The 68,379-nt window shown below is 32.3% G+C and overlaps 8 protein-coding genes across 11 annotated transcripts; 3 read left to right on the top strand and 5 right to left on the bottom strand.

Annotated features, from left to right (window-relative positions):
* Nucleotides 1-680: 680 nt before the first annotated feature.
* LOC114163680 (UDP-glucose flavonoid 3-O-glucosyltransferase 7-like) lies at nucleotides 681-1,515 on the top strand. The gene is made up of 2 exons (XM_028047974.1): nucleotides 681-741; nucleotides 869-1,515. Exons 1-2 carry the CDS (start codon nucleotides 681-683, stop codon nucleotides 1,513-1,515), a joined length of 708 nt encoding a protein of 235 aa, XP_027903775.1.
* Nucleotides 1,516-7,990: 6,475 nt separating this feature from the next.
* On the bottom strand, nucleotides 7,991-16,839 carry LOC114163678. The gene is made up of 13 exons (XM_028047973.1): nucleotides 16,765-16,839; nucleotides 16,063-16,176; nucleotides 15,613-15,739; nucleotides 13,745-13,873; nucleotides 13,473-13,547; nucleotides 13,300-13,371; nucleotides 12,875-13,042; nucleotides 12,683-12,778; nucleotides 12,536-12,589; nucleotides 12,015-12,453; nucleotides 11,016-11,944; nucleotides 9,721-10,938; nucleotides 7,991-9,651 (listed from the first exon to the last, which is right to left on the bottom strand). The coding sequence occupies exons 1-13, from the start codon at nucleotides 16,837-16,839 to the stop codon at nucleotides 7,991-7,993; spliced, it is 5,157 nt and encodes a 1,718-aa protein (XP_027903774.1).
* Nucleotides 16,840-18,125: 1,286 nt separating this feature from the next.
* LOC114163677 lies at nucleotides 18,126-18,820 on the bottom strand. Its single transcript, XM_028047972.1, has 3 exons — nucleotides 18,645-18,820; nucleotides 18,481-18,558; nucleotides 18,126-18,416 (listed from the first exon to the last, which is right to left on the bottom strand). The coding sequence occupies exons 1-3, from the start codon at nucleotides 18,693-18,695 to the stop codon at nucleotides 18,126-18,128; spliced, it is 420 nt and encodes a 139-aa protein (XP_027903773.1). The 5' UTR covers nucleotides 18,696-18,820.
* Nucleotides 18,821-19,434: 614 nt separating this feature from the next.
* LOC114163676 lies at nucleotides 19,435-20,799 on the bottom strand. Its single transcript, XM_028047971.1, has 6 exons — nucleotides 20,641-20,799; nucleotides 20,241-20,508; nucleotides 20,060-20,156; nucleotides 19,840-19,961; nucleotides 19,682-19,766; nucleotides 19,435-19,597 (listed from the first exon to the last, which is right to left on the bottom strand). The coding sequence occupies exons 1-6, from the start codon at nucleotides 20,797-20,799 to the stop codon at nucleotides 19,435-19,437; spliced, it is 894 nt and encodes a 297-aa protein (XP_027903772.1).
* A 10,450-nt stretch (nucleotides 20,800-31,249) lies between these two features.
* Nucleotides 31,250-32,372, bottom strand: LOC114162356 (cold shock protein 2-like). Its single transcript, XM_028046211.1, has one exon. It carries the CDS (start codon nucleotides 32,108-32,110, stop codon nucleotides 31,523-31,525), a length of 588 nt encoding a protein of 195 aa, XP_027902012.1. The 5' UTR covers nucleotides 32,111-32,372; the 3' UTR covers nucleotides 31,250-31,522.
* Nucleotides 32,373-38,800: 6,428 nt separating this feature from the next.
* On the top strand, nucleotides 38,801-41,384 carry LOC114163343 (ribonuclease 3-like protein 2). Its single transcript, XM_028047600.1, has 3 exons — nucleotides 38,801-40,006; nucleotides 40,346-40,743; nucleotides 40,844-41,384. Exons 1-3 carry the CDS (start codon nucleotides 39,536-39,538, stop codon nucleotides 41,016-41,018), a joined length of 1,044 nt encoding a protein of 347 aa, XP_027903401.1. The 5' UTR covers nucleotides 38,801-39,535; the 3' UTR covers nucleotides 41,019-41,384.
* A 1,395-nt stretch (nucleotides 41,385-42,779) lies between these two features.
* LOC114163265 (fluoride export protein 2-like) lies at nucleotides 42,780-46,160 on the top strand. Its single transcript, XM_028047469.1, has 6 exons — nucleotides 42,780-43,489; nucleotides 43,578-43,655; nucleotides 43,855-43,953; nucleotides 44,543-44,735; nucleotides 44,905-45,323; nucleotides 45,558-46,160. Exons 1-6 carry the CDS (start codon nucleotides 43,157-43,159, stop codon nucleotides 45,783-45,785), a joined length of 1,350 nt encoding a protein of 449 aa, XP_027903270.1. The 5' UTR covers nucleotides 42,780-43,156; the 3' UTR covers nucleotides 45,786-46,160.
* A 1,645-nt stretch (nucleotides 46,161-47,805) lies between these two features.
* LOC114163264 (pentatricopeptide repeat-containing protein At3g62890-like) lies at nucleotides 47,806-56,815 on the bottom strand. Of its 4 annotated transcripts, XM_028047467.1 has the most exons (4): nucleotides 56,654-56,815; nucleotides 53,407-53,525; nucleotides 52,307-52,384; nucleotides 47,806-52,204 (listed from the first exon to the last, which is right to left on the bottom strand). In XM_028047467.1, exon 4 carries the CDS (start codon nucleotides 52,154-52,156, stop codon nucleotides 49,832-49,834), a length of 2,325 nt encoding a protein of 774 aa, XP_027903268.1. In that variant the 5' UTR covers nucleotides 52,157-52,204; nucleotides 52,307-52,384; nucleotides 53,407-53,525; nucleotides 56,654-56,815; the 3' UTR covers nucleotides 47,806-49,831. The 4 variants fall into 4 exon arrangements, with proteins under 4 accessions (XP_027903268.1, XP_027903267.1, XP_027903266.1 ...); XM_028047466.1 differs by having other exon boundaries at nucleotides 47,806-52,384; nucleotides 56,634-56,815; XM_028047465.1 differs by having other exon boundaries at nucleotides 47,806-52,384.
* Between the last annotated feature and the right edge of the window lie 11,564 nt (nucleotides 56,816-68,379).

Below are 68,379 nucleotides of genomic sequence, written 5' to 3'. Positions count from 1 at the left end.
TTCTTCTTTTCAGCACTTTACAGGGGTATATATATACATTGATTGCGTGAACTCATGAGATTTTCTTCATAGGGATAACTACAAATTAAAGAAAATATGTGGGAAAATTTACAGTCAATAAAATGTCACTAGTAAAATTCACGAAAAATTTCACACATATTTTCTTGTCATTATCTATCTATACATACATAAAAGATAATACAAATAATAGCGTGGTACTTTCATTTATGTTGTGAATAACATATTGGGCTATATATTGAGGTAAAAACTATTAATATGCTATCATTTGACATAATAAACTTTGACGATGCTTATTGAATTATGTCTTCTCTTCTCTTGTCTTTTTATCTCTTCTACTTTTTATTTATTTATTTTTAATTTATTTCTTAGCATTATATACAAGTCAAAATATTAAAAATTTTCAAAAGTATTATTTAAAAAAATATTTATTTATCAGTTATAATAAATTAACAATAACAATAATAATAAGTGTTTTAGTATTGAATTGAGGTTCACTGTTAGATAAAAAATTATAACTTATAATAGTCATGATTCTAAATTTAACCTTGTAATCTCTGTCATAGAATAACTGATACTGTACCTATAACAATTTTCATTTCAACAATTTTCCAGTAAAGATTTGGATGGATTGAGTGTTTACATTAGTGCAGGGAAGGGAAATGACAGCGGTTATTTCCAGCTTTTGGCTTCGGGTCCACAACCGAGGCATATACGACCGAGGTAAAAAGGTAGTACTTTATGTCTCGGTTACAAACCCGAGGCATATTTAATATTTACTGCCTCGGTTTTCTCATAACCGAGGCCTAATGGGTAAACCTAATTAAAAAAATAAAACTTTTTCTTCCAGTAGCCTCTTCTCCTTTCCCCTTCAAACCACCACAACTCCAATCTGCCACCGCACGCCCCCATCAAATCTCACTGGTTCAGCTCTCACGCTTGGTCGCCTCACGTGAACAGCACGTAACAATCGTCACCACTCCCGGCAACGCCGAACTCTTTCAGAAAACCATCGACGACGACATAGCCTTCGACCACCACATCTGCGTCCACCTCATCAAATTCCCCAACACCCGTGTGGGTCTACCGGAAGCTGTGGAAAATCTGGTTTCAACCACCATGAGCACCACCGCCGCAAAAATCCACATGGCAGCGCACTTCATCCAGCCTCAGATCGAAGCTGTCCTGAAAGAGTCTCATCCCAATGTCTTCATCCCCGACATCCTCTTCACCTGGAGCAAGGACCTATCCAAGACTTTTCAAATCCCGAGGCTCGTCTTCAACCCTATACCCATCTTCGACATGTGTATGATCCAGGCCATTAAAACCCACCCCCGAAGCCTTTCTCTTCGATTTCGCGCCGTACCAGATTCCCGGTCTCCCTCACCCTCTCACTTTACCGGTGAAACCCTCGTTGGGTTTCACAACATTAGGGTTTCGCAGCGCTCACGGAGTCTCTTCTCAAAGATGAAGAGGACAATCATGGAGTCATCGTGATGGAGGAGCAAAATCAGTGGTGGCGCGACCTGGATTCTCTGAACCAGCAGCTACCCTTTTTTTTCGAATGAATAAGACGCAGGAACAGTGTTGCGATTTGGGGTTTTTAAACCTAATTGGCTTTACTGCCTCGGTTAATTCGAAACCGAGGCATAAACCTGAATAGGCCTCGGTTGAGTGGAACCCGAGGCATAAAACTGCGTCATTATTTTTGAATTTCAAAAAAGCGGGAAGGTTGGAATTTTTTGACAGCATTACTGCCTCGGTTGAAATTATAACCGAGGCATAAACACTCATAGGCCTCGGTTCTTTTGTAAACCGAGGCATAAAAGTTGTTTAAAATCACAAAAATGTCACCGCGTCTCTATCTGCCTCGTTTGCGGGAGAACCGAGGCATATAAGACGCTGTCTAAACATGAAATTGCACTAGTGTTATTACTAGATAAAAAATTATAATTAATAGTTAAAATATAACTTTTTCTATTTAAGAATGATTTAACCTACGTGAAAAGTTAATAGTAAATATTGATAATATCTTTTTAATAGCAATTATAATTATTGTAACTAACTATAATAATACAATCTATTGTAATAATATATTATTATTATAATTTTTTTAAAACAATATGTTAATCATAATAATTATGAAAAACTATAATAATATTGTTAATATTAATTTGTAATTATAATTAATATTTTAGTATAAATAATTTTAATAAATATTAAGTATAGCTAATAAATATTTTTATACAATTTATTAGTAAAATTGAAAATTTTGAGAATTTGGGTTAAAAAAATAAAAATATTTAATTGAAATGATAATAGAAAAATATAATAACTTTTTGAAACATGTTTTTTGTTATAAATTTCACATTAATTATAAAAATAAGAATAACGTTATATGTGTAATCAAGTCAAAAGTTTACCTGATGTAACGGAAACGAACCGAATGGGCCTAGGTATAAAGGCAATGGGCCCAACTCATTGTGGGCCTCCCATATCGTCCTTGGTTTTGCGCATAAAGTTATCTATGATGATGAAGAGTGAATGGGCACAACGTGAATAAAAGTAGATAGCAACCTCATCCACATGCACTGCTATATTTTGCCTTTCAAATCCGAGTCTTCACCTTAGCTTAGGACTGTTCAGTCGGATTTTTCTAGGTTCTAAAAGCCTTCTTCATAATCTAAAGCGGAAACTATTTAATAAATTTATACTTCCTAAAATTTAAGTTTTTTTTTTTTTTTAAATTAAAGTTTATACGAGATAGTGTATTCTTAGGAAGAGATAAAAAAAAGTTAAAAAAATTCTTAAAACTAAAATTTTCTGAAATGTCCTTTTTCTAGAAGTCCATTTGTTTGATATCATTTGAAAGAAAAATATAAATTAAGTTAGATTAAAATTATAGCTTAAATTATGGTACATAATTTTTTTTATTAACAGTTGTTAATTTTTTTTTAATGAAAGTGTTTGAATCAAAGGTCGTCCTCTTCCAATAAAATGTAGAATAAATGTATTTTACATGCTTAAGACTATGACTATGAGTATAAGAGGAGAATGAGAAACACAGAAAATTTGGTTGTATAATAAAAATGAATAATGATATTTTGACAACTAAATTTTAAGAATTTTATTTTTTTTAGATGAGCATAGTTTGAGAAAAAAGAAGGATGAATGGTGGGGATAAGCAGAAGTTCACATTTTGGGACGATGAACTTTTGAAGTCAAGAACTGTGACGTAGTTCTCACAGAATGTTTTAATTATTTTTGGTGTGGCCTCACAGAAAGGGATCATTGAATGTGGTGATTCTAGAGTTGGTGTTTGCTTTTGACCACACATCTAATCAAACTAATGTCAAATGGCTGGTCCCTATTCCTTAAGTGCCAACAATGAAAGCCACTTCAAAAAAGAAAAAGATGGTTCCATATAACATGATCAAGATGTGGATAGAAACCAGAAAGAAAGTTAAGAACAGGGTCACAAAAAAGATAGCACACCTCAACCAAGGAAGTTAAAACATCATGCATGATGAAAATAAATATTTATTTTCCTAGAAGGTAATTAATAATAAAAGAAATATATAAATTTGAGAAGTAAAAAGAGTTTTCTAATATTAACTGCTTCAATTAAAGCTTACTCAACATTGGTTTGGCAACGATAAACACTAGCATCCAAAGACTAGTGGTTAGAGGTTTGGCAGTGTTTGGAGTTGTTGGGATGCAAACAGGGATCAAAATGTTTATGAAAGCCAAGCATATCAAATAACACTGCGAGACAAGCCACACATGCGTGGGTTCCAATTTTCACCTTGTCACCCAGACACAAATTATGATGCGATATCAGATACACGCGTTAACTACCTTTATATTATAGGTAAAAATAAAACCTTTGACGTGATAGATCATTTGAGTGAAGATCATCGATGAAATAAATACCAACAAGACATGAACTACAACTTTCTCTTACATTGTTGTGGGACATACTTGTCCGATTTTTTATATAGAGATTAAGTCGATCATAATTTTTACGAAAAAAATTAATATTAATAAGACATAAATTCAATCCACACTCAAGAGATTAACATTACTTTAATCTAAAATCTTAAAATAATAAATTGGGTTAAATATGTTTTTCATCCTTCAAGTTTCAGTAAATTTTGGAATTAGTCCTTCTTCGAAACTTTATACCAATTTAGTTCTTCATTTTTAGAAATGCGTGGATTTAGTCATTCTCACCGAATTTTGTTAAGCTTATTTGATATTTTAAACACATCTTATGATAATATTTGTGTTCCTGCAGAAACAAATAAGAGATGTTAAGGACACAAATATCACCTTATATCAATCCTATCATCAATCTCTCGAGTTGGCTCCTCCTCTCTGCATATGTCATCTGTCGATGTACACAGTTTAGTTACATGCGGAGAGGGCTCCGACGATAAGTCAGCGAAAAGATTCTCAGAAAGTCATATCTCTTGCTTAAGGGATTAATGAAAACGTACCTTTAATTACTGGGGTCCACGTGTATTTATAGAGTTATTAATTATGTCTGTCTCTCTTGTGGGCTGGGCCATTGCTTGGGCCCTAGATGGGCTTGGGCCTGGCCCAGACCCTTAGTTAATGTTTGTTGGTACCAGGGACATTGACTGTAATATTCTAAGTCTGGAGTGGTCAATCGATGTCGTCTTGTTTTCTGAAGTAGGCGGCCTAGGCTGCTATGTACTTTCGCCTGTCTGGTTACTCACTTGACAATTTGCGGGATTATGTGTAGGCTGGCTTGGCCGTGCGGTTTTGTTAGTCCGCCTAAGTGTAATACAATTTGAGTTAACATTGAAGCGAAAACGTGTCAAATGGTGTAAAAAATTCAAATATTATCATGAAATGCACTTGAAACGTCAGATAAACTTAACAAAATTTGGTTAAAAGGACTAAATTCACGCATTTCTAAAGATGAATGACTAAATTGGTCAAAATTTTTAAAGAAAGACTAGTTTCAAAATTTACTTAAACTTGAAGGAAAAAAAACATATTTAATCCTAATAAATTTATGAGTTATTACTTTAAATATGTGTACTTTTTCATTTTTACTGAGATTTTGATAAGTAGTAGAATTATATAGGTGTGTGTTGTCGTGTGTGAGATGACTGAAACTTTTTTAGTTGAAGAATGGAAGTGAGGATTATAATGCATTTGCAGATGGGCGTGACATTAAACACAATAATTGTTTTTTTGGATATGATAATAAGTGGGAATTCACGCTTAAAATTGACTAAAGCGAACCGGCAAGAAGAATTGTACTAATATGAAGGATGATGGTAGAGTATGATTATAATGATTTGGCAACTACTCACACGTCGCAATTGTTCATAATGTGGACACTAGCAAAATGATATCCAAAAGCTTCCAATTCAGTATACAATCAAACAAGATTGGACCTACTTTCTATCTCTCAATTTTAAACACAAACTTAGTGATGGATATGTAATTGGTCAATGGTCAAAATTAAAGCCAGTTGCCATGTGGTGTGGTGTCTCTATTTTATTTATTTTTAATCTTTAAATTTATACGTCGAGTTTAAATTATTTTATGTTTTAAATTTTTATATATTTTGTTTTAGTCTCCACTCACGACACACACAACTTCTAAATATTTGGTTTGAGTGGACCCACCTTATATCTTTGGAAAAAAAAAATATTTAAAAAAAAAAAAACTAAGCTATAAACAATAAGCCTGATCCATTATCTCCGAATCTTTTAAAGTTAGTGTGATATTAGCCTTCCTAATTTATTGAAATGACCAAAAATTAAATGTTGCCGCAAAAATAAGAATCAAGTATATATATATATATATATATATATATATATATATATATATATATATATATATATATATATATATATATATATATATATATATATATATATATATATATATATATATATATATATATATACTAGTTTTTTACCCGTGCAATGCACGGGATTATTTATAATAATTATCATGAATTATATATTGTAAACAAAATTTCAAAAACCATTTATTATAAACAATTATATTGTAATATAACAAAGTTCAATATTCATAATTGATGAAGTACAAAAATATATTGTCATATAACAAAGTTGAATGACCATAATTCATTAACATTAAAACATTATCGTTAATCTAATCACAACAACAACCATTCACGAATACTTCAACATTTGATTCGATGAAATCATTGTCTACTTGAAAGACAACAATATCTCCTTCTTTTAATTCATTTTCAGAACAAAATAACCTCCAACCTTGACCAATCTTTGTTGAACTTCGTTGTTTGTTGGATATTAGTATTTTGCAATTCACTATAGTTTTAGGCCCTATAAGAAAGACGTCTTCTACCTTGACCTCCCGAATAAAGTTGGCAAACTTTGATGGCAAATCCTACATCATTAAAACGTTTATTGTTAGCATAATTATTTGAATTTAATTATAGTAATAAGCATAATAATAAATAAGAAGGAATATACCAAGTGACTTGTTTTGCTTTGATACTTTGACAATTTCACTGAAAATATAGATCTTGTATTTTGATGAGTAATACGGTTCATAAATGTTGTCCAACTTGTTCGTGTACATCCACCTTTAAACACTGTTAGGTGAAATAAACAATTTCCCAAATACTGAAACTGGATGTGAGAATCACTTTGAATTTGATACAAATTTCTCATATTAAACCAACCTTCAGTGATCCTTGGGTTATCTGAATCTATGTTATAGGTAACTGTTGTGGTCATACCATTTACATCTACCAAGTGCCACTGTGGGCCTAATTCGTGTGCATAACCAACAGCAAAGTGTCGATCAACAAACAAAAATGGCTACAAAATAATGAGGATACTAAATTATTTTCAAACAATAAAGACATTATGAATATTTTTTCTGCAATAACAGAATGAAAAACAAAACATATATAAGTTGTCAACAGACTTATATATCAATAAAAAATATATTTATTTATAACAGACGTTGATAAAAATTGAATTCAGAATTATTAATTATTTAAAAAAATAAATAGAAAGAAAAAAAAATTGAAAAAATTCTGAACATTCAAATAATAAAGAAACCTAAGTGAGAGGTGCAGTACATACGTTATGAATAGAGAATACTGCGAAGCACATAGAACAGAAGATCTCAATGCAGGGTAATAGATCTAAATTTTTAATTGTGTTAAAATTGAAGACAAACCTTAGAGAATATGTAGATGGTGTTGAACTTCCAAAGTATTGTTCTCTGATGTTGGTTTTGGTCCATTTCCAATTTTGTAATTGCAGAGAAATGGAGGTTGAAATGTAGTGTTGAGTGAAGGATGTGTATGAAATGGTAAAGTGAAAGTTGTGAAGGAATGACAAACTTTAAGTCAGAATAGAGAACATTGTCACGTGCAAACAGTGACAACAAATTTAAAATTGTTATTGTTCACTGTCAGTAAAGTAACAGATAAAATAAAGTATAGAAGTTACAGGTAAAGTAACAGCAAAAATATATAATTCAGATTCTTTAACATTTAGAAAATTAAACAAATGAAATGCAATTATGTCAATTCGGATTCAGTAACACCCAAGCACATGTATGTAGATATTTATTGTTGAAAATAGAGTAAAGCAACAAATAACAATTGAAAACCAACATATATATATAACTAATAGAAGAAACAATAGTGTATTAATATATAAGAAGCATTACTGGAATGCAAAGAAGTAGCTCCTGGAAAAAAAAATTATAAACAATGAAAGTATGAAAACATTTATCAATCACTATATATTATACAATTCTAATTTGCATGAACTGTAATGTGCACCAAAATTTGTATATGGACCCAAAAAATAAAGTAATCTGCACCAATTGTAATCTGCAAGGTAAAAATTAAATACAGTTAAATGTAAAATAATTGAAAAATTGTAAGAATTATATAAAAGTAATTTGTATACCTTTATCAAAGATTTTCAAATATTTCTTTGTAAACCACATTTGTAGTTGTAGTGGTTACTTTTCCATCTTCATCCAGAATTAAGATTTTTAGTCCTTTCTTTGATGTGACTCTAGAAACTGCTACGTACAATTGTCCATGAGTAAAAACTGGGCGAGGAAGATAAAGTCCAACTTTAGAAAGAGTTTGACCTTGGCTTTTGTTTATTGTCATCGCAAAGCATAAGGATATTGGAAATTGCCTCCTTTGAAATTTGAACGGGATGCTGGAATCAGAAGGTGTCAAGTTCATTCTTGGTATGAATATTTTGTCACCAACATTTTTGCCAGTTAGTACTGTAGCAGAGATAACATTCTTTCCCAAATCATTAACTTGCAACCTTGTACCATTGCACAAACCATTTGCTTGATCAATGTTTCTTAAAAGCATAATTGGTACGCCAACTTTCAATTTAATCCTATGATTTGGAATTCCTGAACATTTAATATCATTTAGAAACTCTTGAGTAAACCACTCACCTTGAATTTCTTGATCATCATCAGATTGGCAAGGAGTGTCTGAACTTAAATAAACTTTTTCTTCACCAGGAATCAAACATAAAATGAAGTCATTTACTTGTTCAACACTATCAATTGTAGGGCAAAGTATTGCACCATCATCAAAGAATCCAGGAGTCATGATATTTTCAATTAGACCACCATAAACAAATTTGACTAAAGAAAGTAAAGGTGTTTCACTTTCCTGAATTAGAAGATCTGTTAGTATTGAAAGGTTGGCTTCACCACTTTCATTCAAATTCATATTTCCATCTCCAATTTTAAGAATCCAATCAGCAAATTCTTTTATATCTTTTGCACTTTCATTTGAAGTAGCAGTCTTTAACCTCATGTTTTGTGATAGCTTAAGAACTGTGCAATATTGCCACAAATCAGAATAGTTAATGGATGAGTTCACAATATCATACCTTGATCCCTTTCTTACTACTGGCAAGATTTGTCTAAAATCACCGCCCAAGACCACCACCTTTCCACCAAATGGTTTGTCAGCATTATGTTGATTCGTAGCTCTCATAATGTCTCTCAATGTTCTATCAAAAGCTTGAAAGCATAGCTTATTCATCATAGGAGCTTCATCCCATATTATAAGTTTTGCTTCCATCAATAGTTTAGCACGAAGACTTCCTTGATTGATGTTACATGTTGATTCATCATTGATTGCTAATGGTATGCAAAAAGTAGAATGAGCAGTTTTACCTCCAGGAAGCAATAAAGATGCAATGCCACTTGAAGCTACATTAAGGGCAATCATTCCCTTTGCTCTAATAGCAGCTGACAAAAGTTTCCAGAGATATGTTTTTCCAGTACCACCATAACCATATAAGAAAAAGAAATTCCCTACCTCTGAGTTCACTGCTGTCATAATTCTGTTATAAACATGTAGTTGCTCATTAGTGACAGACTGCAATAGAGATTGATGTAGCTTCTCCATTTGTTCTTTATCATAATTCATTTCATCAACAATGAACCTGTTCTGAAATTTGAATGAATTTGAAAGATCAGGTTGAGGAAGGCAACTATAATCTGATAAAGCTCGCCCATTTGAATTTAGAAGTTCTTGTACTTCTAGTAAGCAAAGATTGTGTAAATCATGCTCTTCAATTTGAAAATCTACAAAATAGAATATGTAATTAATACCTAATTATGGAAAAAACAGTGTAGAATAATTGAATTTAGTACCTGGTATGTTCAAGTCTTTTCTTTTTTGATATAGGATACCATCTGCAAGTAAAGTCCAAGTTGCATCCCAAACAACATTTGGCTTAGACATTGTATTCATGATTAACAAAGCAACAAATAACCTTCTAAGTTGATTTCCAGATGCAAGATGGCTAGCCTCTTTAATGGCATCAATGAATTCTTTGTCATCTGCCAATAATCCTAATTCTTGGCAAGCCTCTTGGTATGTGGAGAATGTTTTACCATTAATTGTCTTTATACTATCATGATCAATACAACCTTTTTGTTTTGTTAGTAAGATTCTCATGTAGTAGCATTCACCTGATCCTGGAGGAACATATGTTAGTCGACCAATACTATAACCTTGCTTTCTTGGTTTCCATTGTTTTTGTTGAGACATCCAAACAAACTTTGTTGGAAATTCAGCATAGGTCAAGTTTCTACCTTCCTCAAATTTTTTGTTAGCTTCAAACCAAGCTAAGAACATGGTGTTCATATTCTCATTCCTATGCAATACATCATCAATTCGATCATCATCTTTAAACAAAACTGGTTGTTGATCTTGTAAGTGAAAAGTTAATCGTTGAACAGCTGGCCACCGATGATGGATATCAAAACCAAAAATTCGCCAAACTGCTTCACATGCAGATAAATATCTACAATCATAGTATCTTTTTATCTCATCAACAATACGAATCTCTGTAGATTCATTCTCCTTGTCTGTAATTTTAATTGTTGCTCTATCAGGACCTTTGTTTACATATTTGAACAAATACTTGATTGAGTTGGATTTGTTGCAATATTCTGTATTAACATGAGTTTGATAACGCATTAACAAAAGAGGACTATACGGCACCACATTTGCATTACCTAATTTATGTCCATTTTTCAACACAAATAAACCATCATCTCTACGTCTATATACAGGATATCCATCTTCATCAATTGTAGTTGAATGTCTAAATTTTTTAGGAAAAAATTTAGAACACCGACCTTCTTTCATACATGGCGAGTTGAATCTAGCAGCTCCGCAAGGACCATGTATCATATATGTTTGAACAGCTTTTGAAAGTTTAGGATAGAGATCTGGATGAGGAAGTTCAACAGAGATAACTTGATCTATATGCTTTGCATTTTCTAACTTGTTAGAGTCACTCAACCATAGTAATATATGAGCATGTGGCAGACCTCTCTTCTGAAATTCAACAGTATACATACCTAAATTTGTAAAATAATTATTAGAGAAAACAATAGGCAGAAAAGAAAAATAAATTAAGAAAATTAAAATTGTATACCTGCATTGACTTTGCCAAAGAAATGATTCTTCTTGAAATCTGTCATCATTTGGTCTAATTTCATTTTAAAAACTCTGCAAACTATGTCTGGCCTATCTGAAGCAGTTAATCCTCTTGATTTGACAAAATCAACAATTACAGGCCAATTTACATTATATGTGATTGTTATAAACAAATCTGGATAGCCATACCTCTTACAAATTGCCATAGCATCTTGGCAATTATTGAACATGTATCTCATACCACCTGTAAATGAAGCTGGAAGAACAATACGCTTACCAATAGAAGAAGGATCAGTTTCACCTTTGTTAACAGCTTCTTGTAACCCATTCAGAATATGTGAACAAATGAGTTTTTGATTATTTCGTATAAAAGACAACCTTTGGGATTCAATCATGGTGTATGTATCCACTAAAAACTGTTGAAACAATCTACGTGAATTTACAACATTACCAAATTCCACCTTTCTCTCTTGTATTCTGAAAGCAATGAATTCTCGTAAAGAAATGCGAATTCTTTTTCTACTTTGTCCATATTTTTGACAATCTCTAATTGGAATATCCTCTTGATAACCATCCTCTCCGTATGGGAAAATCAAAGGATATTGAAGAGGAATGAAACATGTGTGTGTTTCATGTAGTCTTGTTAATTGACCAGAAACTTTCTTGACAATGATGTCCCTTCCTACATCTAAGGTGCTCAAATCACCAACAATCAATGCTGCCACTTCATCTGCTACTGGTGTATTATATACTCTAGGATCCTTAAAGCGATGTCTAAATAACCTCAATCCAAAATCTGATTGTTCATGATCATGTATAAAATCTCTTACTCTTCTGAATGTTTGAGCAAGTACATTGTGTTTGTCAATCATTTTCTTCAATTCTTCGATCAATGATTTATCAAATATGGATTGCTGACTATCAGACCTGAAAAAGTAAATATTAGTCAATTATATGCCAATGATGGCTAAAACATAAAGAAACTATTTAAACATACCCAAAGTGACTAACTTTGTTGCTTGTTTCATTTTCTGTGTCATAAATATATAGTTGTGCAAATTTGGGATTTGATCCTTTTTCGGGCAATAAACTTCCAATGCGATGGTAATTTTGACCACTAAGAATAAATTGAGGAGGACCTGATCCATCGTTGATTGAGGAATGGATCTTAGCACCAATGGATGTAAATGAGAACATGTTGTTGTAACTTCTTATGTAATGTAAGAAATTCTGGCTTGTACTGTCTTCTCCTTTTAACAACTTTTGAAGCAATTGTGGAGGTTTCTTCAACAATGGAAGTTGTACTTTTCCCTTTTGACAACAAAGAGAGAAATCAACTTGTTTTAATCTTTTGCATTTATCAGATCTTTCTTCGTACCACAGTTGAGCTTGACAATAGGGACACTCAAGTGAACACTCCCCAACATCAACATTTCCTAAGTACATAGAAAACATATATGTCAGTAATTAAATAACATTTATACTTAAATATCAAAACACTAAAAAGTATTGTTTCACCTTGAATTTCAGCTTTTGAATACAAATCAGATTTGAAATGTCCAATTATGTTATCTGAAAGAAGAAGAATGTATTTATTATTTAAAAAACAATTTAAATAAACAAACACAAAGTATTTATTATTTAAAATTAACCATTATTGATTACCATCATTTTCATCTTCTTCAGAATTATTGTCAAAATCCAATATCTTCGAAATAGATCTAATAGTCTGCTCCCGAGAAGGCTGACAGAATTGTAAACCTTTAACAAAAATTGAAATTAATATTAGGAAGCTGAATTTTTAACAATTACAGAAATTAAAGTAATGAAATGAATTTTGTTTATATTATAAATTACCATGACTTTGGTGTTGTTGAACATAAAAAGGATTGACAACTTCAGAAAAAGCAGAAGAATTTAGTGAAGCATGACTGGAGCTGCTACCCACAATTTCTTTAGGTAACAGTTCTGTATTAAACACATTGATTTTGCTTCTTCCAATAGGACAATCAAATTGAACAATACCTGCAAGTACATCCATAAATTAATGAACTAAATATTATTTATATATATGATTTTGTAATTCTGTTATTAATTTAATTTATCATTCAAATATAATTTTAAATAGTAAAATATATTAGTGGTATACATTTGAATAACTAAAATAACTTCAATTTCAGTATGCACAACTCAATTTTAAAACAAAAAATAGTAAAATATATTAAAGCACTAATATATTAAGAAAAAAGCATTAAAAAAATTAATATATTTTTCATTTGTACCTTTGTTGTTACTGTTGTTGTTTTGCAAAATTGGAGCATTGGTAGATCCAATTGATGTAGAACCATGAGATTCTGATAAGAGAGGTAGTAATAGAAAAATTTACTATGAAAGAAATTCAATTTAAGATTTCATAATAATAGATATATAAAGAATTAGATATGAAAGAAATTACTTTTATCTGCCAACTTGTGATTTATAATAAGTTTCCTTCTTCTTCTTGCAGCTTTCCCATTATTTTGTTCAAGTTCTGAAAAATGCAGTTAAAAAAAGGATTATGAAATGAATTTAAAGATGAAACCAATTAATTATGAAATGATGTCATCTAATATCAATGTGTGTTAATTGTATAATATGCATTAAAGATGAATAATGAGACTAATAAATATGCAGTGCTAGCATTTGTACTGAATTTTGGATTAAAAATAAATTAAAAAACAAACTTACCACAATATGTCAACTCGGAAAGTGGCTTTATAATAGTAAATTGAATTCTTTTATTCTGCACGTCTGTATCTTCATTGAGAGATAAGTAGGTTTTGCTACTTGAATCTGGCGTAACATTTTCTTTGGATACTGGTAGAATAGTTAAAAAGTCCAATGAGAAAAGAATACATGTCAAACGAATGCATTAATAAAGATTTGTGTTAGTGCAATCAATGGATTCAGATTTGTGAATGAAATGAAAAATAGTTTGAGAACAATGAATGCAATAATAAATTTGTTGGATGAAATGTATAGTGAATGAAAAAATTATTAGCACAATATCTTATATGAGAAAGAGGTGTAGTATTTGGAAAAGGAAATGCTTCAGTTGGACTGGATTTGTCCTCATTTGTTAATGAAATGAAAATAAGAAAAAAAAAATAACATACATGTAGATTTAATTGGATGAGAAACGAATGAAATGAGCTCCAAAAAATGAAGAAACTTAAAAATGCAATGTGAGAAACATAAAAATATTGAACCTGTGAACTTCATCAAGGTATTGGATAAATTTTGTGGGATAATGTTCATCCTTTTTCTTCTTCCATTTGTTGAATCCATTTTGTTGTGATAATGTTCAAAGTGTGCAGAAGTTATGCATTGTATTGTGGTATTATGGTGTTTTACAAATTCATTACATGTTGGAGGAAGATTTAAAATTACAAATAGAAAACTAATAACAAAAACAATTAACAATGCACTGTGAAGAAAGTAAAGCAGAGAGGAAGAAAAAACCTATTAGTATATGTAGGCACATTTTTAGTATTCAACCAACATTCTTCCTGATGATTCAAGTACTGTCAGTACAAAGTTTTGACAAAAAAGAACAAACATTTCATTGATATGGAAATATCAGAACTGAACAAATAAATCAAAATTTGGAAAAGCGTACCTTTTGAAAAAGATTTGATCTGCAAAGTCCAAATTGATGATTTGCAGACAATGCAAAGCCTCATTTCAGAATGTGGATCTGTGATATATGTCCTTTTTTGCCAAGCACAAAAGTACTCTGCTTTGTAATAGTCAACCATTCAAGTAAACATTTGTTTCTATATTGAGTGTAAAATGCAACTACTAAAGAAAGGCCAAAAGAAAATAATTTTATTGTTTTCAAGTTTAGAAATGAAAAAAAATTTCGAAGAAATAAAATTTTAATTAAAAGACTTGTAAGAGAGTTCAAAATCAAATGGGTTTTAAAGTTTTCATGGTTACTATATTAATAAAAAAAAATTTGAATAAATTTTGCAACAAATATTAAAAAAAAATTTGTAAAGAAATTAATAAAATCTTTTGAAAATTATATTCAGTTAGTATGCCCAATTATTAGTACTGTACAATATCAAGTTGGTTTCTTTATTATTACTTCTAAACTTTTTTAAAAGGAAAACAATGAAATATTTTAACATATTTGAATTCTTATCATAATCATTTCAAATTATTTATAGTATCGGAAATGTAAATTTGTTTTAGAAAATCATTACTTAAATAAAATTTGTATTACGAAAATAATTAAAATATAAAACGTGACGATAATTAAATTCGGTTAAATACTTTTAGATATGGCTTCTAATTATTAGAAGCAACAAAAAAAGGATGCTAAAACTATTACAAACAAAATAAAACCAAACTACTTTCAAAGTTCTTCAAAAAACATACATAATATAAATAGTAAACTAAAAGAAAAGTGCAATATTAGAAATTGCATTCTTTGTGGACGTATACTTTGATCTTCTTCTTTTTCATTTTTTTGTCCGCTAGAAACACCAGAATATCTCCTTCTTCCAAACGATTGAATGTGCAGAAGTCCTTCCATCCCTTCCCAATCTTACTTGACTTCTTTGGTGTATTACGGAGCAGAAGTTTACATTGAACAATGAAGGTGTTGTTACGTCCCTGCAATTCCAACCTCCTCAATCTACGTTTACGAACGTAATCTGCAAAGTCAGATTGGAGGTCCTGAAAAAAGAACAAAATAAGACCACAAATACAAATATATAAAGAAAACAAAATATAAAACCAAAATAATAAAATTATAAGTTCACCATATGGCTTTCTTTGCATTGAGATTTTGACAATTTGACTCTAAACAGATGTTTTTTTCGCAACCGAATTAGGTTTGAAAGAAATTTGGCACCAGTTGATATTGTAGACATGTTGGGGAATACAGTGATGTGGAAGGTAGAATTGCCAACATATCTAAATACAATTTGATGGATATGTTGCAGTTTATAAAAAACTCGTAGGCTATACCAACCATCCGTGAGAACGGGATGATTCACATCCATATTAAAGCTTAACTGATGTTGATTCCCTTCAATATCTTCCAAGTGCCAAACGGGTCCTAATTCCTCACCAAAAATAGCGAAAAATATTGGATCAACATGTCCAAACTCCTAATGAGACAAAAAACAGATAGAAAGGTCAAAAAGATGAATAAGACAAATATGAAACTGATGATGAAAGCATAACTATTAAAATACAGGAATAAAAACATGCATGGGTAATGTAAAACTGATAAAAACAAAAGATGACATCTTTAGAAGAAACCAATAGTAAGTCAGAGTTCAAACAAAGTAAAAATATAAGTTGTGTTATGAAAGACAAAAAGGTGGACATAGATGATAAATGCATAAAAAACAGTAGTTTTAACTGATTTCAACGATTATTGAAGAAAGATGACATTTTCATAACAAAAAATGAAATGAAGTAAGATTTGGAGAATAGATGATGAAGGGAAATATAGTTTAACATACATGAAGCATGGGAAACAAATAGAAAAAAACGACCTTTGAAGGATTATTGCAGAAAGTTTGAATTTTTATAAAGAAAATCGAGAATAAGTAATATTGTGTAAAAAGTGATCACATAAAAACATGTTTTTGAACGATTAGGATGGATGACGAAGCAATGTGGTACGGTATAAACTTAAAAAAAAAACATCAAAGCAAATATTTTTTTAAGTTATTGTGAAGTAGACGTACCTGATTATGAACAAAATGATACGTGGTGAACCTTCCTAAAGTTTTTCTGGCAGTGACACTCAAAGAGGAAGCCATGGAAGCAAGTGTAGGGGAGTGACCTTTCTTTTTCAGTGATTTTGTAAAAACATAAAACTTGATAGTAAATAGGAAAACAGACAGTTATATAGATTTGAAAAGACTTGTAATTAAAGAGAAAGGTTTTTGAAAATTGAATCATATTTAATAATATTTTTAATTTAATTTTGAGAAAGTAAAAATAACTTTAAAAATAATATACATTTTTTAAATAAATAAAAAAAATAAGAATTTGAAAGAGTAATAACAGATAAAATTAATATAATAAAGAATTCAGAATAAAAAAATTAATAAAAGAATAAAAGATAATATTAAAAGTTAATAAATAGATATGAAAAGACTTTTAATTAAAAGTAATTAATAAAAGAATAAAAGAAGGGTTTTTCTAAATTCACTGCTACTTAAAAAAATTTTAAAATTAATTTTGAGAAAGTATAAATAAATTTAAACAAATTACGAAGAAATGAAATTTTTTTAATTAATTAATAAATTAATAAATTAATAAATTAATAAATAAAAACAAATAAGAAGTTGGCAGAGTAATAGCACATAAAAATAATATAATAAAAGATTAAAATAAAAGATAACTAATTAATAAAAGAACAAAACTTAATGATTAAGAAAAATAAAAATCAACTTTTATCCTTTAAATGAAAAGTTACAAATGTTTTTTGATTTGTTAATAAATCTGTTTGATAAAGGAATCATGGTTTTGAAAACATGAAATAATTTTTTTATGTTACGAAAACAATAATGTAGTTCAAAAATATACATAGATAAAAACTTAGTGAATTTGATGTAGCTAGCATCATAATGTAGTTGACATTAAAAATAATATCAAAACTTCGACATTAGGCTAGCAATATATACTAAATTTTAAAAATAAGCATATACAACAAAATGTATATAAATTTAAAAAAATCTATTTAAAAAAGGTAAACAAATATTCAAAATAAAGGATTTTTTATAAACCAAAACAAAAGGAAAAACCTATGCTGAAATTAATTAATTTAATGTAGCTAGCATGATTATGGTGTTGACAATGTCAAATTATATCAACACACTTTGATTCAGCTAGCAAATTTTGAAAGAAAAAATAGAGTACAAAATTAAAAATAAGCATGAAATCTATTCATAATTAAATTAAAACATAGTTGAAGTAATATTGTTTTCAAAATAACAACCACAGACAAACAGAAAATAATGGTCATGAGTACAAATACATAACAGCAGCAAATGTTTTTCAAAAAATAACATAACAAACATAAAAATCCAAATAAAGTCTATCACTTTTCAATCTTTATATTCTTCTTCAACATCTTCACTGGAATCTTCTTGTTTTCTTGAACCATAGATCGACTTTGTCTTTTAAGTACTGGAACAGGTGGTTGAGTACCCAAATCAAGATTGTCCAGATGAGATGATTCTTTGCGGGTTAACTCATGAATTTGAACATCAATTACATTTTTATTTTTCAAGGATTCTTCGGGAGGAACATGGCTTGATACTATATTGTTCAAATGATCACTTAGAGTCTCAAGATCATTTGATTCTTCTGTGAATTTGATCAACAAATCCTAAAAAAAAAGATTAGAATATACAAAGCTTTACAAAATAAGTTAAATTGTAATCTTCAACTACCTCTGCAATGGAATCAGATGAGATTTGATTTGTTGGCTCATTTAATTTGGTTTCTTCTTCATTTGCAGAGTATAGATCCTAAAAATTGTATAAAATATTAATAATGATAAAATTTAAGAAAAAATTAGGCTAACACCTGAAAAAAAATAGAAAAATAAACTTGCCAAAGACTTAATTTCAACATCAGAAAAGCTTTCAATTACTTTTTCATCCATGCAAACTTTTTTAACTCTGAATGATTGTTCAAATTTGGTATTATAATCATTCTTGCACTCAACTTTGAAGAGATAGGTCTTATCAATTAGGACTTCAAACTCTTTAGGCAAGTCTCCAGCAGCAGTGTTCTATTAAAAAAGCAATTAATATAAATGATGTAAATTAATGTAAAAGCAATAATGAGTAGAATAAGTGCAAACGAAGTACCAAATATAGAATAGTAAACAATTGATTGTGAATTCATTTGAAAATTATATAAAACATTTAAGTTAAATGTCAACAATATAAGCAGAAATGATTAGATTAAAAACTTAACCTTGTCTTGCAAGTCAAGAATGTCAGAGCATGATTTCTTCAACATTGCACTTGCATCACGATCAAATACAACAAAAGTTGTAGAATCCGTAGCATCAATTACACGAAGTTTCAGTTTAAACCTAAAAAAAACAATAAAGACATTATGAACATTATTAAGTTTTCTTAATATTATATTAATAAAATCATTATGTGAATATTGAAAATATTACCTAGGTGTAACCTTAATAACATGCTTGTTACACTTTTCACAAAAAAACATTTTGGAATCAGGATAAACTGCTTTGTTGCAGATACATGTTGTATACCACCAATCATCATGATCTAGCACATGTTTGATAGTAGCTTTTACTACAAAAGTACTTTCCTGTAAAATTTAGAATATAAAATTATGAAAAAAAAATATTCATTAAATAAAAAAATTTATGTGGAACATAGAGACAAATATTTGACCTGCTTAAAATCTTTTAGACCTTCAATTGAACTCCTAGGATGCAGCTTAATGAAATCATCTTCTAAGCTAACTTTAGAAGAAGCAGAAAGTTGGGTAAGAGCTTGAGAAGGAGATTCAGTATTATCCCACATCCTACATTAAAAAAATAATTTATATTACAAAGATATACATATATCTATGTATAAACAAATATATATGTTATGTATATAGACTTACATTTTTTTCAACTTGGTTGCATCTTCACCATCACAGTTAAAGATAATCTTGGTACAGTTCATACAGTTTTGAATAGAAACTTTATCTACAAAAGAGAAAATGTCAAAAAGATTTTTATTCATTAATACAACTGTAATAATGTGGTTTATGTTAGTTACCTTGGAAGGTCTTCACTTTGCAATAATGCAAAGCAATGACAACATGTTGATCCTCTCCAGAGGCCAGAAATGCATTTAACATATCAACATATTGACCAAATAAAGTACACTCCAGTTGCAAACTATTGAATGTTAAAAATAACATCAAAAGAGAAGCATATGAAATACATGAAGAAAAATAAAAAACAATAAAGAACAAAAACAAATGAAATCTGCTTACCCATCAGCTTCAATAAGGATGACATTCATTTTGGTTTTCTTACCAGCTTTCTCTAGCTCCCTCTCTGTTCCAACAGCAGTAAACATCCCAATCACATCTACAAAAAGAGGAAAAAGAAAGAAAATAAATTAACAAAAAGTTATACAAAAAAATGAAGAAAAATTAAGCAAAACATACTTACTAACTAAGTAATCTGTGTCAAAACCATCAGCTATGATGGTTGAAAAAGGGGTGTATGAAGTTGTAGTTTTCGGAACTAAGGTACTTTGCACCATATTAACCTTGGTTCCAAATTGGAAGTTGATCTTATAGGCATGTTTTGTGGTTCTATAAGAACCACCATTACATGAAACACTGAAAGATTGGATGCTGTAAACCTTGTCCTCTTTGATTTCAGACTGGAATTTGTATATCAATGTGCGTCTAACAGATGCATGGATTAGTACACCCTGAAAAAAAAGATTCATAAATGAAAAAAGAGAAGCACATTTAAACTTACAAAAACATATGTAAACTTTTGGGTAAAAAAAAGTTTAGGAAAAGTCAAAAAATAAAAGCCGTTTATAGTTCAAGGAAGATACCTCTTGGTCTTGAAGAACAATTTCCATGGAAAATGGAGTTTTTCCTTTTGTGTAATCTTCAACAAACCATAACCTTACAATTCTTGAAAGGATATTCCAACTCTCCTTCTCAGGGTTTAGTTCTTGTAAAGAGTGAGTGTGTTTTTGGATAACAGACATGGTTGAAGGAATGAGGAAAATGAGGGAAATCAGAGTAGAGTAAGGAATGAAGAAAGGTCTGCAAAAATGTATTTGTACAAAACATAAAAACATAAAAAGAATAGATTGGAAGATCATAAATACAAAACAACAGCATACGCATGCTCTGGTCTTCATTTCACAAATTTAGAAACAATCTGCAAAAGCAAAATCAGATTTTGATACGAAAAAAGATATTTACTGAAACAACACACAAAGTGTGGTTTAGGTTAAACAAATGGAGTAAAAATTGGGAGAAGTGACTGACAAAAATACGAAGATCACAAAAAAGAACAAAAGCTGTTTTTCACATGGCTCAATGTTGTGCAATAAAAGGAAATATGGCAGAAAGCAGTACAAAAAGAAAACAAAAAGTAACTTTAAATGTTGGAAAAGGTTGACAAATCAACGAAAATAGAAAATAAAGATCTGATTTCAATATACCACTAATGAAAAAAGTAAGGGAATGCAATATTCATAACTAATCAACAACATGCAATAGGCCACAAAAATATATTTTTAAAACTATAGTATGGAAGATCTTTGAATCAAAGATACAACAATTAAGAATCAAAGAAAGAACATCAGACATCACAAAATCAATAACAAAGAAAGACATGTTTCTCAGTTAATAGAAACCAATAAAACATGAAATAGGCGACAAAAATAGATTTTAAAAACTGTAATATGGAATATCTTTGAATGAACGATACAACAACAAAATAAATCAATAAAACAAATTCATAAATAATTCATAAAGAATCAACAACAAATTATGTTATGAAATAAAATGGCAACAGATTCTGCATTTAAAGTTGAGGGACAATAAGATCAAGCTCAAACTTCTTCATCAGACATCAGAAAATCAATAACAAAGAAAGACATGTTTAATCAAAAAACATGAATTAAACCAATAAAACATGAAATAGGCGACAAAAATAGATTTTAAAAACTGTAATATGGAATATCTTTGAATGAACGATACAACAACAAAATAAATCAATAAAACAAATTCATAAATAATTCATAAAGAATCAACAACAAATTATGTTATGAAATAAAATGGCAACAGATTCTGCATTTAAAGTTGAGGGACAATAAGATCAAGCTCAAACTTCTTCATCAGACATCAGAAAATCAATAACAAAGAAAGACATGTTTAATAAAAAAACATGAATTAAACAATCAAACAGTACAACATATTAAAGGAATTCCTTTGATTAAAACATATTCTCCTCAGCAGTGGAGAAAAAGAAATTTGATCAGCAACTGGAATACGTAGTGGACGTCAGGATGAAGTTATCTTATTAGAGTTAATGAAGGAATGAACCCAAAAACAACCTACATAAACAAAAAAAAACAAAAAAATGAGTTACAAAAACATAACAGATTTATGAAGTAACATAAAATATAAAATTAACAAAAAAATGAAATATACCTCAAATTTTGGGGTTCGAATTAAGCAAACCTGAAATGGTGGGATTTCTTTAAAGTTGATGTATAATCGCATCAAATTTGAGCAAATATTAACAATAAAAAAGATTAAGAAGTGAAGCAACTTTCTCAGTTAATAGAAACCAATAAAACATGCAATAGGCAACATATCAGATTGAAATGGTAGGGTTTGAGTCTGATTCAACAGAGAAATCGAGAGGTTTTCAAAAGGTACATAACCACAAAAAAAATCTACACAAAGAAAAATATGAGTAAGAAATGAAAAATTAGGGTTTCAAATTAAAAGTGAAGAGATAAAAGTTATTACCAAAGAGCGATGGAGAGCGTTTGTACGCGACGTGAGAGAGATGGGCGCACAGAAGAACAAAAACAATCTACAGAAACAAAACAAACCAAAAAAAGAGTTAGAAGACAAAAAAATTGATGTAAAGCAATTTGGATTCACTGAGTCTAAGAACAAAAAATTAGGGTTTGAGGATCGCGTTTCAGGCGGCGTAAGAGAGCTGGCTAGGGTTTGATGACGCAGAAAGGGGGAGAGTGCGATTCCAATGGAGAGTGTTTCATGCGGCACAAAAGAGGACATGGTTTCATGAAAGAGAATCGTGGACACAACAAAAATGTCGAATGAAGCAAAAAAACCATCTACACAAACAAAACAAACCAAAAAATTAGTTAGAAGCAAAAAAAATTGATGTTAACCCTAAAACAGTACGAATCGAGAGAATCGTGAACACAACAAAAATGTCGAATGAAGTTCAGAAAGAAAAGAGGTGGATCGCGTTTGTGCAGGAAGAGCGTCTGAAGCAAAAAAACCATCTACACAAACAAAACAAACCAAAAAATTAGTTAGAAGCAAAAAAATTGATGTTAACCCTAAAACAGTACGAATCGAGAGAATCGTCGAGATGGTTGGACGCGCCAAAAAGGTCGAATGAAGTTGAGAAGGAAGGGAGGTCGATGGCGTAGAAGTGGAGAATGCGTAAAACAGGTTAGGGTTCCACAGAGGGAAAGTGAAGAGAGGTGGAGAACGTTATTTGGTGACGCGTTTGTGGAGGAAGAGCGAATAAGAGCGACTGAGGTGGAGGAGGAGGCAGAGAGCTGGAGGCGGAGCCAGAGGTGTGGCTAGGGTTTGAGGAAGGAGATAACTGGAGAGTGCGTAAAGGTTTGAGAGAGAAAGTGAAGAGAGAGAGGAAGTGAAGGGTTTGAGGAAGGAGAGAAGTGAAGTGTGCGTAAACAGAGAGAGAAAATGAAGAGAGAGAGGAAGTCGAGAGAGATGATTAAAGTGAGTGTGGTGAAACGCGAGAAAGATGGCTGAGACGGGATAAGAAGATAACACGTGTCCAAATTACCTTAAGAGGTAAAAAAATAAAAAATTTTGAAATTGAACAAATTCAGAGAAAATGACACGTGTAATTTTTTGCCTTTTGTGATTCTTTGAATTGTATTATAAATATATATATATATATATATATATATATATATATATATATATATATATATATATATATATATATATATATATATATATATATATATATATATATATATATATATATATATACATGACTTACAAATTTAACTATTCATCGATTTGAAATTATAGCATTAAAAAAAGTTGATGAATTTCCCACTTCTATAACCTTTCTTTTCCTTTTCAAATCACATTGAAAAATAACTTAACATGGATGAAGTGTTTATTTATATTATTGTCCACAATGCTTGCATCATGTACGTTTTTACCATCTTTTTGACCAATTCTATCAAATCATCTAAAACTTTAGATTTAGCACCATTTATCTAAATTTCTTCTAGATGGGAGCACAAATTCTTTATTTAATTTATCATTAACAGTTTCTGATTCTGTCCTATAATTCACCATTTTAATTAGGCTAAAGACTAGGTCGCAAAACGAATCAAAAGGACACTAAGAATCGAAAAAATTAATCATAACTAATCATCACAATTCACTACATTTGTACATATTAATTTACCCATAAAATATTATTTAGAGGAAAACTATTTGACAAACACGTGTCTAAGGTAGTTTGATTGAGAGAATGTAAAATTATACACAGAGTTCAAACACATGGTTAGAACTACATAGAAATATTTTAATTTGCAAAATTCCTTCCTATGTAAAGGAGAACGTTTTCATGTGTGGTCTTATGAACGTATTTAAAAATTTTAAAGATTAAAAAGGATTGAAAATAAGGAGATGATATTGTTAAAAATTTAAATGTGAGTCTAAGTCCCACATTAGCTATAAATGAGAAAATAGAACACTATATAAGGATAAAGACTCATAATTTCATTGTCTTAAAATTTTGGATTCATAACTGTATAAATGCTTTATGAAAAAGTATTAAAAATCTGTTGAAAAAGTGCACTGTAATTAACCTAAGTATTTTTTCTTTGGGAGGTTGGATGCGTCGTATACATAATGTCTAAAAGATTTTTTTTAAGTATCATCGTACACTCACTATATTGAAATATAGCTATAAAAATAAAAATTACAAGTTTTGTTCAACAGTTGAAATGTTAGACAGAACATAAAATATGAGGGTTTTTTTTTTTTCTCATTTTATGATGTTACTAACTTGGTATTTGTGTCTTCTTATCCTACCTCTAATGTTAAGTATAAAAATGAATTTGACCCCAATGATGAAATTGTATTTCAGGAGCTTTTTGGCCGCTAGATAAGCTTTTACCCATTGAGCAACATAGTTTATATTCGTTCCATTATACTTAAATTTACAGCCTAGTTTATTAGTCTAATCGTAAGTTTATTATTAATAAGTAATACAAATAGTTTAAATGATGTCAAGTTTCAAATTGAAACTTATTTGAGTAAATCAAATTATGTTCGTTATGATAGGATGTATGCAATGTTTGGCTCAATTTAAAAAAGAAAAAATCGATTACTGTATTAGTAATTGTTTTTGTTAAAAATTGTTAAATCGATCTTATAATTTTTTTATCTTAATTTAGTCGAGATTTTTTTAATCTAATTCAATTTTATTTTTATTTCCTTAAAAACAATTTGATTTTTATTATTTATGAATTTTATCATCATTAGATTATTACATCACTAAAAAATCAAAATAAATAATCTAATGGTGATTGAAATAGTAGATTAAAAGTAAATAAAGAAATATGAATTAAAATATCATGATCCTTTATAATGTTGTAAACATCCTAATTAAAGTCATGATTTCAAAACCTTCATTTAGTATTAGCATTTGTATCATTAAATATAGAATTTTTTATTCCTTTTTAACCTATAAACACTCATTTGTATTTGTAATTGGTTGTATAGTTATAATCAAACCATACCTTATACGATAAATTAGTCTTGATTTCTCTTTTAAATTTAAATTGTAGTGAACTAATTTTTGTAATTAACTTTTTTTTATTGTAAATTACATATGAAATAAGTTGAAGAGATATATTGTTTTCCAAAAGAAACAAGCTAAGTGGATAATATGATATCTATTTTGTGCACTTTGTAGTTTTTCTAAACACAATTATGAAAGATATTTCCACCAATTAAATGCTACCTTTTTACCATATTTTTGCAATAAAATTATTATATCATTTTGTTGTGATGGAACCTTTGATCAACTATCTTTGTTGTGTTTTGCTTATGTTTTGTCAACCTTTAATGGATGAGTTTTTAATATACTACTATTTGAAATTTTACATTTTTAGGAACCGTTGAGCCTTTTGATGGATCTTTGTGGATTTTTTTTTATGAACCTTTAATAATGAATTTTTGTGTGTAAATTTTAAATATGATCATAATATATTCATGAACTAGTTTGAGAGTTGAGACTTAGATGACTGATATAGAATTTTGCAGTTTTTTTTTGTCCAAAAATTTTTTTATGAAAAAAATAATTTTAAAAAAGAACAAATAATCCAGTGTGTGATAATTTATCACTGATAAAATTCATATTTAGACTCTCATCTGTTTAGTGAATAATTGTTATGTTGTGTCCTAAATATTTTTACACAAATTTCTTGTGAAGCCTCAAATTAACTCACAATCGTATCCGTTGTTATTCTTAAAGCTTTCGAGATGCAAAAATGTAAATATGACACAACTTATGAATTTTCTATAACTAGATTTTATTTTATAAACATGTTTTATAAAAAAAATTAATGGCCTAAAATTAATCTATGAAAAATTTAAAAAAACTACACATATATAACATAATATATATATATATATATATATATATATATATATATATATATATAGTTTTAAATTGGTGTATATATTAAAAATCTAACGTGATAAAATAAATTTAAAATATATACAACTGTCACTCTAAAGTATCTTTTTATTTACTGAATCTTACTTATCCATGTTGTATTTTATGTAATTTGTATAAAAAAAATCATTTGTATACATAAAATTAAATTGGAAACTATTTCATAAAAAATAAGTTTTCATTTTTATTATTGTAAATGGTTAAATTACTAATCTTTTAGGATTTTGTAATAAAATAAAATAAAATCTTTCATTGGAAGCATAGGTTTATAATAATTATTACATAAATTTATAGTCTTTATTAGAAAAATATCTACATTTCTTATAGGTTTAAATATTTTACCAAAACATGATTGAAGTAGCATAGCTTTGAAACCTCCTCAATATAACCGTCAGAATATAGTATAGTAATCATAACTGATTGCTTGTGGTAAATCTAACTATACATCTTTTTGAAACTTCCACAATTTAGGTAGTGGAGGTTAAAAACATCCACAGAATCAAAATAAAATCTCCACTGTTTATTATATTCTGTAAAATGAATTTTGAAAAGAATAATGATATTCCTTGACACTTTTAATTTATCACTTTAATTATTCTTTAATTATTTATTTTTAATTTTTATAATAATATAATATGATGATCTAATAATTAAAATAATAAATTATAAATGAATTAAAAAAATATAAATCAAAATGTCATTATTCTTAACAAAATAAGAGAGTGCATTACATGGTACAGTAAGTAATTCTCATGATATTCTCAGCTTAAGACCCATCCAACTAAATTTCAGGCCTTCCTTCAAGTTTGGAGAGACATTAACTAATGTTTTTCTTAGTATTGGGGTTTTTTCGAAATCAAACCATTCCTTATACAAACATAGAACAAAATAGCAGTTGAAGACTTAATTTGTAAAACAGGCTTTATTTTCACTTATATCATAATTGTGACGAATTCAAATGCACAATTAATAGTTTCCAACACAATAAAAATCAGCTACACTTATATGTAACTGTGTACAAAGAGAATTTCTTATTTTATCTTTATATTTTTTAATTTTAATTTTATCTTTTTATAATATAATTATTTATAAAATTTTTAAAATTAATAATTATTTTTATATATTTTCTATAAAACTATTTATCTCTTCTTTTTTTTATTCATCAATATTTGTTTTCTCATTTTTTTCCATTTATTTCATTTTACTTTTAGTAAATATAATTTTATTTTGTATATTAACTTAATAATATTATAATAATCTCATCATTTACTAATATAATTTTATATATATTTAAAAAATATATTAAGAAATTCTTTTAAGGTTATGAACTAGAAGGGATATAAGACATTATTTTATAACTCGAGACCCATGAAATTCAATCTCCATCATTACGCCATAACAAATTTCTAATATTATTTTACAATTTGCTTCCATCACTTCTTTTAAATTCACTCAGAAAAACATCACACCAGGAAAAATATATAATCAATATTCTTAATTATATTTAAATTATTTATAATTCTTACAATGATTTTACTATTATTTCTTTCTCATTTACGGCAAGTGCGTAAAACTTTTAGGAACAGAATAAATATGTTGTTAAAAAAATAGAAAAAGGAAATCACTTTTACACGGTTGTCTAATCACAAAATACTACATAGAATAATTTTATTGAATTTACGATAATTATTTTAAAAATCAGACTAATAGTGATTTTTATCCTTTGAGTAAAGAAAAGTTACTTTAGCAATATAATAACATCTAAAAGTAATAGCCATTAATCTCACCAAGAACGTATAGTCCTTAGTCATTATTAATTTCTTCAATATCTAAATATGCATATAAATTAGCAGAATAGCGTTATAAGAACTCATAATTAAAATAAAAAAAATAGAGAAGAGAGTAAAAAAATACACCGTGAGCAGTAGGGATGGCAACTGGTTGGGTCGGGCACTGATAGTATGATATTCGTACCCGACCCGTTAAAAAAAATCTGTCTGTTACCCGTTGGTTTACCTGCCGGGTATCCGCTTAAAAAATACCTGCAAATATTTTTAAAACCCGCGGGTATCCGTGGATATCCGATACCCGCAAATATTTAAAAAAATATGTATTTTATAAATTTTTTAATATAAGATTATAAAAATAAAATATAAATTAAATTAAATTATAATTATAATTATAATTATAATTAAATTTGACATAATAAAATATATTGTTAATTCTAATTTTAACTAAATTTAACTTAATAAAATATAAATTAAATTTTAATTTTAATTTTTTTGTGGGTAATGGGTACCCGCCGGTACGGATAGTATGATACCCGTACCCGACCCGTTTATAACCGGGTATTAAAATACCCGCTACCCGCTACCCGCGGGTAGTAACTATCCGTCGCGGATATCTGCAGGCACAGATATTTTTGCCATTCCTAATGAACACCTAACATTAATAAGTGTAGTTTTTTCATTTAAATATTTTTTTTGGTGAGAAGTAGAGGCTAAAAGCCCCCATAAATGAATCATATTAAGAAATGAAAGAAATAATAATAAAGCCATCACTGGATTATAAGGTCAGGGCCCAAAAATTCTAGTGCCCAATTGATACTATAGAGCGTGATGAAATAAAAACATTCAAAATTCTCAACTAGGAAACATTAGAAGGTTACTGAAATGCATACATGATTAAACCCTCCTTTTTAAGTTGCTCTCATCATTCGACAAGGAATTATGTATTGTTCCGTTTATATTTCACTGACCCATTATACATTGAAGTGCTCAAAAAGCAAAGGTTTGTTTAGTAACAAAACTTCGTATTTAACAACCTCTTAATAAGATCGAAAACGACAAATTGGATATGATATTGACTATCTTTTCAGAGTCTGTGACCACACCACCGGATTTTTCATTCCGATTATTGTTTTTTGGATCCGAATATGTATTTCTGGGTTGCATGTTTTGCTAAACTTTCCGGATCTGGCTGGGGTCATCAAATTATTTTGTGGGTGCACAACTTTTTTGGGGTAAAATAGAAAAGAATGAAAATTTTGGGGGTGCAGGAAGAAGGCCCCAAAATTTAACTTTTGAACACGAAATTGAAACCCAAGAAAAGAACAATTCGCTATGATTAGAATAGTAAATCTCTCAATTGATACAAAAGTAAAACCCAAAGCAATAGACCAACTATTAGTGCGCATTTGTGAACAATGGTTGTAGAATAAGAAGAGAGAAAATGTCACCGTTCACCAAAATCATGACCAAAGAAATTCGCTACATGACAGAAACAGATGAATTTATAGGAACCAGGTATTACAAAGCAAGCCATAAGTTCAAAGTGGAATCCAAAATTTTTACTGGTTTTTTAATGTTGTTTACTGAATATTAAAGATATACCGTAAGATATTTTAATTTTTTTTTAATATATTTTAAAACATCAAAATTAATGATAATTAATATATTATTAAATTACAATAGAGATATGGTATAAAAAATCAGTAGAAAACCTAAATTCGTTCAAAGTGATGGACAGAAGAAAAAGAAAAACCAGGATTTCGATTACTATGGATATTCACAAGCCACTCAAAATTATCCTGATGACACCTACCTATTATCATAAGCATTAAACATCTAAAGATACATTTCAGAAGAAACAAGAGTTAGCATATATATTTTTAGGTTGAAAATAAAAAAGAGAGGAAAATGCAAAGATTTTTCTAGCAATTATAAAAAAAAAGAACCAAGGGGCGGAAGCAACCCACGATGCTCTCATGCAACCATCAGAATGCATGACATAGGACAACATATCAACTTCGAGTGAAACTAGGTTAACTTCTTTTTTTTTTTTTCTAATCACACCACACGGATTAAGCATATCTGTCATCATAATTAGTCTCGGATCTGACAATTAAATATACTTATTACAAATGTGATGTAGTATAATACTTCTAATAAAAAAATGTAAAGGCATGAGTGTGGTTCTACATCAGAACCCAAGCTGTCACTGCAACATTAAAGTTCTAGTTGTGGCAACTATTTTTTTAACCAAAATGGATATGGAAGACTGCATTTATTCACAACTTTTCACAGTATTAAAGTTTAGAAAACCTCTGCCAGTAAAACCTTTAAAAAGAATAAAACAATGCCTTAAATGAACAAATTAAAAATAAAAACATCCACAACATTTATTATGTTCATGAATAAAGATCAGAAGTGACAACATATTATCCACACACAAAACTAGAGGACAGAATAGACTACTTATCATATCATATCTTTGAAGGTAGGACCACTTCGTAAATGCCCGCTTCTTATCAGAGCAGTGATCTTGCCTCACAATATTTGCATGAATTACAGATGAAAATTGAACTTCTTTCTACCAACTTTTGTATATCCTTCTTTAATATGCATATCTAGGGAAAAATAATCCGCAAGAAATCTAAAGAAATAAACCATTAATTAAAGCATTAAAAGCATATAGATACACTTACAAAATAATTAAAGAGCACCAGCTCAATATGCAAAAAATTATTAGTTATAATTATTTTATTTGCTTTTACAACATTAAAAAAATATTAACACGAGTTTTCATAGATTCATAGTGTAGAATTGTTGCACACCACTTGAAAATACAGACATATAAAAGCACATAAGTGAGAAGCTGAAATTTGCATCGGAAGTGATCAGAATACAGATAGTTTGAGGACAGAGCACAAAAACGAATGCAATATTTGCTGAATAAATAAATTGATTAAATTAGCCATTAGTTATTATGGCTTTCCTTGCTTCAAATTCAAGAGGAGGAACAACCATAATCACTTCATCAAAAGAACCGCATTAGATGAAACAATTAGCAAAACCTGCAAAACATATTTGGAACAAATGCCAATGGCTAGAAACCAATAATAACAGACCCATGCAACCAATAATAGCAGACTCACACTACAATAGAAGAAATCATAATTCATAAACCCCACATTCTCACTCATTTAATTTCCCAACGTTCGGACATTCCCTTGCAAAATGCCCTTCCTCTCCACAGTTATAACACACTCCTCCTCCGCCACCACCACCACCACCACCCCCGCCGCCTCCTCCTCCACCGCGTCTCCGTATCCTACCATCACCACCTGCACCACCACCACCACCACCACCACCCTGTCCCTGGTAGCAATCCCTAGCGAAGTGACCTATTCTTCCACAATTATAACACTCAGGTCCTCCTCCACCACCGCCGTAACCTCCTGCCCCTCTCCGGCCGATCCCTCCACCACGGCTTTCCCCTCCGCCGTAGCGTCCTCTTCCTCTCCCGCTCCCGCCGCGAAAACTGCCTGGACGGCGAGATCTAACAGCAGAGGTGACGTCGACGGCCATGGCACGGCCGTCGTCGCCGTAATCGAGGAGGAACTCGACAGACTGGCCCTCGGTCAAGGAGCGGTAGCCGTCGGATCGGATGGAAGTGAAGTGAACGAAGAGATCTTCGGAGCCGTCTTGGGGAGTTATGAATCCGAAACCCTTCTGCGCGTTGAACCACTTAACGGTGCCCGTGGATCTCCGAGTTTCGGCCATGGGTCCTGAAGAGTTGGAACGGAATAGAAGGTTCTAGAAGAACCTAGAAGTTTCCCTTTCGGGGTTTGGGAAAGCTTAGGACGCTGAATTGGAGGGAAGAGCGATGCGCGGCGATTGTGATTCGTCCATTCCCACGGAGGCGCTGATGTGGTATTGTATGTATGGATTTTGTGTCAGTGGAATGAAAATAAAAACGATATATTAATATAGTTATGTGGGACCCATCCTCATCCTACTTGCTATAATTTCACTCTCTCTGTTATGCTCGCCATCCACTTCCCATGCTTTATCCGAACACATTATTCATACCCCACCAATATCTTCACCAGGACTGTTTCTTTCTGGAGAATATAAGGTTGGCGAAATTTATGAGATGCTAATAGAATAATTATTTATTCTTTTAAAATAATATTCTTACGTGCAATTATTTTCTACGCAATTTTTTTTATATAATTATAAAAATGGTAAATCGTATTTGTAAAGACAGTTTCAATTTAAAGCGTGTTTATAGGAATTGTTTCAGGTAATTATTGTAAATAAAGTTGTTATTTATGTAATTAATTTCCCGTGATATGTTTATGTCCTTACCTTTCTATGCTACATGAGTTTTAACCTCTAGTAATTTGAGATTTTGATCAACAAATTAATGATAAATTTAGTTGGAATATTATTCTTTAAATCTTTGTTTCAAATCAATAAATAAATTATTAACATGTTGGAATCCATATAGTCTTAAGTCTCACCTAATATTTTACAAAGCAAATTATTAATAATATGGAATCGTTGTGTTATTTCACTCTTGTATTTTTAATCATTATCAAGTATTTTTTGTTATATAATTTTGTTATGTTTTATATATTATTGTACCGTCTCGATTGTTCGGGATATGACCTTGTTTTAGTATAAGAATTGAAGATTTCGAATCAAAACTAGAACAAGAAAACTCTCTGTACAATTTAGTGTTTTGTGGTTGACTGTTAGAGAGAAGATGCCCCCCCACCCCCCCTTTGTGTTACTCTCTTCTCCTTTATATCATCTGTCCTTTACCAAAATAAAATCACTCCTTAAGTTAGTGAATCGTCATGTCACTCCCACAACTTCCTCAATGACTAGTACCAACATTTCTACTCGTTAGTTGGATCACCACGTTCCTTGGGAAAATTCCTACCTTCCCACTTTGTATTCCCCTCTTGCTCGTGCTCTACCTTGGGTAATTTTAACTCGGCCTTTTATGTCTGAATTACATTATGGGTCGTACGAGACCTGTATTGGGCTTACGTAAGTTGCCTCTATGACCACTCTATTGCCATCCCAATCCTATTTGGCCCAATCTCAACCAACAAGGCCCGATCTTATTAGTGAATCATTTCAGACCACCAAACATGGCCATCCTTTGTCGAAATTTGACTGACTTAGTAACACCTTCAACCAAATCGGCAAGGCGTGGACGATACACAACTCTCCGACCTTTAATCTACAACCTACCCACGCTAAAGGTCGCTCATTTAATCTATCCTGTCTAGGTCGCGCTTCCCCAAGTCCATCATTACCTTCCACCTACCTTGACACGCACCATGTATCTAATGGGAACGGTTCGTATTATCCAATTTCGCCATTAAACGTCTAGGTAATTGTTTCCAATTCCCTTTCTTGGCTTTTTTCGCAATTTAAATGAACTTTGTCCCATTTCTTTTCTTCCCACTTCTCCTTGTTGTTGCGTGCCACTGATAATGTTAATTTTTACCATTATCCAAGCTATATTTCATTAGCAAAATCATCTCTTCCAAAGCATTTAACCTACTTAATCCTCAATTTTACCTTACTTTTGTAAATAAATACATTGTGGGTTACATTGATCTAAATATACCACTAATCCCCATTTTTGTGTCCTTTTTGTAGATGGGAAGCTTTGTTCCAAAAATCCAGACTAATGAGTGATCCGGAATAGCAAAGAGAGAAGAAAAATGTCAACAGGAAGCGCCTGGCGACGCGAAGCCAGCGCCAGGCGGAATAGACCGCCAGCCAAGCGCTAGACAGGCGCTACTGTTAGTAACCGCCTGGCGGCACTTGGTCACCGCCGGGTGGTAGCGGGAAGACATGCTCCCTGTTTGGTGGCTTGCGCCTGGCGGTGAGACCCTTCCGCCAGGCGCCTGTTTTCACTGATGTGTCAAGTGACCCTTTTTCTTCTGTTTTCGAGGAGGGAAACAGATCTTTGGCATTTTGGAGGCACGAAGAACACATTTGGAGAGCTTGGAGGAGTGCTAGGGCTTGTGGGAACAGCTCCATCTTCCTCTTTGTATCTCTTTCTCTTCCATCTCTTCCATTTTTAAGCTTGAGCTCTCCATGGCAATGGAGAGCTAAACCCATTTTTGTTGGGGTTAGATGTAGCCACGAAACTCTTGTGTAAATGCAAATATTTTGATTATATATATGACTCTTTCATTAATTGTTAGTCTTCTTATTTCTTCACTTAAAGCTTGCATTGATTTAGCCATCTCTTGCATGATTTTTGGTTCATGGGGTGTGAAAATATCTTTTGAAACCTAGATTTGGAATAAGAGAACTCAATGGAGCTTGTACCTAGGAATGGGGCTTGACCCATTGGTTGTCTTAAGCCTTTGTGCATAAAGCAAATTTGCTTATTAAGAGTTCAAGGAATTGACTTTTAATAAGGAAATTTAGGCTCAATCTATTAAGGAATTAGGGTTTGAGTAATATTGTGGGTTGGCATTAGCATATTAATGAAGAGGATGTTAAATTGTAGTTGCATGAGAGCATAGTTGGTGAATTCTAACCCCGGCAATATCAAGTCATATCATTTCTAATCTTTTCCATTCACTAAGTGCCTTTAACTTCCAAAGTTCAATTTTAATTATTTATGCAAAGTTTAATTTCATACATTGAAACTCAAAATATGGATTTATTCATTAGTTTAAATTAGTCACTAATTACGCAATTAATTAGTATACACGAGTCTCTTGGGAAACGATATCTCGGTCTTACCGGTTACTACTTGCGCGACTTGGTACACTTGCCAAAGTCTTAACAGCCACTCCATCTCCCCTTATTTCATCTCGCTTCGAGGTTCATACCTCTTCTCATTTTCCATTGCCTCTTCCTTCTAGGTTAATGCTTCCTCTATGCCATTAAGTTTTTACGGCCTCGCATATTCTTTGTCTTATGCCTTGTTTCTCGATGCCAATTGCACGTTCTTATATATCATTTGTGATGCGCACCCCACATTAGAAATTAAAAAAGTTGTGACTTTGATAGAACAATTTGATGGTAGTTTGCTAAGTGCTTCTTTACTTTGTGATTCGTATGTCTACTTGTATATGGTGCTTGAGTTTGCCGTGAATGTGTTTAGCTTGAGATTTTGGGTATAATGGTCCTGTTTAGTATTTGGGTTTCTGGGGTGTGCTGCTTGTTCGCTACGATGTGTATATGACCTTTAAATGTCTTGAATTTTTGTGTCACACCTTTGCTAAGAATCGCCCTACTCTTTTTTCTTTTTCTGGAATTTTTCGTATTTCTGGTAGTTGCCTCCTTTGACCGTATACTAGAACTTCTTCCTAAGAATCTGATTAGCTTATGCTCTACTTCGACCTTTTCTCGACCTCCGTGACCTGACTATGACTTCATACGACCCATATTACCCGTAGGCCCCTTTGAATCTAAAATAGGGAGACCACTTGCATATGCACTGATAAAAGAATCAAGGCCTTTAGGGGCAGTCAAAACCTTTGTCGAAGTAGCAAAAAAGACGTAGTAATGGGAACCTATAGCAAAAAAGGCTTTTTGAAGTGGTCATGTGTAGACCATTTCACGTTATTTATGAACTTTTAGACGTATGGCTGTAATGATACATTTTTTGGTATGGCTAGGTTGGAAGAGCTAACTTTATGGAGAAATGTTCTAGTGTACCATGTTTGTTGTTATTTGCTTGCATCATGCCCATCTGTATCTATGATGCTATGGTAGATTAGTCAAACAAACAATATAACTGAGTCGCCTGAAGAAACCTCAACATATTAGTAAATATAACAACGTGAAATGTTAATAAGTAAATTATTTAGCTGAGATCAACCCAAGGAAACCCTCAACATAACCATATAAGAATAACAATGCGAAATTTTAATAAGTAAATCATTTAGCTAGGGTTTCTAATGTCTTTGTTTTTAAAGTATCATCCAAAAGCTTTGTTATACTAAAAATATCATTGATATTATTTCCAACAAGCACTACATTAATTAAAACCATGAGATTGAAGGAAAGAAGACAACCTAAAAATTGATTGCCTACTATACCATATAGAGATTTATTTAATTTGCAAACCATATTTTTATCATTTTTACATCTAGAGGTAATTGTATATAATTGGTATCTCCATTTTAGAAGGCATCATTAATGTCTAATTATTTAAGGTGTCACTTATCAATGGTTGCAGCAGCCAGAACAACACGCAAAATGGTTAATTTTACAATTGCTAGGAAAATGTCAAAAAGAATCTAAATCTTCTTTTTTGTAAAACCATTAACGATGAGCCTTGCTTTGTAGCACTCCAAAGAACCATCTACTTTGTATTCAACTTTGTATACTCATTTGCAACCAATAACTTGTTTATGTTGAGGTAAAGACCATGATTCATGTGTTGTTGATTTCAAAAGCTTTTTTATTTCTTCATTTGTGGTTGTAAACTAGTTAGGATGTTTAATGGCTTCATTATGGGATTTTGGATTAGAGATAAAGGTGATCATAACAATGTACTAGTTGTGTTCAAAGAATATATATCATAAAAAACTTTGATATTGAATATTTAATTTTCTATGATTCGGTTATAAGAGTTTGTAAGAATACTATCATAGTCCTTCAAATACACAAGTGGTTGGATATATAGGTGAACTAGTAAGATCAAATAGTCCAATAGGACTTATATTGTCTCTCTTCATTAATAGAATCTTGACTATTTATAATATCTTGTAGTTCATGTGTATCACTATTGTCTGTGGAGTCCAGAGTGACTACTTTACCTCTGCTTTGTAATTGTAAGGAATTGTCTTATTAAACATATGATTCTCAAATGATATAATAAAATTGTTTAAGGGATTTTTCTCAAACTCGTGTTGCTTTTGATTAGTGTTAATGGTGACACGAGGAAAATGTTTTTTCATAAAAAATAACATCACGAGAAATAAAAATGTACTGTGTTAGGCTTGAAACCATGACAACCGAACACACAAAACATATAATCAGTGGGAGCTTTGTTATAAAGTTTTGGTTGATTATTTAAAACATCACTAGCCATACAATTAACAAGATAGACGACATGAGTAATATCATAGTTCTAAATTTTTTTGGACAAATCACTCTGAAAGAATGACATGAGCAATTTTTATAAATAATGCTTCTTTGGATTATGGCGATTACTGTTCACATCCGTTAACTATTTTAACGGTGTTAGCAAAAAAGACTTGATTGAGAAAATATAACAAAAAGTAGGACCAAACTGAAAATAATTTCAAATATTGGATCAAAGTAAAAAAAGTCAACCAAAACTAGGACCAAATGACTATTTAAGCTATTTATTAATATCGAAAGTTTACATAACATACATAACACCAAATTATATATATATATATATATATATATATATATATATATATATATATATATATATATATATATAAAAGAAAAAGAACCATATGGTCCAAACAATACAACTCAAAACAAAATACAAAGTCCATCAGAACTCATACAGATCATAACTTAGATCATAAGACAAACTTATACAAACATACACTCTATATGAAACAGATCAGACCGTCCAGGTAAAATACAGACATGGACGCCGTCTATGATGGACGGCGAGATCAAGCGGCGGGGGTAACGTCGCCGGTCGTGGTAGGGGTGACGTCGACGGCCGTGGCGAGGGTGACATCGATGGCCGACCCGCGGCCGTCGTCTTCGTGAACGACGAGGTACTCGACAGCCTGACCGGAGGTCAAGGAGCGGAAGCCATCGGATCGGAAGGAAGTGAAGTGAACGAAGAGATCTCTGGAACCGTCTTGGGGAGTGATGTATCCGAAACCCTTGTCCTCGTTGAACCACTTAACGGTGCCCGTGGATCTCGGAGTGTCGGCCATGGGTGGCGAAGAGGTGGAATGGAACGGAATAGAAGGTTGTGGAAGAACCTAGAAGTTTCCTTTCGGGGTTTGAGAAAGCTTTGGACGCTGAATTGGAGTGAAGAATGAGGTGCGGCGATTGTGATTTCTCCAGTCCCATGATATTATTATCGTCAGGTGGAACCCATCCTCGTCCTTCTTGCTATAATCTCACTCTGTTGTAATCTCACCATCCAATTCCCTGCGCTGCCTAATCCAAACACATTATTCACACCTCACCAATATCTTCTCTGTTTTTCTTAATATATTTTAAGCTCTTTTTCTTTTTGAAGTAGTCTAGGCCCAAAATAGAGTAAATGGACTACTATGACTTTTTTTTTTTGGAGAATATATGGTTGGCGAAATTTATTAGATTGTAGTAGAATAGTTATTTATTCTTTCAAACTAATATTCTAACCATCATTATTTTCTTGGAAATTCTTTAAAATAATTATAAAAATAGGTAAATCATATTTGTAAAGACAATTTTATTTTAAAGGAATATATTGAAGTGATCCCAAAGTTAAATATAATAAATAATCAAGCAATGATAATGAAATTGTGGTGATAATTGATAGGAACTTGGTCAAATAAATCTTGAAAAATAAAATCGAGTTAGTGTGTTTATAGAGCTTGTTTTAGGTAATTATTGTAAATAAAATTATTTATATAGTTAGTCTTTTCATGTTGTGTTTATGTACGTACCTTTTTTAAGGTATATAAACTATGACCTGATTCTAAATTAGTGATGATAAGTTCAGTTAGAATATTTCCCCTTAAATCTTTGTTCAAAATCAATAAACTAATTATGTTGGAATCCATCATATAGAGCAATGATCAGATTATACAAAATTCTTATTTGAAGTCTTGAATCTCATCTTATATTTGATGTTACCAAGAACGTGGAATCGTTGTGCTCTACCACTCTTGCCTTCTTCAGAGACATAAAACAAGTCGGTTCTTAACCAATTTTTTGTGTGGGATCTCTTGTTCTATGTTTGTGAGTGATGCCTCTGGTTTCCTTTAATGATCAATACTATGCAGGAATTTGTAATTCCAGATTATATGTCAAAATTTTTCAGAGCAAATGCATTTTTTGTACAAGTTCATCCACTAGGAAAATTCAATTATTCTTTACGTCTCAAGTAGCAAGCAGGAATTCACAAGGGCAAAACAGGAATTCCAAATCCTGTGGGAGTTAGAAAGCATAAGATTCTTCAGAGTTCTCCTGAACAGAGAAAGAGGGTTGAAAGAAATCAGAGAGATGGAAGCATATGTGGTTGAGGTGGAGAGAATCTTAGGTTACAGGTTCAAAAATAGGAAGCTTCTAGAAGAAGCGCTCACTCATTCATCTTCCAAGGAAGGTGTTCCTTATGAGCGCCTTGAGTTCATGGGAGACTCCATTATAAGTCTCGCCATCAGCAAACACCTCTTTCTCGCCTACCCTAAGCTCGATCCTGGCCAACTATCTAGCCTACGCGACGCCAACATCAGCACCGAGAAGCTGGCTCGAGTTGCCATCCGCCGCAACCTCCATTGTTTCATCCGTCACAGCTCCCCAGACCTCCTGGACCAGATCAAACAATTTGTGCATGCTGTCGCCTTAGAGAATCACTCCGTCGTTGTAGCACATGGTGGATCCGTCAAGGCGCCCAAGGTCCTTTCTGATATCGTGGAGTCCGTAGCAGGAGCCATGTACTTTGACCTGGGATGCGACCTGGAGAAGTTCTGGAAGGTGCGTATCAAGGTTTCTTTGTTAGGGTTTTACTTTCTGCGCTGGTGACTTTGCATTGATTTTTTCTCAGATGTTAACACGAATGATGACAATTTTTTTGAGTTTTGAAATTGCAATCTAGGGTTTCCTAAGTGAGTATATGATAAACTTTTGCATTGTTTTCGCTGTTTTGAATCAATTCATGGTGATGGTGAATTGAGAAAGAATTATGACCTTCATTTTTTTTTGGATGAGGTTTTCGATTGGCTTCAAAATTTTCAAGTTGCATTAAAATGAGTACGGAACAGATGAAAAACTGTTTTGTCGAGATTGTGATTATTGTGATTATGATCATGACAGAATTTTAGAGTAATTTTGGAGCCGATAGTGACACCTGGTGATTTGGAGCTACAGCCTCATCCGGTGAAAGAATTATTTGAAATATGCCAGAAAATGGGGAAGCACGTTGAGATTAAACCTGTGCGAAACGAAACAGAAAGTATAGCTTATGTCTTTGTTGATGGACAGTTTATAGCCTCTGCTTCCTCTGCCACAAAGGATCTGGCTAAACTAGAAGCTGCCAAGATTGCTCTGGAAAGACTTGCATCTCTGGTTCCTCTCACCAGTATGAGGCCTTCCATTGGTAACGTGGAGCTAAACTTTTATACCGATGACAATGGGGACATGATTATTGAAGGAGCTAAACATAAACTACACGAACTCAGCCAGAATAAGAAATGGTCTAAGCCAGAATACAGGTACTTTTTTAAGATGGGTTATTAAATGAGTGACATTAATTTTCATGTGTGAAACTTTTGATATGTTGACTAACTTGTTATTCTTCGCAATGGCTCACAGGATTGAAGGGGAATCGGGTCCCTCTCATGAAAAGAGATTTGTTTGTTCTGTTGAGATAACTATTGAAGAAGAGGAGGGCGTTTTTCTTCGAACGTGTGGCTATGAAAAATCTAGGGTGAAGGATGCTGAGAACTCTGCTGCTTCAGTGATGCTTATGGCTTTACTTGGGGTGTAATCACAGATGATGAGAGTGATTTTTTGGAAAACGTTTTCTTAGACCACTTGCACCAGTTAGCAACCCCACTGGAAAAGATCCTAAAATAATAAATCTGCACTCCCAATCGTGAATCAAGGGGTAGGTGCAAGTGGTTTTGGATGCATTGGAAATTGGAAACCAAAGCAATCCACGCCTCAAATTAGGAATCTTCCACTTTCTATCGTCCTTGAAAGAACCGTGACTCGTGAGGTGATGAAAAGAAAACAATTTGCTTCAATTTTGAGATTGTAAATTTATAAATTGTGTTGTTACGCGTAAGATCTGTCGTTGAAAAATCAAATCTTATTTATATTAAGGCTTAAATACTTATAAGGTACTTATTTTTGTAGTGTTTGTTGTGGTTGGTTTTAATTTATTTGGAATCAGGCTACCGTGTTCTTTTCAAAATCATATCTCATATTTATACACAAACAGTCCACGTAATTAACAAAATGAAAGACATAATATAAACAGTTTTAGAAAGTGGAGTTTAAGTTTAACTTAACTCCACAAAATTAACTTCTAAGGTAAGGTTTGTACTCCACTTATATATTATGAAATTGTCTTATCTCTAGTCGATTTGAGACTTCTAATATAGTTTTGTCACGTCAAAGTATATACATTTTGTGTGTGGATCTAGAAATGGGTGATCCGATAGTGGCCTAAGAGAGTAGGTGGAACAAAATGTCTAAGAAATTTTGCTAGGATAGACTTTTTTTGGTTTTTCTTTTTTAAACTTGGCTCTGATACCATATTAAAAAGTGGAGTTTAAGCCTAACTCAATTTCACAAAACCGACTTGTAAGATGAGGTTTGTACCTCACTTATATACTATGAAATTGCCTTATTTTATCTTTAGTCGATTTGAAACTTCCAACATAATATTCGCTACTCATTTAAATGACATGATATAAAAGGATCAAATTAAACACATTAAAACAATGAAGATCATTTTAAACATTCCAAAAAAATTAAGATCAACGACACTCAACACTACGAAAATGAGTACCAAATAAATATTTAAATCTTATATTAATCACACAAAAACAAAGTCTTCATTTGGACACGTGTCGACAAACAAAGAACTTAGAAATATATTAATCTAGTAACTCTGTTAACAAACTTAATATATTGGATCTTAATAATTGATGGACCTTGACAGTGATCTGAAATTTTTTGATGATTTATTTTTCTTGAAATTAATGCGAACTTCTTTAAAAATAATTATCTATTTTATTAATATTATTTCAATTTCTATATAGACAATAAAACTGCTCAAGAACGGCACCTTCGTGCAGCTGGTTTCTTTTTTTATGATAAGAAAGATGTGAAAAAGGAATCTGTTTCAAACGTCGGCTGCTATCATTGACCACAAAATAGTTATCCCCAGCTCATTTCTCGTGTCTCATAATATTAGCTTCACATGTTATTTTCGTGTGAAAACGCCACCTTACGTATGAATCTCTTTGGTGTGACACATTATTATGCCCCCCTTTTCTTTTGGTATTATTTTCCTTATATTATACGATTTTCCATTTGTCCACTCCATATTGAATTTCCTGCTTTGTATTCTCTCAGATCACTCCAAATCCCCAACAACAAAAGATGACATAAAACAATAACCATTGAATTTGTATCCCTGGCCTACATATATTCACCAAGTAGCCAGTACAGTTTCTGTGACATCATTGATTATTAATTTCCCATAACTTATATTATCTTTTTTTTTCTTAGTCTAGTTCCCATACGTTTTTTACTTGTCATTAGTAATCGCTTGTGTCAGGAAAACTGCTTTCTTACGCATGTGCATCATCCTGTATTAAATTGACTATAATGTGTTTGTTTTAATGTTGAGGTAGAAATTATTTATTTTTCATGTTCCTCTCCATTCATAATTTTCTATCACCGTACACAGATTCTCCCTCACCATAACCCCTCTCTCTGTACTACCAAAAATTTTCTCTCCGACCAATCATTCACGTGACCACACATTACCTCTTCCACAATTCCATGAAGTTTGTATTGGTGGCAGCTGCATGAGTCAACCTGGTATTTAGTTGGGTGTTCAACGCGGTTTAAGGTGGTTAGACAAAGTGTTGTGGTTGTGTTGTTGTTTACATGGAGAGAATGAACAGTGGGGGTTCTTCAATCAGAAGACGTTCATTAAGCATATCAAGTCACGTAAGCTATCATACAGATAATGATGGTGAGAATGAGAGTGTTTCAGAGGCTGGAGACATTGGAGATCGAGCTCTTAGAAGCAAGAGGTTTAGTGAGAGCAACAGTTTCTGTTTGTCCTTTGACAACAGGTCAGAAAAAGAAGTTGTCGTTTCCATTCCAGAGGAACACAGATCGCATCCCAATTCCTCTGTTAGGCCTTTGCCTCCTGCTTTCACATCCCTTTCCCCTCTTTCCACTGATGGAATTGTACGTTCTGAAGACATAGAACATGTGAGCTTCAACGTTTGATTTTCATGTCGTCCCGAGATTTTTGGTTTCTGTGATTTGGTTATTAATTAACCATATGATCTATTTTCAGGACCCTCCTAAAGGTTTGCCAGAGTTCCTGGACTATACTTCATGTTTGGTTCATTTAGCGGTTTTTGGAATTCTTGGGGTAATATCTCCTAAACTTTTGCTGGTGCATAATGGATTACTGGTATTTGCCATTGTTTCAATTCAGAATTCTATTGCTGAATGAGAGGCTATGGCAAATTTCAGCTGTGACAATGATACCCTTTTTATGGTCAAATTTATATTATGACATGCAGTTATCCACAAAATTCTAATACACAAACCGTAAAAACACTATGCAGGTCTTAACGAGATATTTACTGCAGAAGTTATTTGGCCCTGGGGTTGCCCATGTGACAAGCGACCAAACCATTCTTTATGTTGATCTTCCTGCTAATATGGTGTGTTCCCTTTTCCATCTTCAATGTTTTTGCGTCTTGGTTACCAAGAAATTTTGATGGGTTCACAAAGACTAACACTCCAGGGTTGTTTTGATGACCAGGAACATAAGTTTCAGACATTATGGTAGTAACTTGCTTAAAAGAACAATGTATGTTAAACTCTTAAAATCTATTGCTTTTCAAACAAGAGAGAAATTTTGTGCCACCTTTAAAGATAGAGTCTATCAAAATAGCAATGTTTGACTCTTGAGCGTCAAGTAGTTATTCCCTTTCTCGTTACAGAAGATTATCTGGCTTTGTATTTTCACTTCTTAAATCCTTAATCTACAGTGTACATACACCATTGATCAGTTTTTTAAATCTTGTTATAGTAGAATTAATCTGTCCTACTTCTTAAATTTGGTGTCGAGGGACACTAGATTCCTTTATGTATAATGCAAATTCGATTTTACTTTTTCCATATATAACCATCGTGTCGAAGCTTCAAAGTCCAAACTTAAAACTTAGAAGTACTGTTAGGAAATTTTGGTATTCACTCGTGAGGAAGCTGATTCAGACAATCTAATGCAAATTTTAACATTCTTTCCAGATTGGTTCGTTTCTTATGGGTTGGTTTGGTGTGGTATTCAAAGGAGACATATCTCAAGTGTCAGAGCATCTAGCTATAGCAATAACAACTGGTTACTTAGGAAGCCTTACAACCTTCAGTGGTTGGAATCAAAAAATGCTTGAACTCAGTGTTTCCGGGCATTGGCTCTTCGCTTCACTTGGCTTTCTTTTAGGTAAACAAGTGGATTTATAGTATTTTTTGTTCTGAGCTATTTTGTTTCAAGCATAGAATTTATTTATTTTTGGTTCAAAATTTATCCCATAGTGGATGAGTTGATGATTTTATTTCCTTATGATGCTAAATTGATAAGATGAATTTGTTTTACAACTACAAATTTTCAGGGTTATTTCTCGTTGCATATTCCATCCAGTTTGGGATTGAAACAGCCAAGGGTTTTAGGTGGCTCCTCCACCGGCTGGGTATTAGTTCGGAAAAAGATGTTAATAAGATGAACTGCAAAGTAGACAGCTACCGTCGTCAGTTGATAGTTATGGTGATGTTCTTGGTTATATTAGGCATATTGTGGGGTGTGAGTGGTGCATTAGTAAAGGCTGAGTTCAAGCACGGTGGTAATGCTGCACAGTTATGGTTTGCTTGCATGGTTGGACCCATGGGTGTGTGGATTAGATGGTTCTTAGCAAGGTTAAACGGGCGTGGATTGGGAAAGGAAGGGTTGTTTAAATGGATTCCATTCGGGACTTTAATTGCCAATGTATCAGCAGCTTCTATTATGGCTGCACTTGCCACTGTGAAGAACGCTGTAAGTTTCTTTGTCATCATTCATGTTCAAGTCCCCTCTAACTGCATTGCTCAATCTCTATGCTAGAATTCATAGACTCATAGGTTCCGAATTAGATATGACAGTAAGACTTATCTATGTTGGGAAATTGGCTTTTGTTGAACTTCTTTGGAGAGTACCATGATTAATTCTTGCCCTTATTATGTGTGTTATATATTACATAAATCATAAACATTATTTACTTGTCTGATGCAGGTGAAGACCAGAGATTGTGATACTGTTGTAGCAGGAATACAGTTTGGCCTAATGGGGTGCTTGAGCACTGTCTCTACTTTTGCTGCTGAGTTTAATGCAATGAGAGAAAGCAATCATCCCTGGAGAGCCTATGCCTATGCCGTTATTACAGTTTGTGTTTCATTCTCATTCGGAATACTAATATACTGCATCCCTGTCTGGACAAAGGGTTTTGACATTGACACGTAGAAATTGAATAAGACAAACTTGTTTAGGCAACGGATTTTTTTTGCCGAGAATGTGTTGGCAGTTCAGAGAAGCAGAGTAATGTGTCTATACTATTCTTCATAGTGAGTTCTGTCAATATTATGATTGGCTGTCAAACGGGAATTTCAGCTGATAGATCACGTCTTACATGTCATTTCTTGATGTAAAAAAGCGAACAGAGGAAGTGTGAAAACGTTTCAATCGTGTAATAAATTCATCATTAACATGAGTTTTCACAAAAATTGTGGTATTGTAGGAGTGAATACAGCTGAATGGAAGGTTTTCATGCACTCCTTATTGTTGACTATTCAATCAACTTTGCTGCATGATTAGCAAAGATGCTGCAAGTGCCAATCATTCTTTGGTGGATCGTTACAATAATATCACAGGCTTCGATTTGTGCCCAAGAAATGTAATGGTATTGAGATATTACAATGCAAATGAATGAGACATATTTGAATGACTAAGAATATGCATGAGATGAATTAAGAACTGTCAAACCACGTAGAATGATCAAATCTGTTCTCAAAAACCAGAACTTGAAAAGAGCCTAGAACTGGTCACAGGAACTGGCAATAGCAAGTAAAAATTATGTACAAACTACCTAGACTTGCCTAGTCTAACTATACAAATCACCTAAAGTAGCAAGTAACAAGGGCAGCTCTCCTCAAAAGCTTCTGGCTGGCGCAGGTTTCTTCAAAGTGCAGAATCTGTCTATTGGAGTTCTTCAAAGTTGGTAGCAGGTCATCATTTCAGGATCAGCAGGTTTCAAGTCTTGGTCAACTTCTCTGGCAAGCTTCTCATGTGAGCATTCAAATACCGCTGGTCAGGTTCAACACACTTCCTTCAGCAACTTATGTCACTGGACCGACTGCTCACTGCACATACTTTCACAGCACTAAAATCACCAGCTGAACATATCATCTCAAATGTACTGCACCTTCAATTATCAGCACCTAAAATCTCAATTTAAACAATTCTACGTAAAAAATATAAAACTAAAAGCTGACTTGAACCATGGTAGTAAAATTCGAAATCTAAACTTAATATCGGAAAGAAAAATATAAATTGTAAATCGAAATATCGTAACAAGAACATGAAGATCCTACATATCGAAAAAATTAGGAGAAGTAAGGGAGTAGTAGTGAATAGTTTGAAAAATTTATGGTAAAGTAGAGTTTCGATGAAAAAAACCGGTAAGAGAGGGAGTGGTAGTGGTAGTTTTTTTTACTGTGCAGTGTCAGTTCCAAAAAAAGGGGAGTTGTTTTAATCTTAAAAAAGAGAAAGAATTAGGAATATTTTAATGTTAACATTGTCACTTAATTGCTATTTTACTATGGCGCTTTTTCTCTTGTGTGCCGAAGAGAGGAAGTTGGTGTTTTTAAGATTAAAGATGTATTTTTTTTCGGAGAAAAGATAAGGAAGAAGAAGATAATTGATTTCGGTGAATTTAAGGATAAAATTTATGTCAGTATTTTGAAGGGATTTTGTTTGGACGTAATACTAGAGTTTATTTAAAAGTAAATTTTGTAAAAGATTTCTTTAATAAAAAAAATAATAAATAAAAAAAGTAAGATTATCAAATTGTTTAAAAGTAATATAAAATGATATTTAGATAAGTTATTATTAATTTAAAAATTTGTATGATAAATAAAATTATTAATAATATTTATTAATTGAAAACAATAAATATTACAATATATTTGATTAGATAAATTAAATATTTTAATTTTCAATATTAAAGCAAAAAATAAAATTAAACATTTATAATCACACCATTAATAAAAAGTCAACTCAAAATATCACATAATATCTAAAGAAGCACACACAAGAAAATATATGACAGTTTAGTGTTCTATTTTGTAATAAAATAATGAGAGTATATTGGTAAAACGATTATAATCACCCTCAAATCTTATCTTGAAAGAGGGATGCTACGGAAAGATCTCTTAAATCATTGTCTTCCCTTTTTTTCCATTCAATGAAAAAGAACACAAAAAAATCTCTCAAATCAATGCTTTCTATTACCTTTGAACAATAATTCCTTGTAAGAACACACACTCTGAAGTTACTTTTATTTTTGTGTGCGATGTTGTTACCTACTTTTACATTTGAGAGTCATGGCCTTTGAATTTGGACTTTTAAAATATTTATAAAATACATTAAAGAATTAGGGACTGTAACATGTCCCAATTCCACCACCCCTTACAAGGAAAGAGACTAGCGTGAGTTGTAGCTCCTATTGCTTGATGTCGACGAGAGTTGCCGCCACGAGAGTTGCCGCCACGAAAATCGTCGCTACAACAATCATCACTGTTGCTGAGGGATACCGACGTGAGGCCACAAGAGAACCAACAAGTCGCGAACTTTGTCAACTACATCGCAAGAATCGTCACTCCCACACGAGTTGTGATTTACAACGATAATCCAACACAATCCAAAAATATTATGAGTTTTAAGTGGAATAGGATTGGAGGGGGAAAAAATTGTAAACTCGTATGAATTTATCGCGTATTTTGACTACCATGACTTGAATTATTTATGTTGACTAAAAAAACAAACAAAAATATAACAAAAATCTACCGGTAAAGATTAAGAATCAAATATAACTTTTACTATTTATAAATTAACTATCTAAAAACAGTGAGTTAAAACACTAAAATCACCAAGCTAAAAAATTATGAAAGACTATCAAAACTAAATTCTAGTAACAACAGAACTGAATTCTACAATTGACATGCAAATTGAAGATCAGCTAAACATAAAGGTACACTATATTACTTACAAAGACTAGAAATCTACTAATTTAGAAACTACACTAAACATCCTATCTACAAACACTTATTTAAAACATATTAAGAAAAACTAAGAATTAAGCAAACAAAACTAAAACTAAGAAATTAAAGACAAAAGGTAAGCAAAGAGATGCATTTAGCTTAGAAAACTCAATCAAACCGAGACTCATCAGCCTGTCCACAAAATTGTTGTTTAATCTTTGTATATTTTCGTCCAGTGAAACATTGACTTTGCATTTTTCATTGATCATTAGCTATCACCAAAAAAGTAGTATTTATTTGCGTAATAATACTCTTGTACTACATATTCTTTTAGATTTTAGACGAACATGCACAACCTTGTATATTTCTTTTGGAGTAAATGAATGAGTTCTACACAAATAAAAGTACTGCCCCCTAAGCTTGCACCTTTCGGTTTCCTCCTTCCATCTTGGTCTAGGCTTTGGTGAACTTCCACCACTTGGCTGCCAAGAACCACCACCAACCTCCATAGAAACCACCCCACCACCTAAAAACCTCTCAGTTACCTTGTTCAAGTACATCCAAACCTTCATCAAACTCCAAGAATACCACCCGTTTGTCGAGGCCTTCTTGAGCCAAAAGAAAGCCAAGAACTAATCCAAGAAGCATCCTTGCTCCTTCTTCTCCTCTTTGCTTCCGCAGCACTACTGCAAGTTCTTGATCTCAAGAACCATTATCAACCTTTCTTAGTCGTGCCTAATCCATGTGAAAGCTTATCAACCAAGGAACTTATTCAAAGAGTCAGACCCCCCCCCCCCCCTCGTTGATCCAAGAAGGTCTCCATCCATCACTCACCCAGAAAACTTATTCCGTTAGTCCAAGAAACCTATTACAAGCCTAAGGAAAGAGCTTGGTTCAAAAAACAAGTACTATAGATGAGTTCCTGTAATAACTCAACTGCTCAAGAATGGCCATTGAACCAGAGATGATGGTGATTGAACGAGAATTTTTGGAATTTTGCAAACTTTCCCAGAGACCAATCGTTGAATGCAAACTCAATTAGCATTGCCATAAATCATTTCTCTTCAGGAATCTTGTAGTGATATTATCCTGGACTAGAAGGTACTCCTTATCCGTCATTCTTTACCAACAAGATCACAAAAATGAACAAAATTTGATTCCATAGCTTGATATTTGAGTCAACCATGAAAAATTGAGTGTATGTTCCTTAAACGTAAAATACTCACTCACTTTAATAGCCAGGACGCTTTGTTACCAAAAGTCCATACAGGAACAAGCTCCATGCCTAAAGTGGTGAAAGCGATGACGATCCCTTACCACAATTTCACGATCAAATGCTTTAGAGATTAACTTTACAACAGTGTGGCAATCATTACAAATGCGCAAGTTCTTCATAACTCTGATTGGAGTTGGTGGAGCAATAGTGATAAGCCCAAAGGTGACTGCAAGTTTCTCACTGTGCCTGAAAAGTGCAATTTCCTTCTCTTCATCGTCTATGTCTAGTGAAACCTCACTTGTGGTAGGTACATAGCCCTCAATCTTTAGTTTTGCTGCCACTTCATCTAACATGTGCTCAATATCACTTATTTGTGGGTGAGTCTTATCTCCAGCCAAAAATTCATTAACTATCCCATTTACTTCAATCATGCTACAACCAGGTGTCTTTACCACCCCATGTTGTGTCATAATTCCCCTAATTTCGAGAACATTGCCCCAATTTCCTTTTGAAGCATATATATTTGACAATAATACATGGAAACCATCATGGTTAGGCTGAAGCTGAATAAGTTTTCTGCCCACCCTCTCTCCCATTTCATGGTCATGGTGTTTTCTACAAGCCCCAAGCAAGGCACCCCAAGTGGCAACATCAGGTGCCATTGGCATACTCTCAATCAGTTCCTCCGCTTCTTTAAGAAAACCTGCACGTCCAAAAAGATCAACCATGCATCCGTAGTGCTTAATATTAGGCTCTATTTTGTGTTCGTGGATCATGGAACTAAAGTAGTGACGCCCCTCATCGACTAGGCCCATGTGCCGACAGGCCCCAAGAACTCCCATAAATGTTATCTCATTAGGAAGTGTATTACTTTTTTTCATATCTGCAAACATGTTGAGTGACTGTTCTACCAAACCATTCATTGCCAACCCAAGAATGATTGCATTCCAGGTAGAAACCCCCTTTTCCTCCATCGCATAGAAAACCTCCAATGCATTTTCCACACACCCGCATTTCACATACATGTCTATAAGAGTGGTGCTCAGAATAGTGTTAACCTGTAATTTATTTTTATTTATATATGCATGAATCCATTTCCCTAAGTCCAAAGCAGCCAAATGAGTGCAAGCCGAGATGGCACTCACTAAAGCAGTTTCGTCTGGCCTGACCCCATGAAGCTGCATTTCTTGGAACAATGCCAAAGCCTCCGAGAAACATTCATGTTGAGCATAACCAAATATCATGGCACTCCAAGACACAACGTCCTTCTCCGGCATGGAATAAAACAACTTCTCAGCATCTTCAATCGAACCACACCTCAAGTACCCAGAAATCATCGAGTTCCAAGATATTAGATCCAAAAGAACACCACCATCATCAAAAATTCTTTGCGCATCCACTATCTCCCCGCAACTAGAGTACAAATGTATCAAAGCATTCTTAAGACTAACATAATCCTCAACCCCAACTTTCGCCGCCAAACCATGCACCAACCTCCCCATCTCAGCATTCAAAATTCGCGAACACGCGGATACAACACTAACCACAACGATCTCATCCACTGCCACCCCACTCGCCTTCATCTCCACAAACAAAACCAACGCCTCTTCACACATCTCATTCCGCTCATAACAAGAAACCATCGCACTCCACGACACCATGTCCATATCCCTCCCTCGAACTTCATCAAAAATCCGCCGCGCCTTCTCCACACACCCCTTCCTTCCAAAGAGCACAATCATGGAATTCGAAGCAATGGTGTTCCTCTCCGGCATTCCCCTATACACACGTTCCGCCTCCTCCACATTTCCTGCCTGAACATACCCCGCCAAAACAGTATTCCAAGAGACAACATCCGGCACAGGACTTTCCTCAAACACCTGGCGCGCACTGGGCATGCTCCCACATACTGCATAGAAGTTGATCAGTGTGTTCCGGACGTACACATCTTGATGGAAACCAAACCTCACGACATGTGTGTGCAGCTCCCTTCCCTCGAACTCGGACACCCGGGCAGCGCAGCATTGAAGGAGAGTTGGGTAGGTGTAGTTATCGGGTTTCGCGTGTTTCGCAAGGAAGAGCTTGTAGAGTGTGAGGGCTTGGTGGGGGTTGTTTTGGAGTTCGAAATGGGCGCGCATGATGGTGTTCCATGTGAAGGCGTTGGGGTTGTGAAGATGATTGAAGATTCGGAGGGAATAGTGGAAGGGAACGAGAGCGGAGCGAGTAGAGAAGTTTATGAGTCTGCTTGCGGCGTAGGGGTCTGCGATGAGGCCGGTGAGGATCGTTTGTGAGAGAATCTCTCTGAAGTGCCTCGGCCATTCGCACCGCTGCAACGCTGCGTCTAACGTCCACACCTTCATGCTTCGTCTCCTGCTTCATACTTCAACTCACGCGTCTTCATTTGCTCACTACAAGAAAATAAGGGATTAGCGTCGGCCAAAAACGGACGCTAAGGAGCTAAAGCCGACACAAATTCAAATGTATTGTCGGTTCAGTGTCGGATAGAGAACCACGAAAAAACCACCGAAGCTAATTCAAGATGTGTCGGCCAACGGACACTAATTTGAGTCTGCAATAGCGTCGTCCAGCTGACATAAATGAATAGCATTAGCGTGGGTTAGCCAAAGCAAAACAATAAAAAAATATAATAAAACATTAATAATAGCGTGGGTTAGAGAACGTTAAGAGCAAATATTATTTTAAAATATTCGGACGAAGTGTGGGCTGACCGACGCAAAATATAAAAGATATTCTAAGGGAGTGTGGGCTAGCCGACACTAAACACATATGGTTGGCACGTGATCGATGTCTATTCTTCATACCATTATTCATCCAAAACATATTCTATCTTTTAAATGCTCCTGTTTCATCTTATACAAACACTTATACTTTATATTCAAATTCATATATCTACAAATCTAAACTACCCAAAGGATCATTATATAAGATTCACAACAAAACTGCAATGGCAACCATTTTCTAAAACTTTGATTCATGCTTTCCCATTCAATTTCCTCCCAGAAAAGATAGAGGATTATGGGTTGTACATTATTAACAAATAAGACATGCATGCCTATATATTTTATGAATGAAAGATTTTAAGTACCAAAATCTATGCATGGCTTAATAATGAAACTCAAGATTTCGGAAAAATACAACCGTGTGTGGTTCTGACATTTTAGAATCACATTTTGAAGGCTAGGAAGGTTATAAAGTTTTGGTGTGTGGTATTTCTTGTCCTTCACCTTTTTAGGGGAAACCAACATACTAGAGGCCTATTCTTGGAGTCCTAAAAGAGTCTAAGTCCTAACTGCAGTGTTTTGTTTTCAATTTTATTCACAACTTGTTAACATTTTTTTTGTTCACTCAGAGTATCAGATCAAATAAGATTAGATTTGATTAATCAAAACTAATGATTTTTTAATAATGTTTGTTAACAAAACACCTGCCTTCACTTAACCATACAATTTGAAATTCTTGATGCCAAGAGAAATCAAGAAATCCAACAATAAACCCAGCCCTTAAAAGCATGCCACCATTCCCACATACATTTACATCAATCAATAATCAATAAACCTATGCAAATATATATCAGGGGTTGGGAAGTTACCAAGTTATTTCACAGACCACTGTAATGATGCCAAAAGGGACCAACTTCCTCACCCTTGTGGTCTACACCAAAAACACCACTCCAACATTGCAGGACCACCATTCCAACACTGCAGAAACCTATGCCAAGAGAAATCAAGGAATTTAACAACTGAAATTAGTTTCAGATTAAATCCCAAACACAACATACGGTTCTTCAACATAACACCAAAGAATAACAAAGAAAAGATGCCTCTTTAGAAACAGTCCTTGTTGCACCAAAAAAAGAAAAGTGACTGTTAAAACTGCCACGCAATAAAAAAAAAGACTGACCCTCCCTTCTATAACTGAGAAAAACTGCCACAACCTCTCTTCCCATAAGTGAAACCCCTGTTCTCCCTTCATTAAAATGGGTTTAGACTGCCACTCTTCCATCCCCTAAATACACAAATTTTCACTTTTTTTCCAGCTATTTAATGATGTACTATTTTATTTTATATATTATGAAGTTCAGTTAAAACATTGAAAGAAGGAGACACAATAAGATATAACTAAAGGGAGGGGGAATCTAAATGGAATAATACAAGAAGATCAACGCAACAATGTGAGTGGTTCACGTGATTTATGTTTGATTCGGGTACATAATCAATTCAGCCCACAAATTCATATCACCAAGCTGAAGAATTGTACCATACCACACAAAGTGTAGTAAATTGTACAAAAGTCAAAAGTCATAATATTAAGCCAAATAGTGAATTTAATAACAAGAGTTATGCAATTATAAAAGAGAAGAAAAATACAGCAAGAAATGGCGTCATAAGGTCAACTATCTGAACTCAGTGAGCATAACACAATTCACCCACTTTGGCACCATTTTCCATGATTTTGACTGGAAAAAAGCATCACTGCACCACAACAGCCAGGTGCAACACGTTGGACCTTGGATGGCAACGTGCTGTGGAAGAATCACACTACTCATGTGTGATACAAGATGCAATTCACACAATTAATTTGTGATTCAAATGATTCATGTTGAACTCAGCCACATAATCAATTCAGTGGACAAATTCACATCACCAAGCTGAAGAGTTGTATCATGAATTGTACAATACTAATTATTAAAAGTCATAATTTTAAGAGAAATAGTGAATTTAATAACAAGTTGGGAAATATAAAAGAGGAGAAAAAGTGCACCAGGAAAGGGCATCATAAATGTAGCTCTAAACATAGAGGTGAAAGAAATGAAAACAAAACAAGACACAAACACACACATATATAACCGAACATAGAGCCTCTTTAGTGTCAACAGCACTGACCCCAAAGGATGTGAAGAGTGAAGAGAACACAAAACAGTATGCCTAAGTTCCACAGATTGTGATTGGCTGGAAACTCAACCAGGGAGGAGTGCAACAGGTGGACCAGAAATGCAGATTAGTGCTCTATGTCAGATGGTTTGCATTGAAGACAGAGGACACCAAAGAGAGTGGTGCAATGTTTAGCCTTTTTAAGAACTAATTGGGCAAATCTGATGAAAGAAAGAGAAGGCTAAATCTCAATATTAACATCTTAAATGGCATCGGACAATATCTTTATAGAAACTAATGAGAATAGTGTAAAATTTAGCCATTGAAAGGACTGAGTGGGGAAATGGGGTTAGTATTATGATGAAATAAAAGGGGACAAATTCCAATATTGCCAACCTTAAACTGCATTGAGCGACATCATTAAAGGGCCAAACAAACAGGTTTAGTACATGGAAAATTTCAAAAGGTTATCAGCTGGAAAGGCCACAATTCCATGTTAAAGGGGCCACAATTCAGAGCATGACACTGATCTGCTCCACTCAATGGCATACAGAAACGGCACCGACACCAAATGAAATTGTTTAAGGAGCTGGGGTTTTGTACATAGAAAGAAGAATAACAGTTAGGATGACCACAAAGTGATCACAGTTTGCACTGCATTAACAGTGGCATACCAAAGCAGCACCAGATACATGATTTGAGGGGCCAAATAAACAAGGTCTTGCAAATGGAGGAGAAAAGTAGCAACTAGGATGCCCATAATTCTACATAAAAGCGATCACAATTTGCTTTGCACCCATTAGATTGTACTGCTCTACCACAACCCACGCAGCTTGGCATTGTGTAAACATTCACATCATAACAAAAAAGGGAGGGCAAAGGAGATTCACAGAATCATAACAGGTACAGCCTATACAGGTATTGAAATTAACATTGACAACATGCTTCTCTCACAAAAGGACCACAGAATTGGCAATTGCAAATGCATCAGGCTACTCTTCCATTACGCTGTGAATATTATGTGCACACGATTAAATTGAATCTCAACTAGATTATACTCCATCCAATGCTAAAGCTACTTATGTTTTACAAATCAAGTCCCATTAAACATTATTTTTAACATATACACCCCTTTTTAATATTTGTAGTACTTTCAAACAAATAGTCCAATCAAGGGTATTAATCGAGGATATTTTAGACTAAATATGTAGTATATAGTATTTCCTAGTCTGTGTGCATTGACATTAAACATCAACAGTTTGGGACAGGGGTAGTAGAAGACAGAAGGTATGTAGATCCAATATAAAAAGCAAAGATAAACAATAACAACATAATCCACCACTAAAAACCATTCATTTAAATTTCTTTTGTTAGGTTCTCATCTTCATGAAAATAGGTTAAAAAACGTAGATTCTTTCTTCAGAAAAAAAAAAAAAAACAACAGAAGGCCAAAATGTATTAGAAAAATTCAGAGCTTTCAAGAAAGATTCACCATAAAACATTCAGGCTGTTTGAAAGCCCCCAAAAATCTAAAACTTGGAACAGCCAAATCCTTTGGGAAGACCCAGCTATTGCTGCTACTCTTATTCCTTCTACCCTACCCCATCACATTCAACCATAAGTACCATAAGTAGAAATGCGGTTAGACGTGAAAACAATAAAAAACAAAACCAAAGAATATTTTCTCCTAAAACTAACACAACGGCATGAGACGAATCCATGCCATCCTTTCCTTCTTACTTTTTTTAGTTTTAAGAAATTCGTCGCCTTTACATGGAAGAGAAGCATGATGCAACCAGACTTTCCCAAAAGAATCATCCAAGAAGCAAGAACCAATGCAGGTAGCAAACAATACATAATAGGAGACAAATCGACGACACCGTATTGGCACGGCACAAAACCCCACGTCCCAAATCACAAGAAAGTAAGAAAATTAAAAATCTACCAGAGAAACAAAAAAATCACCAATGATCGCGTGAAGAAGCCGATGAAAATGCGGCAGTTGAGACTGACGCGCCACCCGGGTGGCGGAGAGCGAGTAGGGAGTGAGGGAGTGAGGGAGTGAGTGAGTAAAGCGTCAATTGGGGACAAAGTTAGAGGAAGACTAAGGTCTGGTCATAAAATATGGTGCAGGCTTTGTGAGTGGACTTCAAAATTTAATTTAATGTGATTTATTTGGGTACAACCAAAAAATAAATAAGAAATAGAAATAAATAAAACTCATAAACTTGGACTCTAAGGACATGTACCACCAAAGAAACAACAAAAGCTTTTGCTTTCACTTTCAAGATTATATTTTGGGCAAAAGTTTAACCATATCTATTATTTTTTTCTTAATTTGTCTTTAGTTCTTATAATATTTTTTAAATGATCGACAAATGCATTTATTACATTATACGAGAAAAACATAGATAAAATATAAAATTCTATGGCTATTTTATTAGAATTAAAAAATTATTATATTTATTGGTTTCTAAAAATATTTTAAAAAATATATAAAAGATAATAAAGTCAGGGATATAACACTTGAAATACAATCCAATCAATTTACCTCTTAGAAAAATGCACAAGTTTGGATTGTTTATCAAATAGATAATCATTGAGTTCCCTTTTCTACTTATTTAGTTCCATTTTTTTCTTTCTCTTTACCAAACAAACTGAAGTTTTAATTTTAATTTTAATTTAGAAGTTTGCAAACTATTACTGTGAAAACTGTAATCTCTTTGATCAATGGATTTAAAAGTAGATCTACATTTAATAAGTGTTTGACTGAGTTAAGATGGAATGTGAAATAATATTTTCTTTCAGACATTTCAGGACTGAAAATAATTATCTTTTAAAAATATCTCTTACTTCAACCTTGTTTAGAAAGGCAGAGTTTAGGGGAAGGAAAATATTGTTATGATTGTAAAGACCGCGAAAAGTTATTATAAAATTTATACAATTAGTTAGAAATCAAGGGATAGTTTTTATGTTTTTTCTTGTCATATGAAATAATTTAATAAAAATAAGTTCATATTTTTCAGTAAAATATCGCGTACTCTTTCTTCTTTCTTTTATTACCAAATAATGAAACTTTTTTTTTTCTAATGGAAGGTGATGATAGTTAGAATTCAATTAATATCCAATTTTATGATATAAAAAAGTAAAATATACTAAAACTTATGAGTGATTGACAAATTTTCATCCTTGAAAACGATTTCCTTTTTGTTTTTTCTAAATTGTTTGATAAGAGTAATTCTTAAAAGGGATTCTAAAAATAATATATACTTTTCAATTGTAAAAAAAGTTAATATTTTTAATTAGTGAAACTATCATTAATATAAATTTTAAAATAGTTATTATTAAGTTTAATAATGTAATAATTATTTACTTTATCTTTTTCTTGTATTTGTTTATTAAGTATTTTCTTTTAATTTTACAATAATAACTTGTTCTCGTCTTTGAATTGCACCATGATTTAATTGAATAATTTGTTTTTGCAAATTTTCAATGATAACTTGCAAACTTAACACTAATTTTTAAGCTATAGTTGTTTATTGAGTTAACTTGTAAAGCAGTTTTTTTTTTACAGAGAGAGATTTTTTTTTTTTTTACACAAAGAGATAAAAAGGAATGAAATGATAGTTATTTATTCCTATAAAGTCAATTAAAATAATAACGTTATAATTAATGATTATGTAGAAGTTATCATTTTAAAGTTGTCTTGTCCCACTAGTTTTATAAATCCGTTAGGATGAAAGAACTTCATTATAAATTAGAATATCAAAATTGACAGTTTGGTTTAGTTAAGCCAGATGGATTATAATTTATGACAGTCTCATTTTATTTAGGTTTACCTAAAGTCGTATTTTGCTTAATTAAAAATTAAGAAAAATCATAATTCGTTTATAAAAAAAATCATGATATTATCATTTTAAAAAATTTTATTTAATATTCAATAATAAAATTATTATACAATACCAAGATGCATTAAACATTAATTGAAATAATTACATTAGTATTTATATGTACTTAAAACAGACAAAAAAAATGTATAAAAACAAACAAAAATATAAAAAAATTATGGGTGAAAACGTGGGCACCGCACTTGGCCCGCATTTTGCGGGTTGGGCTGGTCCGTCCAGCATTTTCAATGCGAGCTGAAAAATTTGTCTCGTCCTGCAAAAGTGAGTCTACGGGTTAGCCCGTTTTTTTTTTTTAATTTTAAATCTTATGATAAAGCTTTCAATGTTTAACAAATTGAGGAACTTTAACAAGTTCACAAAATTAAGCAGAGACTTTGGGGAGTTTGATGATAAATTCATAATTCAACATATTCATCATGTTCATATTTGTACTTTGACATACATGATGTATTATTCAAATTTTAGCACATTTAAAAATACATAATAATTGTCTTTTCCAATCATACAAGAATTTGAAATATTCATGTAGAAGTCTAGAAGGAAAGTAACCGATATACACAATTGTAAGTTTTTTTATGCGGACCGGCCCACGTGGGCTGCGAGCTTTCGTGGACTAGACTTCTACGAGCTAGCGAATTCAATATCCTAGCCTGTCCCGCATATTGCCACTCCTAATCTGTATGGATTGAATAGTTCTTTCTTTCGTTTATCAACATGAAAATGAATAAAAAAAATTAACATAAAAGAATGTAGAAGCTAATGAATTAGCTTCTAGAGTTGACTTGGCCCATAAAATATTAAGCAAAGGACGACAATACATTGACACCCCTATTTTGACCGCTTCTTTTACTACATTACGTGACATTCAACGTGGTAGAGGAACATGGGTTTTTTATTTTGTTTTATCAAAAGAGAAATGATGTTTTGATAAGAAAACTTTGACAATATTTGACAAAGTTTATGTGACACCTATTTTTTTGTTTTTAATATGCATATTATTATCCATTTCAAAAACCTGACCCACGTTTCAAAATTTTTCATTCAAATGAAGACTCAATCCTACTTTGTTCTCTCTTAAGTCTACCATCCCTAATTCCCCTCTCTGCTTCTTCCTTATTCCCCGCACCTCTCCCCATCGTAGCTAATAAGCAATTCTGGTTACTTCTTCATTTCTCTAACATTCACTCAATTTATCAACCCTAACATTCATTGGATTCACTGGTTGCAACAATGCTGAAGTTTCTAACATCACTCTCAACCATCTTATATATTGGTGGTGAGTATTGCAATCTCTTTTGTTCAATGGTCACTTTTGATCATTTTAAAATATACTTATTGGTTGCAATTTTATCTTCAATTTTGAAGGATTTATTCTTTTATTTTTGTTGACATCTGAACTTAATAGTTTTATTTAAGCTGTAATAACAAAATGTTTTAGTTAGTTAAAATATAAAAAAGAAATAGATAAAATTAAGGATTGAATTAACATTATTGTATTTATGCTTTCAATTTTTGTTTTGTATGTTTGAAGCTTGTTAAGTATGAAATTAGAATGTAAAGAAAGAATTGAAGTAAGATTTTAATTTATGTTTAAATTAAACCAATTCATAAACGACATTAGCAGTGGATTTACACTTTTGATTTTGAATTGGGAAGTTGGTTGGAACGAATTCATTGCAGTTTAAACTATTAAGAAGAACTGAATAATGGTTTCCAACCACTTAATGCTTTATTCGGTAGACACAATCTACTATTTGTGGTTTAAAACTTAACTCTCAAGAATGAGCACTCAAGTCAGATGGAAAAACTTAAACTTAAACTTAAACAACATTAGATTAATTTGTCTTCTTATTTTATTTATTCTTATGGAAGTATTTCTTCAAAACTTTATCGAAATAAAATCTTTGTTCTGTTTGAGAATGGTTATTGTATGCTGAATTGGTTTTACATGGAAAAACATACACAGAATGCAGATCTCCTTTGTCGATGGGTTTATGGTTCATGCAATTCTATAACGAAGATGATTTCACTTTGCCCAATATTAAAGAGTCTAAAGTTTACAATGTTTTCAAGGATTTGTTAGCTGTAAATTGGGGTGAGCTTTCAAATTTTATTGTTAATGATGTTAAGAATGTGTTGCTAGAAACACTAATTACAAAGTTGATAAGGAGGTTCTAGAGTATGTGCTCTCGGTAGCAAAAGCTGTTGAAGACGTTAGTGGGATTCTAGTCAACTTTGTTAGATTGAAATGATGATTTAAGCAAAGAAAGGGAGGTTGAATTGGCTGTTTAAAACTTTTTCGAAAGCATAAAACCCATTTTGATTGAATTAAATAGACAATGAAATTCGAATACAAAAGTTGCAGACCAGTACACTTTCAATCGGACAAAAAATAAAATAATAGACTATTTTGTTCTTGAACTATGAAGCAGTCGATTGAAATTTCAAATCAATCGGCTAAAATCTTAGGAATTTATGCAGAATACAGAATTCACAGATTTAACTCAAACAACAAACTTTTACATGCAAGACTTGTTCTAATCAATATTTCTAACAGGTGTGCAACCTCATATTACACAAGAACACATTAAAGCACAACAAATAATGAATTACTTAATTTTCTTGAGTTTTTAAAGTGATTCAAAGTGAGTGAGATGAAGGAAAGAGAATTGCACAATTGTTTTTATACTAGTTCACTCAATCACAAAGCTACATCCAGTTTACCAGGACAACCTGAGCCTGGTTTCAACTTTATTCACAAGTTTTACAAATCACACACAAAGATTACACATTTTAACAAAGAAACTCACAATATTTTTGACTCACACAAAAATCTAGACTAACACCCTGCAAGAATCACACTTACAAACTTGAAATCACATCAGACAAACAACCAGAGGCACAAGAACTACAAAACCTAATGGTGGCTCTCCCTAGCCAACCATACATGTGTTCTTCAAGCTAATCCTAAGCCAAAATGCCTCTACGATCAACCAAGATCTTCAATCAACACGTTGCAATTGTGTGTTGTAGAGAGAGATAGAGTTTTCCAATGATGAATGACAATATTTCGTGCTAAAAAACTCAAAATTGTACCTTTACTCTCGAAAACGCGGCTTATATAGTTTGGTTTAAGTAAAATCAGTTGGTTGAATTTTTTGTACAATCTGTTAATTTCCCTTGACTTAAGTGAAATAAGTCAATTGAAAAATAATTCAATTGATTGAATACATTCATACCAAAAACTATATACAACAAGCCTTTTAACCTGTTAAAACTCATTTCAACACATTAAAAAGGACACACTACGGTTAACAAGACATCTAACTTATGTCATATAGCCTACCAACATGATATAACAACTAATCATTACATTTAACACATAATTTCCAGATTTAATACACTAGAAACACAATCTTCAAGTGGATCTTCATCAATCTTCAACAAACACAAGAGATCTTCATTCACTTGGCTTTATCAAATACTTTCTTAAAGCTTACTTGTGCCAACAAGCTTGAAACTGGAATGATGATTTTGGCACTACTTTTTTGGTTCAAATTTCTTTAGTGATTATAGTAGTTTACTAAAATTTATGTTTTTATTTGTAATTGGTGAGTTAGCAAAGAGGAACAATGTAATTGATGGAAGGCAATCGTTGGTTCCAAGCTACTTGACTCAACAAATCATAAAATGTTTTATTTGTAATAATGTTTCATTTAATAAAAATTTGGGTTAGGCAGCTAACATGATTTCAATTTCTTTTTTAGTAGTGTTATTAATCAAAAAGTTGGTTTAGGCTAGTCACATGATTTCAATTTTAAAAAAAAACAACTAATTTTTTTTTCAAGAACTAGGTATCAAACATAAGTTCATTATGTGTCAAACGGGGTTACAATTTTTGAACACTTATATGTAAGTTTTCGGGTAACATGCATGAACAACCACAAATGATGACATGGTTAGTTTTATTTTAGATAGTACTATTAAAACAAATTAGATTAAGTTGTTCACATTATTTCAATTTTTTTTAAAAGAAAGTAAATATTTTTCAAGAATTAAGTATTAAACATAAATTCATTATGTGGCAAACGAAGTTACAATTTTTGCACACTTATCTGTTGCAAGATTTAGTTAACATGCATTAACACAAATGTTGACATGATTAATTTTATTTTGAGTAGTATTATTAATAAAAAATTTGGGTAATGTTGTTCAGATGGTTTCAATTTTTTTTAAATCACCAAATGTGTTTAAAAAATTAAGTACCAAACAAAGTTATAATTTTGGCACATTTATGTGTAGGTTTTAGTTAACATGCATGAACACTCAAATAATAACATGGTTAATTTTATTTTGAGTATGATTATCAATAAAAAAATTGGGTTAGGTTGTTCACATGGTTTTAATTTTTTATAAGAAAAAAAAACGTGTCCCAAGAATTAAGTACCCAACATAAATTCACTATGTGGCAAATAGAGTTACAATTTTCCCACACTTATATGCAAGTTTTAGTTAACATGCATTAACACTCACATATGTTGACATTATTAATTTTATTTTGAGTAATATTATTAATAAAAAAAAAATTGGAAAAGGCTGTTCACATGGTTTCAATTTTTTTTAAATCACCAAATGTGTTCAAAGAATTAAGTACCAAACATAAATTCATCATGTGGCAAATGAGATTATACTTTTTGCACACTTATGTGTAGGTTTTAGGTTAAGATGTATGAACACTCGCACATGATAACGTGATTAATTTTATTTTGAGTAGTATTATTAATAACAACACTAGGTAAACTTGTTCACACATTTTTTTTTAAATCACCAAATGTGTTAAAAAAATTAAGTGACAAATATAAATTCATTATGTAACAAAGTTATAGTTTTTGCACATTATGCGTAGGTTTTAGGCTAACATACATGAACATTCACAAATGATGGTGTGGTTAAATTTATTTTGAGCACTATTTTTAATAAAAACTTGGATAAGTTTGTTCACATGGTTTCAATTTTTTTTTAAATCATTAAATTTATTCAAAAAATTAAGTACCAAATATACATTCAATATGTGGCAAACAAAGTTATAGTTTTGGCACATTATGAGTATGTTTTAGGTTAACATGTACGAACACTCAAATAAGACAGTTAATTTTATTTTGAGTGTGATTATTAGTAGAAAAACAAGTAACGATTTAGAAAATCGTATATACATTTTTATTTATCAATACCTGTGTTACAAAATTAATAACCTTTTACATTGTTCAAATAAACATAATAACGTTGTGTTACAAGTTATATATTAACTTCTTCTAATATGATATAAATTATAAGATTATAATAATATTTTTTTTTATAAAAAAACTAATTTAATTTTGCTAAAATATTTGTATAGTATTATTAAATGATGATATATAGAAAAATTTGTAAATACACAAAAAAAAAAGAACTAATTAAAGTTAATGATACAAATTCTCAAAAACAACTTTCTTTAGATAATTTCTTCTATTTTAGTTTTTGGAGAAAATCAAATTTGTTGTTAGAACTAACTGCCGACTAACTATCTATTAAATCCCCACCTACGTTAAAGTTTTTTTTAAAAAAAAAAGAAGAAAAAAAAACTCATATGCGTGCAGAATGTTGGAGGAACAAGTAATCAAATCTGTTGTTAGAAATAAATGTGAACTCAAGATTCGTTAAGTGTCAACCCACAATACATTTTTTGCACAACAATAAGTCTTGTTGGGAATCCCAAATCATGATCATCTAATAGGATAGACCATAAATCTGTTTAGTAAGCCCAAACATGTTGGGCTTGATTGAACACTTAGTTTAAGTCTTATTTCACAAGTAAAAAAAATAAGATGTTAGAACTAATTGCCGACTCTAGGTCCATTATGTGTCAACCCACGATACACTTTTTTTCAAGAAATTGCAGAACCAAAGTTGGAGTTAGTTACAACTAGTAGCCTTTAACCATCGTAACTTTTTTTTCTTCAGAACTCTACTAATTTTATATAGCTACCCTATCTCTAAAATAAGACACATAATGTATAAAACTCTAAGGAGTGAAACCAATTAGTTTCAACAATTGGAAATAAAGTTATAAAAGTTTTACATATAAATTTTGAATAATTAATACACTACCATAATTTAATTTGTTGTCATAATTAGGAAACAACCTTCAGTTATAGATCATGATCAACATCGTGAGTTATACAAGAAAACAAAGATTATAAAATAAAGGCGAAATTGGTACACTTATTAGCACCACTTGTCTGAAACAGTAACCACAAGTTCTAGTTCTAGATTATATAAGAAAAGACAAACTTATGAAAAATTATGAACATATAATCTGTGCAGATACATAACTTTCCTTTTTCTATACAAAATAAAGGCTGCCATGTTTCTTAGTAAAAGGGCATAACAACTACCAAGTGTGAAGTTGGCAAAACAAAATGCAGAATGGTACTAATCTCACCACGCAAGTGTTAGTTTCACGTCACACATGAATGCAAGTCTAGTGAGACTCAAATATGCATAGGCACTTTCGTGCTACAGTACAAAGGAATATTGAGAATTTTAAAATGTACCAAAGCATGTTAGGTAATAGTGCATACTAATTTAATATAGTTGTACATAATCAGCCAAGTTAAAAACACTTATTATAATTTTTAAATCTCAGACTAAATTAATGTACAAATAATGTAAAACACTGTATTAAGTAAATCTCAGAATAAATCGGTAATAATCAACCAAATATGGCACTATATTAATGTACAAATAATGTAAAACACTTAAATTAGATTATTTCTAAATTAATGTACATTTTTTATTACTTACATTAGTCGAAACTCATCTTCTATGAAAGAGAAAGAGTATTTTTTGAAACATTTATCGCAACTTATTGATATTCAAGCTTTCAGTGTTGTTGGATCTCATTTTCAATACACTGAGTGATGAGATGCCTCTAGTCAAGGGACCTACAACAAGATCCATGGTTAGGAGAATACAAGAGGAATGAGTCTCAAAAGCGCATGCAAGGACCAAGATGAACTTCAAATGGGTCAAGGAAGATATGGAGATCTAGCCTAAGACTCTTTGCTTGTAAATTAGATTAGGATTTATTTTTGGGCTTTGTATTTTGGGCCCAGTAGAATAAGATTTTCTTTGGGCCATGTATTGGGCCTTTAGAAGAAATTGGGCTTTAGAAAGTAATTTGGACCAAAAAGGGAATTGGGTTTTAAAATGGGCTTGAATTGGTGTGCATGAGCTAGAGAGATCTAGAAGCTTCATGTTTGCTCTCCAAGGTTCTCAAATGAGCGTCCCATGGCATGGAAAGTGTGACTTGCTTAGGTGGCAAGTCACACTTCCTATATGCTCTCTTTTGGCTCCAAAATTTCATTTTCTAGACTCCTTTTTTCCTCCACTTTTTGGAGACTCCTTGGTCTCCTTTTAGCCTATAAATAGAAGGCTTAAGACATGTAAAATTAAGCTTGAAATTGAGTAATGAATTGCTACCCAAATTTGAGCACAAATCTCTTTTGAGCTCACCTTAGAGTAAATTGTTCTCTAGTTTTCTCTAGTCTTCTTCCTTAGGAGTTGACCTTACCTCTTAAGAATCCTTTCACCTACACCAAACCAAACACCTTAAACTTCTTTCCTTCATGCTTCTGCGTCCAACATCATCCATGGAGCTTCCATTCTTCATGCAACTTCAATGGAGACAAGGAGAAGCCATCATGTGGTATCATGAGCCTTGGTTGCTCTTGGTTTTAGTGAATTAAGTGCTTCTTCTTCTATTCTTTTTAATTCCATGATGTTCACTTCTTCTCCTACTTGCCTTGTTGTTTTTGTTTCGTTTATTTTGTGTGTTCATGTCTTCTTTTTTTGGTTCAATTCATTTGTTTCATCTTGAACCTCCATGTGTGTTCTTTAGGTGTTTTTTATGTTTTTTACCGATTGCTTTTCATTTTGCTTGAGTATTTCTTGATTTTTGTTCGGTTATATCTTGTTGTTCTTGAGTTTATTTTGATTTTAAGATCCATATGTTTTGTCTAGAGTCATGTTTAGTCCATATATGTCATTACTTCCTTCTTTACCTTTTCAATTTGCTTTGAATTTGTTAGTCATGTGTTGTTGATTTTTTTTTTAGATTTGAGTGCAATTTTTAATTCCTAAAAATGAACACTCTACTCTCTCTTGGAGCCTTGGAAATGAACATTCACATCTAGATAACCTTAGTTATCTTAATGTCTAGTGGGAATTTTCCTTGTGCTTGCTTAACCTCAACATAAACCACACTAAATTTCCTTTCAATTAATTATGCTTTGGTGCTTTTTCATTTCTGTTTTTGAGTTCAGATTTCTATTTAGATCTTAGCAATGTCTTAGAGTCAATTTCCTTTGTGTTTCATTACGTTTCATGATCTTTTTTTGATTCCTTTAAGTTTCTTTCTCCTTTGTGCTTTTTGTTTCCATTAAAATGCAAATGATCAAGCATAGTGTGGTGGTGATTCTAATTTGTGGTGGAAACTAGCTGCTACAAGAGCTATAAAAAAAGTGCACAAAAAGAATACAAGCAAGTGCCAAAAAGAATCAAAAGAAAATATCAAAAGAAAGTGGCAAAAGAATTACACTAGAATCACTACCATCACTTGAGTTTGAGAGCATTATTTTGTGTATTTTACTGCTGTTCTAGTTTTCTGACCAGTCTGCACACTCTCTATATTTGATTTATCATAAAAAGTTGCCCGATAAAAATCCATATCTGATTTTTACCTATTTTAGCTAAGACGTAGATGAAAAAATGAAAAAAAAATATCATTGAAAAATGTTGAGAAATAAAAAAATGATAAATAGTTGAAGTAGAGGCTAAAATTCAGGTTTCTGGACTAATAGTAAGTGAAAAATCAAATTCCAGTGCAATTTTCTAGCTTATTTTGGTTATTTTTCATCCATTCTAGTTCAATTCATTAGGTAATTCATTTGAGTACTTATCTATATTCTTTACCTTATTTCTAGTTTGTCATTTCCTTGTTAATCCTTTGAGTTTGTCTTGGCATTATTCACTTTGGTTTAACAATTATAATTTTGTGCTTTTCTCGCTTTACTTCTTGACCTCTTTTAGTTTGGTTTCTATACTTGGTGCATACTTCTTTTTGGAGGTGATCTAACTTTCCTAAGGTAGCATCCTAGGAGGTGGAGTACCTAGTCCCGAAAGAGAATCCTCTTTGGTGAGAACAAGAGGAAGTGCAAGAGTGAAACACTTATGAGGACCAAGCCAATAATACTAAAGCTGAGAAGATCTTTATATTTTTTGCACTTTGATTGTATTCAATTTGAGTTGAAAAATTGTAATGCTTTCATACTTGTGTTCACGACGTAGTTAGGTGTCTTGGGGGAGTCTTAGGTACTCAATCCTATCTCTTAACTAGAACCTCTTCTATAGATTAGTGAAGCGCTTTTAGTGGTGCAGTTTAAACGTTCCAAGTGCCTTCTACTTTTACCGAAACTTAGCCTACATATAGCTTCTAATATTCTTATTTTTAATTTTCTTGTTTGATAGCTTAGTGTATGTCAACTTAGTCTTTGAATTAATTTCATCTAAGAAGTTTTGTACAAAAGTTTCAAGTTCCCTTGGCTAGGAAAGACTTGGAATGTAAGAAATCCAAGTGATTCATCTAGGGGTGTCAAAACGGGCCAGCCCGGCCCGTTTTGACCCGGCCCGATTTTGGCCCGTATTAAACGGGCCGGGCTGGCCCGACATGGTAAAACGGGCTAC

Source organism: Vigna unguiculata, chromosome 9 (genome assembly GCF_004118075.2).
Source record: "Vigna unguiculata cultivar IT97K-499-35 chromosome 9, ASM411807v1, whole genome shotgun sequence".
Classification (NCBI taxonomy): domain Eukaryota; kingdom Viridiplantae; phylum Streptophyta; class Magnoliopsida; order Fabales; family Fabaceae; genus Vigna; species Vigna unguiculata.
The sequence above is the reverse complement of the archived record's forward strand: the minus strand, read 5'-3'. Positions and strand labels throughout refer to the sequence as shown.

Bases quoted from the DNA above. Each gene is read 5' to 3' on its own strand.
- LOC114163680 (XM_028047974.1), top strand. From the start codon at position 681: ATGACAGCGGTTATTTCCAGCTTTTGGCTTCGGGTCCACAACCGAGGC. The intron at 742-868 runs GTAAAAAGGTAG...TTTTTCTTCCAG, and splicing joins CCGAGGCATATACGACCGAG to TAGCCTCTTCTCCTTTCCCC.
- LOC114163678 (XM_028047973.1), bottom strand. From the start codon at position 16,839: ATGGCTTCCTCTTTGAGTGTCACTGCCAGAAAAACTTTAGGAAGGTTC. The intron at 13,548-13,744 runs GTAAGTTTGTTT...TGCATTTTTCAG, and splicing joins TTCCGAGTTGACATATTGTG to AACTTGAACAAAATAATGGG. The intron at 12,779-12,874 runs GTAATTTATAAT...TTTTTGTTAAAG, and splicing joins TCAACAACACCAAAGTCATG to GTTTACAATTCTGTCAGCCT.
- LOC114163677 (XM_028047972.1), bottom strand. From the start codon at position 18,695: ATGGATGAAAAAGTAATTGAAAGCTTTTCTGATGTTGAAATTAAGTCT. The intron at 18,559-18,644 runs GCAAGTTTATTT...TACAATTTTTAG, and splicing joins ATGTTGAAATTAAGTCTTTG to GATCTATACTCTGCAAATGA. The intron at 18,417-18,480 runs GTAGTTGAAGAT...CTTTTTTTTTAG, and splicing joins CATCTGATTCCATTGCAGAG to GATTTGTTGATCAAATTCAC.
- LOC114163676 (XM_028047971.1), bottom strand. From the start codon at position 20,799: ATGTCTGTTATCCAAAAACACACTCACTCTTTACAAGAACTAAACCCT. The intron at 20,509-20,640 runs GTATCTTCCTTG...CTTTTTTTTCAG, and splicing joins TTGTTCTTCAAGACCAAGAG to GGTGTACTAATCCATGCATC. The intron at 19,598-19,681 runs GTAAGTCTATAT...TTTTTAATGTAG, and splicing joins GCAACCAAGTTGAAAAAAAT to GATGTGGGATAATACTGAAT.
- LOC114162356 (XM_028046211.1), bottom strand. From the start codon at position 32,110: ATGGCCGAAACTCGGAGATCCACGGGCACCGTTAAGTGGTTCAACGCG.
- LOC114163343 (XM_028047600.1), top strand. From the start codon at position 39,536: ATGGAAGCATATGTGGTTGAGGTGGAGAGAATCTTAGGTTACAGGTTC. The intron at 40,007-40,345 runs GTGCGTATCAAG...TGATCATGACAG, and splicing joins ACCTGGAGAAGTTCTGGAAG to AATTTTAGAGTAATTTTGGA. The intron at 40,744-40,843 runs GTACTTTTTTAA...AATGGCTCACAG, and splicing joins TGGTCTAAGCCAGAATACAG to GATTGAAGGGGAATCGGGTC.
- LOC114163265 (XM_028047469.1), top strand. From the start codon at position 43,157: ATGGAGAGAATGAACAGTGGGGGTTCTTCAATCAGAAGACGTTCATTA. The intron at 43,490-43,577 runs GTGAGCTTCAAC...ATCTATTTTCAG, and splicing joins GTTCTGAAGACATAGAACAT to GACCCTCCTAAAGGTTTGCC. The intron at 44,736-44,904 runs GTAAACAAGTGG...ACAAATTTTCAG, and splicing joins TTCACTTGGCTTTCTTTTAG to GGTTATTTCTCGTTGCATAT.
- LOC114163264 (XM_028047466.1), bottom strand. From the start codon at position 52,156: ATGAAGGTGTGGACGTTAGACGCAGCGTTGCAGCGGTGCGAATGGCCG.